We start from the raw sequence: 72,089 nt of genomic DNA on the forward strand, positions 1-72,089 counted from the left end.
CTTCTAATTATCGCACCTTTATTTACTGTCAATGTATTTAATTGCACTTTTAATTATCGTATTTTTAATTATGGCAATTTTATTTTATCGCACTTTTATTTATCGCAATTTCATTATCGTTATTTACTTTACGCTTTAAATTAAGTCTTTTATTTATTTAATATTTTACATTAGGTTTTAACTGCGACTAAAGTTTTAAAAATCGACAAACCGGTCATTAAACGGTAAAAACCCCCTTTATAATAATAATATTACTTATATATATATTTGTATTTTTATAAATTAAAACTAATATAGCGTTAAGCTTTGTTTAAAAGATTCCATGTGGATGAACCGGACTTACTAAAAACTACACTACTGTACGATTAGGTACACTGCCTATAAGTGTTGTAGCAATGTTTAGGTATATCCATTCTATAAATAAATAGATATCTTGTGTAAAATTGTATCATATTTAATAGTTTTTCCTAGTAAAATATAAAGCTATTTCATATACACCTCGCAGAACAATCAAGTATTTTTGGCGCCGCTGCCGGGGAACGCCGAAGTGAAACGCCACACAAAAAAAAAAATTTATTAAGTTTTAATTAGTTTTTGTAAAATATATACTTTTTAAATATTAAAAAATATATAAAAAATTAAAAACCGAATAAAAAAAATAAATAAATAAATTTATTTTTAAGATTTTTAAAATTATAAAGTATTTTATTTCTATTTTAGTTTTTAAAATATAACTTTTATTTAATTTATATAAATATAAATATTTTAATTAAATTAAAAACAGAAAAGAAAAAAATATATAAAAAAAACTGAAACTATCAAATTTATACCTGCACCTCATTTGAATTTTCAAACCCCGCGACTCGCGGAGTTTTTCTGGTACGTGGCACCGCTACTCGCGGAGCCACCCTGACACGAACAGAAACCCTATTCTGCATTAATTACGGTGTAATTATTATTATTATTATTTAATTAAAACCCTAATTAGGGTTAGTATTTTAAATAATTAATTAATTTAGTTTTATTTATTTAATTTGTATTTTAAGTTTAATTAGTTTATAAAATTAATAGTTTATAAAATAAATAATATAAAAATAATATTTTTATAAAAATTGTACTTTTTACAACTTTTAGTTTATTTTTATATTTTGTCCATTTTTATTCGTTTTTAGCGTAATTTTTGTATTTTTCGCTCATTTTTAGTTTTAAGTTCTAGTATTTTGCCGTAGCTTATTTTTTACTTCTTGATTTTTAGGTTTTTCCGTAAAATCCCTTAAGTGATTTCTCTTTAGACTAAGATTTAGGTGCTTTAGAATTTTGCGACGCCTATCTAAGTTTTAGTATTTTTTTAAAGATATTGCCATTTGGGATATAGTTTTACTTGTAAGCTTTAATATTTTTAGACGCAACTTTTAATTTTTAGTTTTTAGTTCCTTCTTAAGTTTCGACGCACTACTTTCTTATTTTTATTTTTCGACGCCTTTTACCTATGTATCAATTATCACTCCAATTAGTAATCTCAATTTGCAATTTTAATTTTAAGTTAGTGATAGTAATAAGGTTGGGTTAGTCGAGTGTTTTAAAGTTTTATAGTCATTTTTTTTCTTTTTCGACGCCTTTTTATTTTTCAACCCTTTTCTTTTTCGATCTTTTTCGACGCGCTCTTTTTCTTTCTTATTTCTCGCCATTCTAGTTTTTAGGACATAGATTTTTATTCTATTTCTTATCTAAATTTCTTTAAATTATGAAAATTTATTTTAAGTGGTTAAATTGATAGACATCAAAATTTTCTGGTTCGTAGTAATAGTTGGATTTGTACGTGGACCGGGTTATTGGAACCAAACAGTACTCAATTATATTGAGACCAAACGAATCCTGCCCCTCTGCTGCATCTTTTGGCTATTCGAAACGTGGGCAAAATCAGAAAAGTCTATTAATTGGATAACTTATATAATTTTTCTTTCCTTTTAAAAACTAATAGGATATTCAGTGAATGCACCGAGCAAGACGTTCATCACCTTTTGTACGTTCACCACCTGTAACTCGATCAAGACATCTAGCAAATATTGGCAGCGTTGATTTTCCTTTAGAATCGTCATCCAGTCGACCAAGTACTCCAATTCAAATTTCCGATAATCCATTTTTTGAACCCGACCTCACAATTGAGAATTCGGAAAATATTCAGGGACGATTCATAGATCCTGAACCATTAATTTTTCCTCCGGAACCACCAATCATTCAAACAGAGATTGTTGAGGAACGAACCATTAAATCAGAATCCTCTAGTGATTCAGATTTAACAAATTCAATCATGGAGAATCTGGAACCTTTAAGTATGGAAGACCGAATGAGAGCTAAACGCACTGGCCAAGGTCACGCAATTACTCATCCAGACATTAATGTGCCAGATTATGAAATCAAAGGACAAATTCTACATATGGTGACTAATCAATGCCAATTTAGTGGTGCGCCGAAGGAAGATCCAAATGAATATCTTCGTACCTTTAATAGGATCTGCACACTATTTAAAATAAGAGAAGTGGAGGATGAACAGATATATCTCATGTTATTTCCCTGGACTTTAAAGGGAGAAGCCAAAGATTGGTTGGAATCGTTACCTGAAGGGGCGATTGATACATGGGACGTTTTAGTTGAAAAATTTCTTAAACAATTCTTTCCGGCATTTAAAGCCGTAAGACTTCAAGGAGAAATTGTTACGTTCACACAGAAACCGAATGAAACTCTATATGAGGCATGGACCAGATTTGGAAAGTTATTGAGAGGATGTCCGCAACATGGTTTAGACACCTGTCAAATAGTACAAATATTCTACCAAGGATACGACATCACTACAAGAAAAGACATTGATATAGCAGCTGGTGGTTCTATTATGAAGAAAACCGAAACTGATGCTTACAAAATTATTGATAACACTGCTTCCCACTCACATGAGTGGCACCAAGAAAAAGATATCGTTAGATCATCTAAAGCAGCTAGAGCCGATTCTAGCCATGACTTAGATTCCATTTCTGCAAAGATAGATGCTGTCGAGAGACGAATGGAAAAGATGACTAAGGATATACACTCAATACGAATTAGTTGTGAGCAGTGTGGAGGACCACATTTGACAAAATATTGTCTCAATATTGAACTAACAATGGAACAAAGAGAGAATATTTCATACATAAACCAAAGGCCTGGAAATAATTATCAGAATAATTATCAACTGCCAAGACCGATTTACAATCAAAACCAAAATTATAATCGAAATATTCCATACAACAACCAACAAGGTCCTAGCAATCAACAAGTATCCAATAATACTTACAACCAGCAAAGACCTAATTTTCAAAACAAACCACCACAACCCGATGATAAAAAGCCGAATTTAGAAGATATGATAACGAAGCTAGTTGAAACTCAAACGCAATTTTTCACATCTCAGAAACAAACGAATGAACAAAATGCTCAAGCATTTAGAAATCAATAAGCTTCTATTCAAAATTTGGAACAAGAAGTAAGTAACCTAGCAAGGTTAATAGGTGAAAGAAAACCGGGAAGTTTACCTAGTGATACAAATGCTAACCCCCGGAATGAAACAGCTAAAGCCATTACCACAAGCAGTGGTACAACACTTAAACCACCTGAAATACCTGTAATTTCTGATGAAGCTATTCCTACTCCACAAGAACCACAAGCTGAACAAGATAAGGAAAAAGAACCTGTAGTTGAAAAGGTTAATGAAGATAACACAGTTAAGGCTAAACCTTATGTTAAACCATACCAACCACCACTTCCTTACCCGAGTAAAATGAAAAAAGAGAAACTTGAAGCCGAGCAATCCAAATTTTTGGATATGTTTAAACAGATAAATGTAAATCTTCCTTTTATTGATGTGATTTCAGGAATGCCTAGATATGCTAAATTTCTGAAAGATCTAATCACAAATAGAAAGAAAATGAAAGAACTCTCGGCCGTTACTATGAATGCTAATTGTTCAGCAGTGCTGTTGAATAAGATACCAGAAAAACTATCAGATCCAGGAAGTTTCACAATTCCATGTTTTCTGGGTAGTCTTAGTTCAATAGAAGCATTGGCAGATTTAGGTGCTAGTATAAATTTAATGCCGTATTCACTATACGCTAAACTAGACCTTGGAGAATTGAAACCAACAAGAATAAGCATACAACTAGCCGATCGATCAATAAAATATCCTAGAGGGATAATGGAGAACATGCTAGTTAAAGTTCGTACTTTAGTATTTCCAGTAGTTTTTGTTGTTCTGGACATGGAAGAAGATTCTCAAGTTCCTCTCATATTAAGAAGACCATTTTTAAACACGGCTAAAGCAATGATAGACGTGTTTGGTAAGAAACTGACCCTAAGTATAGAGGACGAGAGTGTTACCTTTTCAGTTGATAGAGCAATGCAACAACCGCAATCTGCAGATGATACATGTTATTATATTCAAACTATAGAATCACATGCAGAATTGTTAGAAGAATTTCCAGAATTACAAGGAGCAGGAGAATGTTCTTTAGGAGAAGGGACTGAACCAATTGATGAAACTGAAACGTTAGCTACACTAATGGCTAATGGATATGAACCAACAACAGAAGAAATTCAAATGCTAAAAGAAGAAGACAGATATCGATATAAATCATCGATAGAAGAACCACCGACATTAGAGTTAAAGCCACTTCCAAACCATTTGGAATACGCTTATTTACATGGTGAATCTAAATTACTTGTAATAATATCGTCTTCTCTTACTGAAAATGAGAAATCACAACTCATTTCTGTGCTAAAAGCTCATAAACCAGCTATTGCATGGAAAATTCATGATATTAAAGGAATAAGTCCTTCGTATTGCACACATAAAATCCTTATGGAAGAAGGTCATAAAACGTATGTGCAATGCCAACGAAGACTAAATTCTAATATGCAAGATGTTGTTAAGAAAGAAATTATTAAACTGCTAGATGCAGGTTTAATTTATCCAATTTCTGATAGTCCATGGGTAAGCCCAGTTCAATGCGTGCCTAAGAAGGGTGGCATGACTGTCATTACAAATGAAAAAAATGAGCTTATTCCTACTAGGACTATAACAGGATGGCATGTATGTATTGATTATAGAAAATTAAATGACGCCACCAGAAAAGATCACTTTCCCTTACCTTTTATTGATCAAATGTTGGAAAGGTTAGCCGGAAATAGTTACTATTGTTTTCTTGATGGTTTTTCCGGATATTTTCAAATTCCAATAGCACCCGAAGACCAAGAGAAAACCACATTCAAGTGCCCTTATGGTACTTTTGCTTACAAACGCATGCCATTGGACTTTGCAACGCCCCTGCAAAATTTCAAAGGTGCATGATGGCAATTTTTCACGACATAATAGAAGAATGCATGGAAGTTTTCATGGATGACTTTTCAGTCTTCGGTGATACATTTGAATCATGTTTAGTTAATATGGAACGAATGCTTATTAGATGCGAATAATCAAATCTAGTACTTAATTGGGAGAAATGCCATTTCATGGTTAAAGAAGGCATCGTTCTTGGACATAAAATTTCAAATGAAGGAATTGAAGTGGATAGAGCTAAAGTAGATGTAATTGCTAAACTTCCACATCCCACCAATGTTAGAGGAGTTAGGAGTTTTCTAGGGCATGCCGGTTTTTACCGACGTTTCATTAAAGATTTTTCTAAAATTGCCACTCCTATGAATAAACTCCTAGAAAAGGATGCTCCATTCATCTTTTCAGATGAATGTATCAAATCTTTTAATATTCTTAAAGAAAAACTCACTAATGCGCCGATCATGATAACACCAAATTGGAATCTACCATTTGAACTAATGTGCGATGCAAGTGATTTTGCAATGGGAGCCGTTTTAGGACAAAGGATTGAAAAACGATTTCAACCTATATATTATGCTAGTAAGACGTTACAAGGAGCACAAACAAATTACACAACTACTAAAAAAGAACTCCTTGCTATTGTCTTTGCTTTTGACAAATTTCGTTCATATATCGTTCTAGCTAAAACGGTGGTCTATACCGACCATTCTGCTCTTAGATACCTATTTTCGAAACAAGATGCTAAACCAAGATTAATCCGTTGGATCTTACTATTACAAGAGTTTGATATTGAAATCCGAGATAAAAAGGGAGCAGAAAATCTCGCCGCTGATCATCTTTCTCTTCTTGAAAATCCCGAATTAGAAGTTCTAAATGAATCGGCCATACAAGACAACTTTCCTGATGAATATCTATTGAAGATAGATTATAATGAAATTCCATGGTTTGCAGACTATGCAAACTACTTAGTATGTGGATTCCTTGAAAAGGGATTATCGTACCAAAAACGAAAGAAATTCTTTAGTGATATAAAACACTATTTCTGGAAAGATCCACATTTGTTTAAAAGTTGTCCCGATGGAATAATACGCTGATGTGTATTCGGAGATGAAGCTAGTAAAATTTTAAACCATTGTCACACAGGACCAACAGGAGGGCATTATGGGCCTCAACTAACAGCAAGGAAAGCTTATGATGCTGGATTCTATTGGCCTACAATTTACAAAGACGTACACCTTCTTTGCAAATCCTGTGATGCATGTCAAAGGGCCGGAAAAATAAGTCAACGTGATGAAATGCCACAATGTAACGACCCGTCAAAATCGCTATTGACGCGGCACGTTAATCATTGATTCCACAGTGAGGTTTTGACCTCTATATGATACGTTTTGATAAAATATTGCATTCATTAAAATAAGTGACTTCCTAAACATAGAAAGTTATAAACATGTGGGCGAGTGCTTAGGTATAAGCAAAACCCCGAAATACATAAGTCTTTAATTTACAGGTTGACATCACAGTCCAGTTATTTATTACACAACGCAGTTTTATTTTGAATGCAATAAACTTTGTACAAAGCATGAGAGACTCCATGCAGGCAACAAGCACATCACAGCGGAAGCATTCTAAGGACCTGAGAATAAAACATGCTAAAAAGTCAACACGAATGTTGGTGAGTTATAGGTTTAATTGCTCGAGTCATAAACATATATAAAGATAGACCACAAGATTTCATCAAAAGTTTATCAATAGATTCTACGTAACAGAGCACCCTGGTAACTAAACTTAACGCTATAGTGATAATTACCCCATTCATTTTAATACACGCAAACCAACGTGTCTTAAACTCAAATAACATACGTCCGTTAAAAGGCTAGCGCTCTAGCTCGGACGGGGATGTCAAGCCCTATGGATCCATATACAATTATTCGCGCCCACCAGTCCATATCCTATGTACTGGCAGCTACTAGTTACCAAAGCTAAGGGATTTTCGGTTTAACTCAGTGTAGAATTTAGTATGTACTTGTGTCTTATTGCGTTTAAAATAAATTGCATGTATTCTCAGCCCAAAAATATTTAAAGTATTTAAAAAGGGAGACTATAACTCACAGTTCAATATTGTGATTCAATATTGTAGGGAAATAGCGTAGACGTAATGATGGTAGACGACTGTATGGTTGGCCTTGGATTCTAGAACAATACCCCGAACAATACCCAATATTACCTTAGCTTGAAACGGTTTGAAACCCGAATTAAAATACCCTCGTAAATACCTTATTATTATTAAACTTATATTATAATATTAAAATTATAAATATCTTATCGTTTACAGAAGGAAGAAAAGAAATTGGGGTGAGTAACTCGTCGAACAAACTGGCGTATTTATAATACTTTTTCATTTACTGTAGCTCATGCGATCGCATGAGTTTTCAGTGTTTTTGCCATGCGATCGCATGGCGTTTTGTTTCTAGTTCGTCGACATCAAATAGTGCTACTGTAGCAATTCACTGTAGCAAAGTCAATTTTACTGTAGCAATTCACTGTAGCAAAGTCAATTTTACTGTAGCACTGTAGCAAAGTCAATTTTACTGTAGCAAATAGTGTTTTACTGTAGGAAAGTCGTTTTTACTTGTACATATACATATATACATACATATAATTGTTCATGAATTGTCGAGAGTAGTCAAAGGTAATTGAATATATGAAACAATTCCAAAATTTTGAGACTCAATCTAACAGACTTTGTTTAACGTGTCAAAATAATAAATCGTATAGAGAATTGGTTTAAATAAGTCGAAATTTTCCGGGTCATCACATAACCTCCCCGTTAAAGAAAATTTCGTCCCGAAATTTTGAGTAGTACCTGTTTTATGAGCGATATCAGTGAACAAATGTGGATACTTTTGCTTCATTTGATCCTCACGTTCCCAAGTAAACTCGGGTCCTCGTCTAGCGTTCCAACGAACTCTAACTATCGGTATTTTGCTTTGTTTTAAATGTTTGACCTCACGGTCCATGATTTCAACAGGTTCTTCGACAAAATGGAGTTTATCATTGATTCGTATTTCATCAAGAGGAATTACGACATCCTCTTCAGCTAAACATTTCTTCAAATTTGACACGTGAAATGTGTCGTGAACACTACTAAGTTCTTGTGGTAGCTTTAATCGATAAGCAACTGCTCCAATTCTTTCGGTGATTTCAAAGGGTCCTACGTACCTAGGACTTAGCTTTCCTCGTTTACCGAATCGTACAACGCCTTTCCAGGGTGACACCTTCAACATGACTTTGTCGCCCACTTGAAATTCTAGCGGTTTTCTTCTTACATCAGCATAACTCTTTTGGCGACTCATGGCCGTTTTCAATCGCTGTTGTATTTGAATGATCTTTTCGGTGGTTTCATGAATAATTTCTGGTCCAGTAAGTTGTCTTTCTCCTACTTCACTCCAACAGATAGGAGATCTGCACTTTCTACCGTAAAGTGCTTCAAATGGCGCTGCGTTGATGCTCGTATGATAGCTGTTATTGTATGAAAATTCTGCCAACGGTAAGTGTAGATCCCAACTGGTTCCAAAGTCAATCACGCATGCCCGTAACATGTCTTCCAATGTTTGTATTGTTCTTTCACTTTGACCATCTGTCTGTGGGTGATAAGCGGTGCTCATATCTAATCGAGTTCCCAATGCTTTTTGTAATGACTGCCAGAAACGTGATGTGAATCGGGTGTCGCGATCAGATATGATAGAGATGGGTACACCATGCCTGGAAACTACTTCCTTCAAATATAGGCGTGCTAATTTCTCCATACTGTCTGTCTCCTTTATTGGTAGAAAGTGAGCTGATTTAGTTAGACGATCAACTATCACCCAAATAGTATCATGACTACTTGTAGTCCTTGGCAATTTCGTAATGAAATCCATGGTTATTCTTTCCCATTTCCACTGCGGAATTTCTGGTTGTTGCAGTAATCCTGATGGCTTTTGGTACTCAGCTTTGACCTTTGCACACGTCAAACATTTGCTTACATAAGTAGCAATTTCTGTCTTCATATTAGGCCACCAATAAAACTTCTTGAGATCGTGGTACATTTTCCCGTTTCCTGGGTGAATTGAGTACCTCGTTTTGTGTGCTTCATCCAGTACTAGTTGCCTTAGGTTACCATGTTTTGGTACCCATATCCTACCAGCAAAATACAGGGTTCCATCGGCTTTTACTTCAAGTTATTTTTCTAACCCTTTGCTCATTTCGCCTTTTTCATGTTCTTCTTTTAAAGCTTCTAACTGTGCTGCTTGAATTTGCTTTGTGAGATCATTACGAATTGTAATATTCAAAGCTCGAACCCTAAGAGGTTTTACTCTTTCTTTTCGACTTAAGGCATCAGCTACAACATTAGCCTTTCCGGGGTGGTAACGGATTTCACAATCGTAATCGTTTAACAACTCTACCCAGCGACGTTGCCTCATATTGAGTTGGTTTTGATCAAAAATATGCTGAAGACTCTTATGGTCAGTGTACACTGTACACTTGGTGCCATATAGATAGTGTCTCCATATTTTGAGTGCAAAAACTACTGCTCCAAGTTCTAAATCATGCGTCGTATAGTTCTTTTCATGAATTTTTAGTTGTCGTGAGGCATATGCGATGACTTTTGTGCGTTGCATTAATACACATCCTAAACCTTGGCGTGAAGCATCACAATAGATCACGAAATCATTATTTCCTTCCGGTAATGACAAAATGGGTGCAGACGTTAACTTCTTCTTTAATAACTGGAATGAGGATTCCTGTTCTGTGGACCAATCATACTTCTTTCCCTTTTGAGTCAATGCAGTTAAGGGTTTGGCGATTCTAGAGAAATCTTGAATGAATCTTCGGTAGTAACCAGCAAGACCTAAGAATTGGCGAATTTGTGTTGGAGTCTTCGGGATTTCCCATTTACTAATGGCTTCGATCTTGGCGGGGTCAACTTTAATTCCATGTTTACTGACAACATGGCGCAAAAATTGTACTTCTTGTAACCAGAAATCACACTTCGAAAATTTTGCGTACAATTCTTCTTTCTTGAGTATCTCTAGTACCAGTCTTAAGTGTTGCTCATGTTCTTCCTTGTTCTTTGAGTAAATCAATATGTCGTCGATAAAAACAATAACAAATTTGTCTAAATACGGTCTACAGATGCGATTCATTAGATCCATGAATACTGCTGGAGCATTAGTTAATCCAAAAGGCATGACTAGGAACTCATAGTGACCGTAACGGGTTCTGAACGCGGTTTTAGGAACATCTTCTTCCTTCACTCTCAGTTGATGATATCCGGAGCGTAGATCAATCTTAGAATAAACACTTGATCCTTGCAATTGATCAAACAAATCATCAATCCTCGGTAATGGGTACCGATTCTTGATCGTTAATTTGTTTAATTCTCGGTAATCTATGCACATTCTCATAGATCCATCCTTCTTCTTGACGAACAGAATAGGAGCACCCCAAGGTGAAAAACTAGGACGAATAAATCCACGGTCCGATAATTCTTGCAACTGGTCTTGTAATTCTTGCATTTCTGAAGGTGCAAGTCTATATGGAGATCGGGCTACAGGTGCAGCTCCTGGTATGAGATCAATCTGGAATTCTACACATCTATGTGGAAGTAGCCCCGGTAATTCTTCTGGAAATACTCCGGGATATTCTCTTACAACCGGCATGTCATTAATGCTTCTTTCTTCAGTATCGATCTTCTTTATGTGTGCCAGAATAGCATAACAACCTTTTCTTATAAGTTTCTGGGCCTTCATACAGCTGAAAAAGTTCAGTTTTGAGTTGCTCTTCTCCCCATAAATCATTAATGACGTTTCATCCTTACGAGGGATGCGGATTGCTTTCTCAGCGCAAACAACTTCCGCTCTTGTTTTGGACATCCAGTCCATGCCAACGATTATATCAAAACTTCCTAATTCTACGGGTATCAAATCGATTTTGAAGGTTTCACCAGCGAGATTCATTTCGCAACCATGGCAAATTTTATCGGCTTTTATCAGTTTACCATTAGCTAATTCAATAGTATATTTATCGTCTAGAGGTAATGATGCACATTTTAGTTTAGAACTAAAGTCTTTACACATATAACTTCTATCAGCACCCGTATCAAACATAATAGAAGCTAGTTGATTATTAACGGTAAACGTACCCGTGACAAGATTAGGATCCTCACGTGCTTCTCTGGTACTAACATTAAATGCCCTTCCACGTGCGGGTTCTTTATTCTTCTCCTTATCAGGGCATTGATTTATAAAGTGACCAGACTTCCCGCATCCAAAACATTTCTTGACATCGGTCAGTTTTGTCTTTACTTCAGAAACGGTGGCATAACAATCTTTCGCCACATGTCCTTTCTTGTTGCACTTATCACAGACCACTTGGCAATAACCTGCATGATGTGTGTAACATCTTTTGCAGAACGGATGGGGTCCCTTATAGTTTGGACTTGCAGTTGCCCCGTCTTGTTTACCTTTAAAAGTTTCTTGTTTCTTCAGGTGAGTACTTTTGCCCTTATAGTCTTCCCATTTCCTCTTTCCTTCAGTTGTCTTGACTTCGGTAATTGGTGCCTTAATCGAACTCTCTGTGATCTGGTCCATGAGTTGGTGTGCCATTGTCATGGCTTCCTGCATCGTATTCGGTTTGGACGATGTAACATTTCCTTTGATATTGATCGATAAACCGTCAACATACATTTCTATCTTTCGTTTCTCATTTGGCACCAATTCGGGACACAACAAGGCTAGTTCCATGAAACGCTTTTCATAGTTATTGAGATTCGCGCCGATAACCTTCAGATTATGTAACTCAGATTCCATTTTTCTGATCTCGTTTCAAGGACAGTACTCCTCGATTAGCATCTTTTTCAGTTCTTCCCAAGAGATATCATATGCCGTATCTATTCCTTCTGCTTTAGCATAATTGTTCCACCAAGTAAGTGCACCATCTTGCAATGTGCACGAAGCATACTTTGACTTGTCTCCGTTCGCACAATTACTGATTTTGAAAACGGACTCCATCTTTTCAAACCATCGGGTTAGACCGACTGGTCCCTCGGTTCCACTAAATGTCTGTGGTTTGCATCCTTGAAAAGTTTTGTATGAGCATCCGTTTCGTGAGTTTGTGTTTACGGCTGTTGCTTTGGCTGCTGCTTCGGCTGTTGCTTTTGCTGCCTCGGCTGCAGCAATTCTTTCATTCACACGTTTCTCGACTAGTTGCTCAAACTCAGCATCCGACATTTGAGACATGTTTCTTCAATAAACACAACAGATATAATTTAATCATTTAGAATATTATAGGTAAAATGAGTTGTCAATAGTTAATCGTAGCATATTAATAATATGAACCGATTATTATAAAAGCCTTTTCTTCTTATTAGCATTTTATAATTATTTCTAGGGTATTACCTACCCGTTAAGTTCATACATAATAGCTAGTACAAGGAATTAACTACTAAAATCCTAATAATATTCCACTATGAAAAATTATAGCGAGTTATTACATTATTATGTAATAATAATAATAAGAAATAGTAATAATACAAATAATCATTCCATGCATTTATTATTAATAAACCAAAATAATACAATACCATACAATACCGATATTTTACATAGGCATATTTTACATAACAAGATAGAGTAGCACACATAAGCAATAAAATAGCGCATGGAAGATTTATGGTTGCGAGGTCGTTTATTCAGAACTATCAGAAACTTCTTCCCATTTGGTTCTCTCTGCCAATTGTTTGTGTGCACATGGTCCGACAGACATTCTGGCAGTGTATTTTATTTTTAGTTGGGGTTTTGAGGTACCCGTTGCCTCAGTGGGTTTAATACAATAAGGGTGGTTACGGATCGAATGGTCCTGTTCTTTTTTAATAATTAAGGACATTTTATTATTGTGGTTGTTTTTATTATCTATAGCAAGTTGGAATTTCTCCTTAGTGATCTCTTTTATTTCATTAGCGAAATCCTCCTCCTTACTGATCTCGTCTGATGACGAACTGTCTGAGTCATGTGTAGGAGAATATGATGACGAACTGCAAGAATATGTACCGGTGGTCATGAACCGAAATCTGCCAGGCGTAATCGGCACAACCCGCCCGTCGGCGGTATATCTGGACCAATGTCCATATTTGTTTAGAAATGGACGATCCTCGTTTACTCCAGGGATCATGGGTCCATGCCAACGATACTGTGGCTCCGGAAAACTAAAGCTGGGTGGAGCTGGAACCTCCTCTGGGTTTACCGGGAGTTGAGATTCCCCGGCTAACACAATTTCTTCTTTAATAGGTATTGGAACGCCCTTTTCAGTTGTGGATAGAATAGATTCAGTGTCCGATTCCGAGTCGTACAAAATGATAGGATTAGAAGAAGTCATCTATCACATAATTGAAACAATTATTATGTTAGCATATAAATATATTACATATAATGTTTTTGACCAAATGATAAGCAAAAATCAGTAAAAACAAATATGGTCATAGTCCAGACTCACTAATGTATCCTAACAATTACCAGTTAAACACACTAATGTAATTTCTGGTTCCCTATGACCTCAAGCTCGGATACCAACTGTAACGACCCGTCAAAATCGCTATTGACGCGGCACGTTAATCATTGATTCCACAGTGAGGTTTTGACCTCTATATGATACGTTTTGATAAAATATTGCATTCATTAAAATAAGTGACTTTCTAAACATAGAAAGTTATAAACATGTGGGCGAGTGCTTAGGTATAAGCAAAACCCCGAAATACATAAGTCTTTAATTTACAGGTTGACATCACAGTCCAGTTATTTATTACACAACGCAGTTTTATTTTGAATGCAATAAACTTTGTACAAAGCATGAGAGACTCCATGCAGGCAACAAGCACATCACAGCGGAAGCATTCTAAGGACCTGAGAATAAAACATGCTAAAAAGTCAACACGAATGTTGGTGAGTTATAGGTTTAATTGCTCGAGTCATAAACATATATAAAGATAGACCACAAGATTTCATCAAAAGTTTATCAATAGATTCTACGTAACAGAGCACCCTGGTAACTAAACTTAACGCTATAGTGATAATTACCCCATTCGTTTTAATACACGCAAACCAACGTGTCTTAAACTCAAATAACATACGTCCGTTAAAAGGCTAGCACTCTAGCTCGGACGGGGATGTCAAGCCCTATGGATCCATATACAATTATTCGCACCCACCAGTCCATATCCTATGTACTGGCAGCTACTAGTTACCAAAGCTAAGGGATTTTCGGTTTAACTCAGTGTAGAATTTAGTATGTACTTGTGTCTTATTGCGTTTAAAATAAATTGCATGTATTCTCAGCCCAAAAATATTTAAAGTATTTAAAAAGGGAGACTATAACTCACAGTTCAATATTGTGATTCAATATTGTAGGGAAATAGCGTAGACGTAATGATGGTAGACGACTGTATGGTTGGCCTTGGATTCTAGAACAATACCCCGAACAATACCCAATATTACCTTAGCTTGAAACGGTTTGAAACCCGAATTAAAATACCCTCGTAAATACCTTATTATTATTAAACTTGTATTATAATATTAAAATTATAAATATCTTATCGTTTACAGAAGGAAGAAAAGAAATTGGGGTGAGTAACTCGTCGAACAAACTGGCGTATTTATAATACTTTTTCATTTACTGTAGCTCATGCGATCGCATGAGTTTTCAGTGTTTTTGCCATGCGATCGCATGGCGTTTTGTTTCTAGGTCGTCGACATCAAATAGTGCTACTGTAGCAATTCACTGTAGCAAAGTCAATTTTACTGTAGCAATTCACTGTAGCAAAGTCAATTTTACTGTAGCACTGTAGCAAAGTCAATTTTACTGTAGCAAATAGTGTTTTACTGTAGGAAAGTCGTTTTTACTTGTACATATACATATATACATACATATAATTGTTCATGAATTGTCGAGAGTAGTCAAAGGTAATTGAATATATGAAACAGTTCCAAAATTTTGAGACTCAATCTAACAGACTTTGTTTAACGTGTCAAAATAATAAATCGTATAGAGAATTGGTTTAAATAAGTCGAAATTTTCCGGGTCATCACACACAAAATGTCATTCAAGTATGTGAAGTATTTGACATTTGGGGTATTGACTTTATGGGTCCATTTACAAAATCGCATAATAATCTATATATTCTCGTTGCCATTGATTATGTATCTAAATGGGCGGAAGCACAAGCTATCCCAACTAACGATGCACGAGTTGTAGTCAACTTTTTAAAACGTCTTTTTGCAAGGTTTGGAACACTGAAAGCTTTAATAAGTGATCGGGGAACTCATTTTTGTAATAATCAACCTGAGAAAGTTCTCAAAAGATATGGAGTAACTCATAAAATCTCCACTGCTTATCATCCACAAACAAGTGGACAAGTTGAAAATACCAACCGAGCTTTGAAACGTATTCTAGAAAAAACCGTAGGATCAAATCCGAAGGAATGGTCCATTAAATTGGAGGATGCACTCTGGGCTTTTAGAACAGCCTACAAAACTCCAATTGGAACCACACCTTTTAAACTCGTTTATGGAAAAGCATGTCATCTTCCAGTAGAAATTGAACACAAAGCATTTTGGGCTTTGAAGACATGTAATCTTGATTTACATGAAGCTGGACGTCTACGATTAAGTCAACTAAACAAATTAGAAGAATTAAGACATGAAGCATACGAAAATTCGTTAATCTATAAAGAAAGAACGAAGAAATGGCATGAAAAATTATAAGAAGTTCAAAAGAATTTAAGGAAGGAGACAGAGTTCTTCTTTTCAATTCACGATTCAAGCTATTTTCTGGAAAATTGAAATCAAGATGGTCTGGACCATTCATAGTCAAAAGAGTTTTCCCATACGGAACGATAGAATTAATAAATTCAAATGGGATTAAATTTAAAGTTAATGGTCACAGAGTTAAACACTACATAGATAGTCCGATGGTAGTCGACAACGAAGTTAATCACAATTTCGATACCACAGCTAACTAAGTGTGGGGAGAATCAAGTCTTTAAAGGATAATATGTATTTCTGTTAGAATTAGATTTTCTGTTTTCGTGTAGTTCTCGAAAATGGAACCCGAATGGTCTTTCCCTAGCAGACCCTAAAGAACTAGTCTTCTCCCCCCATTCTGAATTTTTATTTTTTTTAGGTTTTTCGAAATGAAGACTTCCTGTGAACTAAACCATGGTCTAATGCTACACGCTTTGATCACTAAACGTAATAATGACACACTTCTGAGTGAACTGGTATCTGTAATCAGAGAAAAATTGGACGGAGTAAGAAAAGAATCCAGATGCAAAAATAATAAGTTACAATTTGGTAAAGAAAAATCAAAATCCGCAGCGAAAAGAAGAGCACGACACCTTGAAAAATGTCACAAATGCGGAAAATGGTCACACGAAGGTAAATGTTCAAATAATCAAACCTATTCAAACACCGAATTTGTTACTTTATGCAGAGATGGACCGTTCATATGTTTAGAAGAAAAAACATTAAATGCTCGAGGTTACGCCTATGTAGCCATGGAGAACCAATTAGTCCGACTATCTTATGAGTGGGCTAGAGCATATCACTAAGAAATCTATCTCACAGGTAAGTCTGTACAGTTTTTATTTTTATGTTTATTTTTAACCTTTTGATAATAAACGCTAATTTGTTCGCTATAAAGTATTAAATTGGTATTCAATAAAATTAGGTCTTGCGACCGAAATTATTGATATCATACAAAAATTTATTACATCACTGCGAAATTTAACGTTTATTCTTAAGGTATAAATATCTTTAATCAATCAACCCAAAATATTTCAAAAATTATTCATGAGTTAAATTAGGTCATGGAACCGAAATTACTTTACCGAAAAGAGGGGCGTATATTTTTGATAATATTTGATTGATTAAAGTGGGATAAAAGACCAAAAAGATTTTTAATTTTATTTTTACCATATTTTTAAAATTAATATATAAATCTTAAATTGATATTGTAAACTTTTTAAATCAATATATTTAAAATTGTAAATATCTGAAAAATTAATATTTTTTAATATAAGTTTGTATGTATAAAAACAAAAATATAATTTAAGTTTGGTGTGAATTTTTATTTTTATGCATTTTAAATTTAAGTTTGGTGTGAATTTAAAAAAAAAATTTACTTTATTTCGTAAGTTAAAAATATGATTTTTAAAATTCGTCGTAAGTTGAAGACTAGGTCTTTGAACCGAAATTGCTTTATCTGAGGGAGGGACGAGAACTTTTATTATCATTATTTTTAATCTTATTGAATTAAAGTATGCCAAAAACATTAAAAAAAAACGCAATATGATTGGAAACTTTGGTAAAATTTAATCATTTCTACGCTAATCACCCTCAATAATTTAAATTGTTACTGATTTCTTGCAAATGAGGGCATTGCAAGATCTTAAGTGTGGGAAGGGGTTAAATTCTTTCGGATTTTTAAAATTTTTACTTTATACACTTGGTTATCATTAGAAATACTAGTAACGCAGTAGTTGTATTAGAATCTAGTGCTCTCTGATAATAAAGAACAGCCCTAGTCTTATATACTGACTACCCAATTCTAGTAAAATTTTCAAAATTTTCAATTAAATGAACTCAAAATCATGTTTATACATATTTATGAATGATAAAACTAGGTGTTAACACCGAAATTATTGTTACCTTAGAAAGGACATAAATTGAGAAACAAACCAAAATGTTAAAATTCATTTAAAATGGAATAGAGGATAATAAAAAGGAAAATAAAAGCCAAGTGTAGGAAAATTTTTACCAAGTTATTCAAAACATATATCACATATTTTTGTACAAATAACTGAAAATACTTTTGCTTTGGACTAAACTAAAAGGTTTTACCCGATTTACTGTAAGAAAGATGGATCTACACGATGAATCAATTCCATCATTAAAAGGAAGTAAAGTCTTTCGAAAAAGAAACGCGCTTCTTGATTTAGGTCATGAAGTTGTTGTCCAGACCAGCTGTAGGTTGACGAAAAATCTAGAAAAGTCATCTCTAAAATCAGCAGGAAATCCACGGACCTCAGCAATAAACAAGGTCGCCAAGTGGTCAGATTTATCCTAACCATGAGAAGGATTTATCTCGTACAATGGGGGCACCGTGCAAATTAGCTTGATAAGACTAATGAATCAGATCCCCAGAAAGGATAATCTCCTTAAAAGATTAAAAATCAGCTTTTAAGACTGATATTACTCAATCCTTGAGATTGACCTTAAAGATTGAGAATTCAAACTCATGGAATTCAATGATATCTAAACTCGAGCTTGAACGAGAAAATATTTTGATCAAAATTACAAACCGATTTGTTTTCTGAAAACCCATTTTCAATGCGTTCATTACCTTTGAACGTAAAATCCTAGGAATTCACCTGGAATTCATTAGGTCACCTGAACCAAATCGGGTGTCAACCGTAAGAACGGTGGTTGCATAGCATGGTCAAAGACATGACCTTGTGCCAGACCAAAAAATTATAAGGGTGAGCTTTACTATTGCTCCTACCAAGGATAGTAATTGCGTCCGATACGTTATAGACCATAATTAAAAGCATGTCAGGGGACATTGCCTTAACAGTTGCTTGTTCAACGCTTTCCTTTACAACCGGACGGTAGTTTACATAAAGGTAATATACGGAGCAAGTAAACTGGACGTGTTGCTTTCCCAATACAAGGTTAGCAAGTGGGTGACACAAAACCACAAGTTTTGAGCTAAAGTTTTCAAATCTGAAACCCACTAAACCCACAAAAAGAATTTGCAAACACCGGTGAAGGGTTATTCCGGAAAACTTATCTAGGGTAAAAGCTAGATTTAATTTTCAAAAGATCAAATGTTTTCATAAAGATCCAATTTCCTTAATGGATCTAAATTTTTATAGTCATGTGGGACTGTAAACCATAACGTTACTACCATTGTTTATACCGCCATAAAGAAATCACTGATGTACAAAGTGTGAAGAATAAAGAAGTGATTCTAGTATTTCAAGACTATATTGCTTGAGGACACGCAACACTCAAGTGTGGGAATATTTGATAATGCTAAAACCGAACATATATTTCATAGCATTATCCCTCAAGAAAGACAAGCTTTTAGTTGCAATTGTTCTATTTACAAGTGATATTAATTTAAATATTAAAAGGTGAAGACAAAAGGCAGATTCGACGAATTGAAGACGCAAAGGTCCAAAAAGCTAAAAAGTACAAGATACAATCAAAAAGGTTCAAATTATTGATGAGAAACGTCTAAAAATGACAAGAGTACAAGACGCAAAACGCAAAGTACACCATATAAAATAGTACGCAAGGACGTTCGAAAATCCGGAACCGGGACCAGAGTCAACTCTCAACGCTCGACGCAACGGACTAAAAATTACAAGTTAACTATGTATATAAATATAATATAATATATAATTAATTATATAAATTATATATAAATTATATTTATATATTAAAACCGTCGGCAGACTAGGATCCAAACTTGTGTGAGCTGGATTTACGAACTCCGTGACTTGCAGAGTTTGTAGTGCAAAAATACCGCGACTCGCGGAGCTGTCCTGGACAAAAATGCCTATAAAAGCTCGCGCATTCTGAACGTTTTATATATCTTTTTCTTTCCATCCTACGTAAACTTATATATATATATATATATATATATATATATATTTATATTTTAATTTTAATTTTAATTTTAAATCCTAATAATAAGGGTATGTTAGCGAATGTTGTAAGGGTGTAAGTCGAAATTCTGTCCGTGTAACGCTACGCTATTTTTAATCATTGTAAGTTATGTTCAACCTTTTTAATTTAATGTCTCGTAGCTAAGTTATTATTATGCTTATTTAAAACGAAGTAATCATGATGTTGGGCTAATTACTAAAATTGAGTAATTGGGCTTTGTACCATAATTGGGGTTTGAACAAAAGAACGACACTTGTGGAAATTAGACTATGGGCTATTAATGGGCTTTATATTTATTTAACTAAATGATAGTTTGTTAATTTTAATATAAAGATTTACAATTGGACGTCCCTATAAATAACCATATACACTCGATCGGACACGATGGGCGGGGTATTTATATGTACGAATAATCGTTCATTTAACCGGACGCGGGAATGGATTAATAGTCTATGGAATTATTAAAACAGGGGTAAAATTATGTACAAGGACACTTGGCATAATTGATAACAAAGTATTAAAACCTTGGGTTACACGCAGTCGATAACCTGGTGTAATTATTAAACAAAGTAATAAAACCTTGTTACAGTTTAAGTCCTCAATTAGTTGGAATATTTAACTTCGGGTATAAGGATAATTTGACGAGGACACTCGCACTTTATATTTATGATTGATGGACTGTTATGGACAAAAACCATACGGACATATTAAATAATCCAGGACAAAGGACAATTAACCCATGGGCATAAAACTAAAATCAACACGTCAAACATCATGAATACGGAAGTTTAAATAAGCATACTTATTTTATTTCATATTTAATTTCCTTTATTTTATATTTAATTGCACTTCTAATTATCGTACTTTTATTTATTATCATTGTATTTAATTGCACTTTTAATTATCGTATTTTTAATTATCGCAATTTTATTTTGTCGCACTTTTATTTATCGTAATTTCATTATCGTTATTTACTTTACGCTTTAAATTAAGCCTTTTATTTATTTAATATTTTACATTAGGTTTTAACTGCGACTAAAGTTTTAAAAATCGACAAACCGGTCATTAAACGGTAAAAACCCCCCTTTATAATAATAATAATATTACTTATATATATATATTTGTATTTTTATAAATTAAAACTAATATAGCGTTAAGCTTTGTTTAAAAGATTCCCTGTGGACGAACCGGACTTACTAAAAACTACACTACTGTACGATTAGGTACACTGCCTATAAGTGTTGTAGCAAGGTTTAGGTATATCCATTCTATAAATAAATAAATATCTTGTGTAAAATTGTATCATATTTAATAGTTTTTCCTAGTAAAATATAAAGCTATTTCATATACACCTCGCAGAACAATCAACTATAGTGTAACAGAGCGCGATGTTGCACTACTCGTTGTTTGAGGCCGAAAGTACGTATGTGATTGATGAAGCATGACATTCGGGGTCCGCTGAATTCATCGTGGTATTGATGAATGATGAAGCATGACTTTCGGAGTCCGCTGACTTCATCATGGGATTGTTGATTAATGAAGTATGACCTTTAGGGTCCGCTGACTTCATCATGGGAGTATGCGATTGATGGAGCATGACCTTCGGGGTCCGCTGACTTCATCATGAGCGAGGTGTTATATCGGTGAAGCATGACCTTTAGGGTCCGCTGACTTCATCCGGTATTGAGATTGGTGAAGCATGACCTTTAGGGTCCGCTGACTTCATCATGGTTATTGATTGGTGAAGCATGATCTTCGGGTCTGCTGACTTCATCATGGTTGTTGATTGGTGAAGCATGATCTTCGGAGCCGCTGACTTCATCATGGTAGTGGATCGCGTGTGTTTTCGGCCAGCCTTCGTGTGGTGTGATCTATCGGTTGTTTTATACGCCGATGGTGGGTCGTAAGGACCGTGTTGTGGGAACTATTGGTTGTTTTATACGCCGGAGGTGGGGTCGCGAGGACCATGTTGTATGATTTAGTGATGCGATAGCCGTGTTTCGCTCACGTGTTGTTACGGGTGTGACGATCGTTGATTTTGTACGCCTTGGGATCTAGAGTTGACATGATCGTCTTGGGCGCTATAGGTTTAAACCGTTTGTTATGATGTTACGGTAGTTGCGCATTGGTCTAATTGCGCACTACAATGGATGTTAGTGATTGGTGTTATCCGTAAGGATTCGTTTGGATCGGTCTTCATCGTTTCGGATTGTTGACTTTAGGATTGAGACTTGGTTGCTTTTAGCATTGTACTTGGTAATGGTACGCTAGAGGTTTGATATTTCGGTTCGAGATTGGTTGAGTTTTTCCCGATGTGAGGGATGGAGCATGGTCTTGGTGCTCGAAGTGTGATTTGATAAATCGCGTGCGACGATTTCGGTTGTTAAAGGTGATTCATGGGGAAGAGTTGCCTAGAAAACTCGGATTGGGGCTATGTTTGAGGACCGTTGAGTGAGGTCTGTTCGGTTACGTGTTGCAGATCGCGAGGACGCGATAGTGTTTAAGTGGGGGAGAGTTGTAAGACCCTGTTTCTGTTTCTGATTTTGCAGTAGATCGGGACGTCGTCCAACCTTCGGGACGCCGTCCAGCAAAGAAGGACGGGACGCCGTCCAAGATTCGGGACGCCGTCCAAACTGTCTGTTGAGCCAGCTGTTTTAATTAATTAAAAAGGGGTAAAATGGTAAATTCACTTGAATGCCGGTTTGGAGCCTTCAAGGCTGGTTCCTTGGTCATTTGTGGATGATATTTCATCCTCACAAACACTCTCAACCTTATCTAGAGAGAGAGGAGGGTTTTAGAGAGAGAGAGGTGGATTTGGAGAAGAAGGAGTCGGATTCTCGCAAAAGCTCGGGTTCTAAAGTTGTTCATCTCGCTCCTAGCCACGTTGTGGTGGTATTGGTAAGCTCAAACTCCGAATTTCATTTGTTAGATTTGATGTTCAAGTTAGGGTTTTAAGCTAGATTGTTGTGAAACCCTTTTAGATGATGAAGTAGGTTCATGGTGACTTGTTAATCTTGTCACTTGGCGGGTTTTGGGTTGGTTGACGTTTTAGCCTTGATTAGGGTTTGATTTTGATTTTAATCACTAGGGTTAGTGATTATGGAAGTGTTGGAACACTTTTGGGTGTGTTTGGTTACCTAATTTTGAAATGGGTCGAATTAGGGTTTTGGTGTCAAAATGGGCAAGACGAGTGTTTAACACTTGTGTTCGGGTTTATTCGGTGTGTTAGGACCAGTTTCACTCGTGTTAGTGATTATTGGTTAGTTTGGACGCGGTTTGTGCTTGAAAGTGCATTTGGGTCGAATTTGCACTAAGTGTCATATGGGTTGACTTGTAAGTCAACCCTAATTGTGTTGTTGTGTTTGTGATGATGGATTAGGTACTTTCCATTGGCGCGTGGCGGTTTATTTGGAAGCATTCATCAAGACGACTAGGTGAGTGTTAATATCCTATATGCATATGTATGTGTAGGATGGGTGCGGGTCGGGAGAAGGGGTTCTCGCTTGTAGAGCTCGCTTCTCGTATAGGTGGAATTATTGGACTTGTGTATAGGTCCAATTGGCACGGTTGTGCATTTTGGTTGACCACGTTGGCGAGGTGCACACTTTGTGTGTACGTTATCACATGGGCGTGTGATGTGGACTTATATAACCCCAATGACGAAGGGTTAATATAGTGAGTGGAATAATTATATGTGTAGGTATATAATGTATCTATTTGTGGTAGCGTGAAATGCGTAGTGTCGAGGTGTTAAGACACCACGTTTCACGTGACGAGTGAAGCATCGAGGTGTTAAGATGCCACTCGGGGTGAAGCATCGAGGTGTTAAGATGCCACCTAGGGGTGTAGTGTCGAGGTGTTAAGACACCACTCCGTAAAATAATGAGTGAAGCATCGAGGTGTTAAGATGCCACTCGGGGTGAAGTGCCGAGGTGTTAAGGTGCCACCCTAGGGGTTAGTGGTACGAGGTGTTAAGTACCCTAACGGATGTTATGAACATCGATGACTTGTTTCGCGAAGTCATTCCCTTGCGAAGATTTGGTTAACCATGGTTATTGTGTTGTAAGCGTAAGCAATTTATGTTATTCGATATATATATATATATATATATATATATATATATATATATATATATATATATATATATATATATATATATATATATATATATATATATATATATATTGTATACATATAATGTTGTATTGTCGTGATGTAGCTAACCCTCCGGGTGTAGCTTATTGGCATTGTTCACATCGTTGTTGGTGAACTTATATTTTGTTGATGTATCTTTAGCTCGTTGCTTAGTGATCTTACGGTATGCTTAGACTAGCTTGCCTTTATGCTTGGATGCTTCAGTATGCGGTATTTGATATTTGTGTGGCGTGTCCATTTTATACATATATATGTATGTAGTATATTATCATTCACTAAGCGTTAGCTTACCCTCTCGTTGTTTACATTTTTGTAGATTGCACGGATGCGGTGGCTCGGGTAAACGCGGGGACTAGTGGACTTGCGTAGTTGCTTTAGAAGACTTGCTTTGGGGATTTGTTTAGGATTGGGTAGCGTGTCCCCAATCCCATGCTCGGTCTATGTTTTGTATAAACTAATGGGTCGAAATAGTCACTTGTGGTATTTTGGGTCGATGTGGGTCCGGTGTCGTAAAACTCGGTTTTTATTATGAAAAACTCTTAGTTTAACCTATTGTAATATATTGTGAAAGTGTGTTGGTTTAAAAGTGTCGGGAAGAGGGTTTTTCGCCCGCGTGTGTTTGTAAACTGATCAGAATGTTTTAGTACATCTGGACGCCGTCCCAGATGTCTGAACGCCGTCCCAGTATTAAGAGCTGGACGCCGTCCAAGCTTTTGGACGCCGTCCAGATCAACTGCTCCAGATTTTTTTTTTTTTAAAGGCACATTTTCGGAAGGTTAACGGGTTGGGTTGTTACAAGTAGGTTATATTATCTTATCCTCAAAATCAATTGATAAAGGTGTAAAGTCACCTCAAAAGGAAGTAAAGTCTTCTGCTAAGACACAACTGTTTGGATTAAGTCAGAAGTTGTAGTCCAGAATGGCTGAAGGGGTTTCGAAAAATCTTGAAAAGGAACCTTGCTTATCGGCTAGAAGTCCTCCTGATGACACTCATCAAAATGATGAGGTTGAGCCTCAACATCAAACGGGGCCTGGAGGTCAAACTTATCTTGATGAGGGAGATCTGTTTCGTCCAACGGAGAGGCAATATGACACTACTTCGGTAGATTTATCAGACCTATGGAAGGATGATCTCCTTATAAGATCAGTCAGCTTCTAAGCCTAACCACACACACTCCTTGGAGAGTGCAACAACTGAAAGAGATGTGTCACCTCATGACATATCAATGACTCTGGGACTCGATGTAACATCTTCCTACATTATATCGATTTTGACCGACACCAATGCGGTGTTAGGTACTGTTGGAAGGCTTGGTACAACCAAGAGCGGCAAAGTCGTACAAAAGTTCCATGATACTTCAATCATGGGAGCGGATAGCTTGCTAAAGCCGACTGGAACTTCAGTTACCAATCATCCTCAACATCCACCGAGGTTAAACTTGGACCTACCAATTCCGGTGAGGTCCCCAAATTCGGAAAAAGTTTTGGTTACAGAAAAATTGTCTAGTATAACAACTAGCATGCACGTTTTAAATATGTCCAGTGTAACAACTAGCTTGATTTTTACAAAACTAAAAACGTTTTTTTTAAGATCCTATTTTCCCTGAGGATCAAATATTTATCACAAAAACTCCTGTATCTTGCTCATCTTGCTCCTTTTAACCCGGAGTGATTTTGTTAGAGTTTGATACTTGTACCGTGCCACATTCCTAAAATCAAGGAATAGTTGTGGATGGCACAACCTACCTTACACAATGTCATAAAAGTTATTGAGATTTAATTGTAATTTGTTGTATCGACCAACCAAGCATGGTGCACGTGAAGATTCAAGAATGTCAAATGTCAAATGTCAAATGGTTGATTAAAGAGAAGATAATGTTATTTCTAACAACAAGTTACAAAGGGTCTTCTACTCACGCTTCCGCAACTCAAAGTCAATCTTCAGAGTAGTTATTTAAGATTGAGTGATGTCCACTACTCAACGCTTCCGCATCGCAAGTTTATTCAACAACTGAGGGGGAGCATTCAAATATTTATTCATCAAGTTTAATGCTCTCAGTTCCATCACTCAATTCAAGAATCATAATGCTTCAACAAATGATGTTGTGAAGATTAAATGTCTAAAGAAATTCTTTGTGAAGATCTTATCAAATCCGCCGCAATCAGGGGATAGCTAAAGTTGAAGAGTTTTTTGTTGTGAACATCATCAATGTAAAGAGCTTCAAAGACGTCCACACTTCGAGCTCTAGCAAAGTAAAGTTCGAGAAGATGAAGAAGAGTCGGACACAACTCACATCTTAGGGGGAGATTGATAGGATTTTATCCTGTTCGATTAAAGATGCGAGTTGGTGTAGATTTAGATGTATTGCGTATGACACAACTCACATCTTAGGGGGAGATTGTTGGGACAAAATCCTATCAATTTAGATACGAGTTTCGTTGTCAATTAAATAAACGCATTTAGGTTTGATCGTTAAACGTTTAAGGGTGATTTGTGTAATTAATTGTAAGTAACATTGTATGAGGTATAAATACAATGTTACACCTCACAAATCACCAACCCCAAAACCTTAGTCATTTTGAGAGAACACCTTTGTGTGTGTTTGCTCTCAATCCCCCATCCCCACCAATTGTTTAAGAAAGCTTGTGGAATCAATCCAATCTTGGTATTGATTCCACCTACAATCCATTGTAACGAACATCTGATTAATATTACACGTTTATTGTTTAGATCTATGTTTGTTTATCAATTTCATCATACACCATCGCACACACATGTCTACTACTTTGATTGATCATCAAAACAACTTATAAACACGAAATCGAAGCTCAAATCGTGCACAACCTTAGTCATTTTGAGAGAACACCTTTGTGTGTGTTTGCTCTCAATCCCCCATCCCCACCAATTGTTCAAGAAAGCTTGTGGAATCAATCCAATCTTGGTATTGATTCCACCTACAATCCATTGTAACGAACATCTGATTAATATTACATGTTTATTGTTTAGATCTATGTTTGTTTATCAATTTCATCATACACCATCGCACACACATGTCTACTACTTTGATTGATCATCAAAACAACTTATAAACACGAAATCGAGGCTCAAATCGTGCACAACCTTAGTCATTTTGAGAGAACACCTTTGTGTGTGTTTGCTCTCAATCCCCCATCCCCACCAATTGTTCAAGAAAGCTTGTGGAATCAATCCAATCTTGGTATTGATTCCACCTACAATCCATTGTAACGAACATCTGATTAATATTACATGTTTATTGTTTAGATCTATGTTTGTTTATCAATTTCATCATACACCATCGCACACACATGTCTACTACTTTGATTGATCATCAAAACAACTTATAAACACGAAATCGAAGCTCAAATCGTGCACCAACAAAAACTACTTTAAACATTCTCTATATACTTGGACTTATCATCATTGCATTAACTTCGATCCCACACACATGATACTCCATCAAATTGTTCAGAGTTATGTTTTTGGGAGAAATGATAGTAGAGGAAAGAAACAAATAATGTTTTATGTTCTCAAATTTTTGATAAGAAAGAAAAAGAATTGAATTAATGATTTAGCATCGTTTTTCTTAGAAGTCTTACATTTTAAATTGTAAAGATCTCACTTTCTTTCTTTTTTTCATTTCAATCTTTTCTTTCATAAAAAAAAACTCGAGATTATAGCCTATCTATTACGGTATATATGTTGTATTTATCGATGTAAAAATGTAAATCTTATGTATAAATCTGTAAACTTTATATTGTAATGTAACACTTCGTTATGAATTATGATGACACAATAGTAAAAATAATATGTAACATACATGATCATAATTAAAATTTTCAGAATTGATTACACACATTAACAAACTTTATCTCTATTACGTCAACGCCTTTATTCATTTAGTAAATTACGTATAAAAGGTTACAAGATGAAAATTACAAACATGTATCAAGTTAACTATAACAACAAATCATTGAATCAACTATGAAACAGGTCTTGGTGCTCTACTCTCACATATACTGATTAGCAATTCATTAGTCATTTTTGTGGACGAGTATTTTCTGTTGTAGCCGTACCTGTTGAAACTTTGGCCACATCTAAGGCCGTAGCCTCAGGCTTCTTAAGAGAATACAATGTAAAATACGCAAGGCCCCCGATGACCACAAGCCCACCCAACATCATGGTTAGGGGCGACTTTGGTGCACCCTTTGACGTTTGGTGTAGAACCTGATCTTTGCCCATTGCATTGGCGGCGCGTGGTTGTTGCTTCTCGATTTGCTTCATCACATTCCCATATCTTACCATATTTATATTTTGTATATATTGTTTCTCCTGTTTATGTCAATTGTTGTCTACAATTTTTATGAAATTGTTGATGTTTTCTTTTGTTGGAATAGGGTGGTTATTATGAATTTAAATGAAGGATATGATGAAAAGAATAGAGAAAATGAGGGAGATGTGAGGAGTAGAATTATTTGGAAAATAAAAAATTTGTGATTGACACACATATGACTATCATTAAAGTTAGGAGATGTTACAATTGTATCTTTATCATGGATTTGTAACTTTTGCTTAGTATTACTAGATCTATATCATATTCAAAATTAAACGAAAAAAATTAAAAAATATTAGATTCATAAAAAAGTTTATAAAATTAATACAACCTAGTTTAAACACCTCTAATTATATACTTTAAGAAAGAGATAAAATATTTACAATTAAATATATTTTTACCATTCTCATGAATATTGAATATTATTTTTTGAAAAACAAGAAACTTTTATAAATAAAATAGGACACTTCATCAAATCGATGAAGGCCTTAACACAAGATACAACAAACCAAACAAAAAAAAAAACGAATAAAGGCATCATACCTCACAAAACAAGCAAACCACAAACGAAAATATCAACGACTAACAAGACCGAAAAGTTGGCCAAAAAGAAAAACAACTATCTAACAAGGCCTAAAACAAACAACCAAACGAAAAGACAAACTCAACAACCACAAAGAGCTAGACCAAAGTCAAGGGAAAAGAAACAAACCGCCTAAAAAAACAATTAAGATACCATCCACATAAACAATGAATGAATATATAATACATATATGATAAGTAAAAAGACTAAAATACCCTCAGGAATATAAAATAGATGTGAACAGTAAATTAATGGTTTCAAATGATATATTTATATTTATAATATATTCTAAAAAAATTTGAAAATGAATTATAATAAGTAACGTGCATTTATTATTTTGTTTAGCCCCAAAGCCTTTCATGCTTTGCAATCTTGATCTGTTGTAACTTTATGCTTTCTAATTCCGGCCAACCTAAGCAACCTTTTAAATCACGTTGTCATAAAACATTAAATCACCAAAACTTATAATAATAATAATAATAAAACAGGTCACATTCACAACTCACATGAACCAACCAACCAATCTTAATTTGCCATATGGATCCCACCACACGCCGTCACCTCCCACCACCTTCAATTATATATAACTAACCACAAACCATCCTCTAAACCCAAAACTTGTACTTGATTGCTTAACCATAACACACATTGTCAAATAACCTTCCCCTAGTGGTCTCCGGACCCGGGGCGACCGTTATCATCTGTCAGCAACAACAGTCGTGTCAGCAACTAGTTGCGGATCCATAACTTTTATTTATATTTATAAAATTTATATTATTCAACGATGTCACATCAAAATTCAACTTCTACGCCGCCAAAGTTGTCTAAGCCGTCACCTCTTCACAAACAGAAGTCATTGTCAGATTTTAATCGTGAAGAGGCGTGGCTTAGACAAAAAGACAACCACCACCAACACCAGCGACTGCATAGACGAACCAAGAGCTTGATAACCATAGAAGATATCAATGAGCTCAAAGGATGTGTTGATCTCGGATTTAACTTTGCTTCTGAACCAAACAAGCTCTCTAAAACGTTCCCGGCTCTTGATCTTTACTACGCCACATCATTACCACCAACTCCTAGTTCGAATTCGTCTACCACCACCTCTAATTGTGGTGACTCACCACCTCAACCTTGTAGCCCTCGTACGACCAATTCCACTGTGGCGCTATTTAATTTAGGTGCGTTTTTGTATTTAACTTTGCAAAATAAACAAATTTGACTGATTTATTGTATCGAAATGACTGCAGGGGAGAACCCAGAAATGGTGAAGAGAAGATTGAAGCAATGGGCACAGGTGGTTGCTTGTGCAGCACGTCAACCTGCATGTGGCCAAGCAGACCCAATAGATTGAAGCATAATTAAACGATTTATAATACTCCTTATTCTTTATTCATTGAATTTGTTATGTTTTAATTATACCAATTGTTGTTAAACAAAGCCATTAATTCTGTCTTCAAGCAACTGTTTTAATTAAATTCAGGTTACCCTTATTATTAATTGTCAGATATATACATAACATCAGATCTGGCTTAAAGAATGATTTCACGATGTCTACATGTATTGTAAATTCTTATGTCTCTTGACAGTTTAATAAGCAAATTCTTAAATTAAAACTGTATATTGTTATATTGTGAATACAACTAATGAAATTACTTTAAGGGATTCATTCATAATAGTTCAAAATGGATATGGATATGAATGAATATTATGCCAATAATAAAAGATGGAGCATTTTTTTCATCGAGTACAATTGAGTAAATAGTTTCACAATCAAATGTATATAATTAAACCAACATATAATTCCCTTGAACAATCATTTAGGCAGAAGCATAAACTAACAAAAAGCAGCTCAAGCTATACATTTTATCTAAGGAGACTTTTTAATTCCTTTACATTCATATTTAAACTTTCTTGGTTGGTCCCTGAGTTTTCCTTTTCCCCATTTAACAAAAACTCCATAGCTTTTAAATGAGAAACTGATAAGAAACCTACAGAAAGAAGGCAAAAAGTATACATGTTGCACTTCAGTTGAGAATCTGGATATAACATCATATATAACATCATATACTATAACAATAAATCAAATAATACAGCACAACTTTGTATGACTTCACATAATCTTAAACAAGTAAACAACTCGGGCCCCGTTTGGCTCACGGAATCCAATGGTATTCCGGCAGAATTGGAATGGAATCTAGACATGCGTGGTGTCTAAATTTAATTCCAATTCTGCCGGAATCGCATTGGATTCCGTGAGCCAAACGGGGCATGAGTCTCTATTACAGGTTGCAGTGTTGGTCACGCATATAACCTACAATAAGCTAGGATCATAAACAGTCGCTCCTTCCAACCTTCTAAATTGGCTTTTTCATAAGAAAGATTGTGTTTTAACACTATATTATAGTTTTAAACGGCGATTTACAAATAGTCAAAGAGAAAGTAATAACACGTCAAGTAAAATTAACCAGCTAGAAATAATTTAATATTATCATCCAGTCCATCCCACCCGCTAGTTCTAGAAGTCTAGTCTGAATCATCGCATAGAACCTATTTTAAGCAATATTAAATTTCCTATTCTATAATAACTAAAAATCACTAGATATTTTATTGCCCATGGGGATTGAACTTGGGTCTCTATCAGAGATTCTCAAACCTCTGGGGTTCACTAAATATCATGTCATTATTGTTTTAAAAGCACTAAATATTATATCATATTAGAGTATAATGCAGACCTTTTTCACACAGTTAGTCTACAAAACTGCAGATTTTTGGAAGATGATATGAAAGAGGGGATAATTATTGCTTCAACTGGTCACCCAAGCCAGGTGGCATTCCTAAGCTCTGTGCAAGATCACCCATCCTTGCTTTCATGGCCTGAATATTATGAGAGAAGGGGATAAACAGATAAACTTATCAAGCAGAAACAGTCAAGAGGTAAATAATTATATTTATTATAATTTTAAGAACCTGGACACTTTTTTGATGAGCATCCCTATATGCTTCAGTAATCAGAAGTGATAGTTTCTGCAAGAACGTTGAGGGATATACAAAGCTAATTAACGACTACATCCTTAATAAAAGATACCTAAAGAGTAAAGACTGTCTACACCTTTTGAGTTAATAAAGAATCATTTTTTAGTGTCTGCAAAGTTTATGTAGATAGGAGCCCATTTTTATTGTCACATAAGAAGATAAATGGAAGTCGCAAATCGGCAAATGAGGTACGTTGGCTAATTGGTCAAAATGGGTTGCGTAAATGGGTAAAGTCACTCCAATTAAAGATCTTCATAAACTATTTTATAAAACATGAAATTTTTTTCAATGATAATCTCATGGAATAATATGATTTAGAGGGTTTTACTTAAAGAGACTTTCGACCCGTTCAACCTATTTGGCTTTGGTTCCATTTAGCTAGCATTATATTCTTCAAGTTACTTAAAAATGGATTGATTCAGATTTTGTTATATCTCAAAACAGGTCAACCATGTGACGTAAGAATAAAATACTGTTTATCCCCCCCAACAAATTTGACAAATCAAACATATATAACGATACATAGTATATAAATACACACACTTACTTCTGATCCCAATTCCATAGCAGCCTCGGTAATCTCTGTGCGTACCGGTTGCTGATTCCCAGAAAGAGTGACCTAAGCATTTCAGATATGAAAACTATTATTTATCAAAGCATGTCTCATTAGTCAAGTTAGAAATTTTTCTACAAAGTCACTCAGTAGCAACATCATATATTATATATACAATACAATACCTAATCAGAAAACTATTTTACGATGGTCTGCACATGCTGGAATCTACATACTACAATAGTACAATGTCATACCTCTTACAAGTTGGATCACATGATCCAGTGTGCAGCAGTCTTGGGCTGTTAGTGAACACCCACACACATAGTCCATCAAGTAGTTTGTTTTAATAATTCCTTTAAATACGATTTCCTCAAAAACTAAACATGCCACTACCAGACCATTAAAAATACGAAGTCCTGGGTGAGCCTCAAACAATAAAGATTGATTGATTCAGCCATATAATGCAAAACATACTAACTACTGCAATAAAATATATAGTTCTATAGCATATGGATAGTTAACTAATACTCAAGGAACCATTTAATTCAACCTAATATCTATTTGACGTAATAGTGAGCCTATTAAGTCATGAAGAAAAAACGTTAGAGGATATGGCAACATACCTTTACAAGCTCGCCTTCACAATAACCATCAAACTCCGCTCTGCAATAAAAAAAATAGCCGAGATAACTTACTTACAAGAAACCAGTGAGCCTAAAAATACAATCCAAATATCCAACTTTCACATACAAATAGAAAATATACATACATGGCAAGTTCTTTTTGCACACGCACTGCCTCAACCTGGACAACCATTTGTGCCTTCTTTACAGTCTCATATAGATTTTGCATGTTTCCAAAAACCCCTGCCTAATATCAATAAAAAAAGAACATGGAATATATCAATTTTTCAATCATATTTCACATCACTGACCGTACATTGCACATAGAAGGTATAATGAAAGCTCATTGTACCTGGATAAAAATATATATACTCCTTATCTCACAACAGATAATGTGGTGTTAGTCTAAGGAAATAATTTATATAAAGTGGACTAATATCTACATATCTAATATACCCCTCAGTAGTGACACAATATGAGAAATTTGAGAGCCAAAAACCATCAATAGGCTGTATTTTCAATTTTGGCAACGTAAATAGTAGTGGATTCGAACTTTGCTAAGAACCAAAAACATTTCAATCATTTTGGGACTGATGGAACATTGGTATCCTGTTTCTGGTAAATGTAATCAAATGAATATAATCAACAACAATGAACTTCACCTCTGATAACTCATACGTAATAAATATGATGTCCGGAGACACCTTTAATAATGAAAATATAGTTCTTACTATGAAGCTAGATATACAATCATGGAAACATCTCTATAGTAATATCACATATATTTAGAAGACAGTCGCTAGTATGCCGATATAGTTATCAATTATACGTATATTATGATCATTATAAGTTAAGATGTTTTAATCATGAAGAAAAATATTACCTTTCCATCATCCTTGTCACCATCCTTCTTTCCTCCTCCAAATAAGGCGACAACATGAAGAGATCGACGATTATTAACAAGTTTTCGATGACCAGATTGAGATAGGGTCCTCATACCAACTGAAGCTGGTTTTAGACTTGCTTTTTCTGCATATTCAGCAAGATATAAACGCAATCAATACCAATTCATGTTAATTAATTCCTTGATAAAATTTATGTTTGAGTAAAATACTTATATGAAACAAATTAGCAATTTACTCAAACTTCCCTCATGTAGCTTCCATGTGTTAGGATTAATCTAATTCACAAGCTAAGTAATACACTCCCCTATTTTTTCATCAATAATTTTCCCCTTTAAATTTTCTTTTTCTCAACTTTCACTGCATCCTTAATTTAACACAGAATATCACAAGATAATAGTAAAAAGCAACAATAATGTCACATAATAAAGCACCACAAATACAAATTACATCAAATTTGAATATAAAGAGAAAGAGCAGAATCACAATGAAATTAGGTTTTGAGAGAGAATGATTACGGAAAGAAGAGGATGAAGCAGCGCCATTGAAGTTTGAAATCTGAGCTGTGAAACCGCTAGCCGACGCCATTTTTATCGGTGTTGTGAAAATGTGTGTGAGGGTTTGAAAGGAAAAAAATAAAAATAAAAAATGTAGCAGAAATTAAGGATTAGATGGAAAATTTTAGAAAATATCAAATCAAATTAGCCGGATATGCTTACGTGTCAGTAGTTCTGTACCTACTCACACGAATCAGATATTAGTACCTTCAACCCTCTTATTAACACATGTATATTTTACAAGGACTAAACTGTGAAATATAAATATAAATGATGGACCTTATATGAAAATTTATGATTCAATGAGTGGTCATAATTTAATAAACCTCACGTTTTTTTCTGACAAAAACTCGCCCAATTTATTGAACCCACAAACTCATTTTCTTTCACACTAAAAAAAAAAATAAAAAAATCAATCTTTCTTACTGTAAAAATGTCGGCATGTCTTCTTATCTGCGAGATCATACTATCAGTTCTCCTACCACCACTCGGTGTGTGTCTCCGATACGGTTGTTGCACGGTAAGTATTAATTTTTATATGCACACCAACTGTTTGATAAAATGTTCAACTGAGATTTACTTTTGGTTTCAGGTTGAGTTCTTTATCTGTTTGGTGTTGACTATTTTGGGTTATCTTCCTGGGATAATTTATGCTCTCTATGCCATCCTTTGTGTCAATCCTGAGCGCGAGGGTGATCGTTATGAGGCGCTTGCGTAACACAATGATATGATTAATTGGTTGAAAAAGGAATCTGTGTGGGCTTTATGACATGATACTGTGTGATCATGTTTGATTTATGTGTTATGTTTATTTATGAATCTGCTGTAGTGTGATATTTGAAGTAGCTGTTTGCTACTGTGATATGACCTACCCTTTTAGCTTTTATATGTGTTCTTTTCAATTTGGGTATTTCAGTTCTTGTAAAAGTTTTGAACTTGATATGATGAATGATGAAAGTTTATATCTTTTGTTGTTATTGTGTTTCAAGATTGACGACCCATATGAGATACTGTATTGTAATTACGATATGTTATATGTTATTTTTTGGTAACTAGCCCTGGGCTCATGGCTACTCTCACAGTCTATATAAATCGGACTTAAGTAAGTCTATGGACGGTCGGATGGAGGTATAGTTCGTGTTGAAAGATGTCTTGATGATTTGCGTATTACATGATTTGGTGGTTGTTTAGCTTTCTTATGATATTCATTTTGGAGTTTATGAGTTATGTCAATAAAGATGCATGAAGATTTTGAAACCTTGAATGTTTTACATGTTTATAAATGCTTTTGTTGCATCTTGAATGTCCAATCAGAGGTGGCATTTCTGGCCCATTTGTTATGAAGGGGTTATGTTTATCTAATCTTCAAACAGCCAAAATACAAAATATAGCTAAAATCGAACAGGTTGAAAGTCGTACAATTACAACAACAACAACAATACACAATCTCACGAGTGTAGGGTATGGGGGAGGTGGAGTGTAGACAATCATTCCTCGAACCCTAGATTAGAGGGAAGTCACTACTCCACCCGCGGGTATAGAACCCGCGACTAGATAAGATCGTCCCACCCTCTACTCGAGAGCCAAGAGATTGCTTCCTGAGGGACCTCCGGCCAGGAAAGCTCAATAAAACGAGAAAGTGCGGGCATACGTACCTGTAAGCGTTATGTGCTTCTAGGAAGATGAAACCATACGAATAGGCCAAAAAAGAAAACACATATAGCAGTAATGTACAACAGTATGACAGATAGCATCAATAATATAATGCGCAGTAATATGTAAAGTCGTACAATTGTACAAAGTAATAATCTAATGCACAATATCTCAAAATATATATTCAGATTGAGATGAGATAATAGAATTATTGTATAAATACAAATGTGTGACAGTCTTTATTTATAAAATACAATGTGTAAGTGGTTTGGGTCAATCCAACCTAACCCAACTGTTACCTAACAGCTAACTTACCGGTTTTCGGTTTTTCTCCATTACCCAAGACTCAATTTTATATCTTGTATGCAGCCTCATATTCTGTCTCCTATTTCAGATTTTGTTAAGGCTTATCTCCTATCTTAATAGAGATTGTTATTCTTTTGCATACTTTCAACAGGTGTCTTCAACATCAGTACTTAACTGATGAATCCATCAGGAAATAGCATCTGGGTGCCCTAAACTTAAAGCAGTTAACATTTGCTATTGCTATGGAGTTTCTCATGAATCTTTAGAAATGTGCATGCAAAACGCACCAACATATATTAGTTCTAAAACTTGGTAACATATGACTTTATACGAGTCGTTTTGGTCCTTCACCATGTTGGGTTTGAAGATGTTAAACAAAAGAAAAACGAAACAGTTGCTGGAGCTGCTGATCTCGCAAATCGTGAAAAAGAGCTCGCGAAACGCGAGCCTGGAGAAATTTCGAAGTCAATCCCCGGTGAGGTTTTCGCGTTTGGAAGCATCGTGAAACGTGACTACGTGAGGGTAGCTCGCAAAACGCGAGATTATTGGTAGCCAGCAATTTAATCGATTTTGGAAAGGATTCGTTTTTGCCCTATAAGTTATAACCTTAAACACCTACGAAAATCAATAAGAAAACTCTCGCTGTTTGTCCGTAAACTAAACCATTTGTTAGATTAAACGATTGGACATAACCATGTTAAAACTACTTGTTCTTTACGTTAACTGCATTTTATTTTATCGTTATCTTTGCGTGTTCTTGTAATTTATCTGTTTGTTGCACGATTGGTGATAACTAGGGTTATTAGATTCTTGTTTAGGGCTCATTAAATTCCTTACACACCACACCTAAATTTGTACCTATGAAGCTGCAAACTCTCCACCGTCGAATACAACAATGTTGCTGTATGAAAATATCAACTAGCCTCTGCATTTAAGATTGTTAGGTACGTACCCCCATGTGTTCTGCTCAAGAATAAGAAACACTACGTATCAGGCTCTACTTTCAATGTGGTCCTGAGACGAATACGTTTGTAGAAGCCTACCCAAGGGATCATGGACCACATGGTGTTTCGGTTAACCCATGCCTATTGATATAGTGTGATCATGGCTAGGTTGAAGTAGTTTATATATGCTTTTGTCAAGGTGTGATCCTTAAAGATCATTGTAAACGAAGTTAAAAATACTTCTTTCATATTCATTTCAATCACAAGTAATTAAAGACATTTGTTTCTAGAAACTAGGTTTCGTTTTATAGCAAAATAAGTACATAGCTGCTGCACTTCTGACTTCTGGTACGAATAAATAAATAAATAAAATCAAATACGGAGTACCAAAGAAAAATAACAAATCATGCTAGTCATTACATTAGACCTTGTCATTTATGTTCATATAATTTCACAACTATATAATTTTAAGAAACTTTATTTTTAAAAAATAGCAACATAAACATTTGAAACTACCGCATTTGGCACGAATGGTACCCGTTGACTTAGAAGTCGGACTCACTATGTGGTAGCTCCTTGTAAATATGAGCGTGACTTCGAGCCTCATTCAATTCGTGTCAAGAATTTACACCTCTCGTCGCAGTGGGATTAGTCTTGTTCCCGCCACATAGGGTATCCTTGGGGAGTTTTACAAACATCCGACTCTACGACTAAGTTTGATGGGTTTCTAAAGTGATCAAACCTATTTCAAACCATGGAGATTCGAGATAAATTCTAGTGCAAAAAGATGATGTGATTGTTGTTATATTTTTGGGACCTTATGATTATTATTTGAAAATCCTGTCGAAGTAACGAACCATGGCATATAATAAGTTTACCACCCTACCTATTAACGGGCTATGAGGGGGAAAGGTGAACGGGAACCGACTGAAACCCGAAACGCTTAACCCCTTCATACTTGATTCATTAGGGTTGGGCATACCAATGAGAAATGCAAAAGCCAAGAAACGAACAATGCGTAGATGTCTTAATTTCGGAACTGCTGCTCCTAAGCCAATCCCATCTTTGACTTATACCTAGGGCGGAACATTTAAGGGACATGTGGGGGCACCCGCCCCATCTGGATTTCAAAGAAAAAATTACACTAATTTTTTTCTTTTTTTACTACCAATTAAGGTTTTTATTAGTGATAACCCCCTTGTCATTGAAAAAAAATTAGGTTTGGACAACCGCATTTGAGGTCGGGTTTAAGTTCCGCCACTGCTTATACCCGCCTATGACGAATAAGAAATATGATCATGTAAATAAGGATGAATTGCAACATAGTGTGTCCTAGTAACCGGCTATAAAAGTGTTTCTTACCAGTGAGTTGTTTCTCTCTTACAAATTTACGACAAATTATTGCATCATTTTCTATGAAATTTCAATCTCAAAATGCACAATCACTGTGTCATGTTCTAGCGATCCATGTGATCACTCAATCAATACTTCTGAGGGTTAGATTCTGACATTCATACCGTCAATGTATAATGACTATCGCTTATGTCAGAATCCAACCCCCGAATGATGATTATTACACTCCTATTTGTAGTATTCATAAATCGGTATCCAACTGAAATGTCCCGTTCTTATTGATTAAAAACGTTCCATATTAATTGATTTCGTTGCTAGGTTTTGACCTCTATATGAGACGTTTTTCAAAGACTGCATTCATTTTAAAACAAACCATAACCTTTATTTCATCAATAAAAGTTTAAAAAGCTTTACGTAGATTATCAAATAATGATAATCTAAAATATCCTGTTTACACACGACCATTACATAATGGTTTACAATACAAATATGTTACAACAAAATAAGTTTCTTGAATGCAGTTTTTACACAATATCATACAAGCATGGACTCCAAATCTCGTCCTTATTTAAGTATGCGACAGCGAAAGCTCTTAATAATCACCTGAGAATAAACATGCTTAAAACATCAACAAAAATGTTGGTGAGTTATAGGTTTAACCTATATATATCAAATCGTAACAATAGACCACAAGATTTCATATTTCAATATACATCCCATACATAGAGATAAAAATTATTCATATGGTGAACACCTGGTAATCGACATTAACAAGATGCATATATAAGAATATCCCCATCATTCCGGGACACCCTTCGGATATGATATAAATTTCTAAGTACTAAAGCATCCGGTACTTTGGATGGGGTTTGTTAGGCCCAATAGATCTATCTTTAGGATTCGCGTCAATTAGGGTGTCTGTTCCCTAATTCTTAGATTACCAGACTTTAATAAAAAGGGGCATATTCGATTTTGATAATTCAACCATAGAATGTAGTTTCACGTACTTGTGTCTATTTTGTAAATCATTTATAAAACCTGCATGTATTCTCATCTCAAAAATATTAGATTTTAAAAGTGGGACTATAACTCACTTTCACAGATTTTTACTTCGTCGGGAAGTAAGACATGGCCACTGGTCGATTCACGAACCTATAACAAATATGTACATATATATCAAATTATGTTCAAAATATATTTACAACACTTTTAATACATTTTGATGTTTTAAGTTTATTAAGTCAGCTATCCTCGTTAGTAACCTACAACTAGTTGTCCACAGTTAGATGTACAGAAATAAATCGATATATTATCTTGAATCAATCCACGACCCAGTGTATACATATCTCAGTATTGATCACAACTCAAACTATATATATTTTGGAATTAACCTCAACCCTGTATAGCTAACTCCAACATTCACATATAGAGTGTCTATGGTTGTTCCGAAATATATATAGATGTGTCGACATGATAGGTCGAAACATTGTATACGTGTCTATGGTATCTCAAGATTACATAATATACAATACAAGTTGATTAAGTTATGGTTGGAATAGATTTGTTACCAATTTTCACGTAGCTAAAATGAGAAAAATTATCCAATCTTGTTTTACCCATAACTTCTTCATTTTAACTCCGTTTTGAGTGAATCAAATTGATATGGTTTCATATTGAACTCTATTTTATGAATCTAAACAGAAAAAGTATAGGTTTATAGTCGGAAATATAAGTTACAAGTCATTTTTGTAAAGGTAGTCATTTCAGTCGAAAGAACGACGTCTAGATGACCATTTTAGAAAACATACTTACACTTTGAGTTTAACCATGATTTTTGGATATAGTTTCATGTTCATAAGAAAAATCATTTTCCCAGAAGAACAACTTTTAAATCAAAGTTTATCATAGTTTTTAATTAACTAACCCAAAACAGCCCGCGGTGTTACTACGACGGCGTAAATTCGGTTTTACAGTGTTTTTCGTGTTTCCAGGTTTTAAATTATTAAGTTAGCATATCATAAAGATATAGAACATGTGTTTAGTTGATTTTAAAAGTCAAGTTAGAAGGATTAACTTTTGTTTGCGAACAAGTTTAGAATTAACTAAACTATGTTCTAGTGATTACAAGTTTACACCTTCGAATAAGATAGCTTTATATGTATGAATCGAATGATGTTATGAACATCATTACTACCTTAAGTTCCTTGGATAAACCTACTGGAAAAGAGAAAAATGGATCTAGCTTCAACGGATCCTTGAATGGCTCGAAGTTCTTGAAGCAGAATCATGACACGAAAACAAGTTCAAGTAAGATCATCACTTGAAATAAGATTGTTATAGTTATAGAAATTGAACCAAAGTTTGAATATGATTATTACCTTGTATTAGAAAGATAACCTACTGTAAGTAACAAAGGTTTCTTGATCTTGGATGATTACTTGAAATGGATTTAGAAAACTTGGAAGTAAACTTGCAATCTTGGAAGTATTCTTGATTTTATGAAACTAGAACTTTTGGAATTTATGAAGAACACTTAGAACTTGAAGATAGAACTTAAGAGAGATCAATTAGATGAATACGGATGTGTATATACCAATAGTACATACATCTAAAAGCTGTGTATTGTACGAGTACGAATACGGGTGCATACGAGTAGAATTGTTGATGAAACTGAACGAGGATGTAATTGTAAGCATTTTTGTTAAGTAGAAGTATTTTTGATAAGTGTCTTGAAGTCTTTCAAAAGTGTATGAATACATATTAAAACGCTACATGTATATACATTTTAACTGAGTCGTTAAGTCATCGTTAGTCGTTACATGTAAATGTTGTTTTGAAACCTTTAGGTTAACGATCTTGTTGAATGTTGTTAACCCATTGTTTATTATAACAAATGAGATGTTAAATTGTTATATTATCATGATATTATGATATATAATATATCTTAGTATGATATATATACAGTTAAATGTCGTTACAACGATAATCGTTACATATATGTCTCGTTTCGAAATCATTAAGTTAGTAGTCTTATTTTTACATATGTATTTCATTGTTAATACACTTAATAATATATTTACTTATCATTTAACATAATTAACCAAGTGTATCAATATCTTAATATGATTCATATGTACCTAGTAAGACGTTGTTATAACGATAATCGTTATATATATCGTTTTCGAGTTTCTTAAATTAATAGTCTCATTTTTATGTATATAACTCATTGTTAAAATACCTAATGAGATACATACTTAGAATAAAATCATGTTAACTATATATATAACCATACATATGTCATCGTATAGTTTTTACAAGTTTTAACGTTCGTGAATCACCGGTCAACTTGGGTGGTCAATTGTCTATATGAAACCTATTTCAATTAATCAAGTCTTAACAAGTTTGATTGCTTAACATGTTGGAAACATTTAATCATGTAAATATCAATCTCAATTAATATATATAAACATGGAAAAGTTTGGGTCACTACAGTACCTACCCGTTAAATAAATTTCGTCCCGAAATTTTAAGCTGTTGAAGGTGTTGACGAATCTTCTGCAAATAGATGCGGGTATTTCTTCTTCATCTGATCTTCATGCTCCCAGGTGAACTCGGGTCCTCTACGAGCATTCCATCGAACCTTAACAATTGGTATCTTGTTTTGCTTAAGTCTTTTAACCTCACGATCCATTATTTCGACGGGTTCTTCGATGAATTGAAGTTTTTCGTTGATTTGGATTTCATCTAACGGAATAGTGAGATCTTCTTTAGCAAAACATTTCTTCAAATTTGAGACGTGGAAAGTGTTATGTACAGCCGCGAGTTGTTGAGGTAACTCAAGTCGGTAAGCTACTGGTCCGACACGATCAATAATCTTGAATGGTCCAATATACCTTGGATTTAATTTCCCTCGTTTACCAAATCGAACAACGCCTTTCCAAGGTGCAACTTTAAGCATGACCATCTCTCCAATTTCAAATTCTATATCTTTTCTTTTAATGTCAGCGTAGCTCTTTTGTCGACTTTGGGCGGTTTTCAACCGTTGTTGAATTTGGATGATCTTCTCGGTAGTTTCTTGTATTATCTCCGGACCCGTAATCTGTCTATCCCCCACTTCACTCCAACAAATCGGAGACCTGCACTTTCTACCATAAAGTGCTTCAAATGGCGCCATCTCAATGCTTGAATGGTAGCTGTTGTTGTAGGAAAATTCTGCTAACGGTAGATGTCGATCCCAACTGTTTCCGAAATCAATAACACAAGCTCGTAGCATGTCTTCAAGTGTTTGTATAGTCCTTTCACTCTGCCCATCAGTTTGTGGATGATAGGCAGTACTCATGTCTAGACGAGTTCTCAATGCTTGTTGTAATGTCTGCCAGAATCTTGAAATAAATCTGCCATCCCTATCAGAGATAATAGAGATTGGTATTCCATGTCTGGAGACGACTTCCTTCAAATACAGTCGTGCTAACTTCTCCATCTTGTCATCTTCTCTTATTGGCAGGAAGTGTGCTGACTTGGTGAGACGATCAACTATTACCCAAATAGTATCATAACCACTTGCAGTCCTTGGCAATTTAGTAATGAAATCCATGGTAATGTTTTCCCATTTCCATTCCGGGATTTCAGGTTGTTGTAGTAGACCTGATGGTTTCTGATGTTCAGCTTTGACCTTAGAACACGTCAAACATTCTCCTACATATTTAGCAATATCGGCTTTCATACCTGGCCACCAAAAATGTTTCTTAAGATCCTTGTACATCTTCCCCGTTCCAGGATGTATTGAGTATCTGGTTTTATGAGCTTCTCTAAGTACTATTTCTCTTATATCTCCAAATTTTGATACCCAAATCCTTTCAGCCCTATACCGGGTTCCGTCTTCCCGAATATTAAGATGCTTCTCCGATCCTTTGGGTATTTCATCCTTTAAATTTCCCTCTTTTAAAACTCCGTGTTGCGCCTCCTTTATTTGAGTAGTAAGGTTAGTGTGAATCATTATATTCATAGATTTTACTCGAATGGGTTCTCTGTCCTTTCTGCTCAAGGCGTCGGCTACCACATTTGCCTTCCCCGGGTGGTAACGAATCTCAAAGTCGTAATCATTCAACAATTCAATCCACCTACGCTGCCTCATATTCAGTTGTTTCTGATTAAATATGTGTTGAAGACTTTTGTGGTCGGTATATATAATACTTTTGACCCCATATAAGAAGTGCCTCCAAGTCTTTAATGCAAAAACAACCGCGCCTAATTCCAAATCATGCATCGTATAATTTTGCTCGTGAATCTTCAATTGTCTAGACGCATAAGCAATCACCTTCGTTCGTTGCATTAATACACAACCGAGACCTTGCTTTGATGCGTCACAATAAATCACAAAATCATCATTCCCTTCAGGCAATGACAATATAGGCGCCGTAGTTAGCTTTTTCTTCAATAACTGAAACGCTTTCTCTTGTTCATCATTCCATTCAAATTTCTTCCCTTTATGCGTTAATGCAGTCAAGGGTTTTGCTATTCTGGAAAAGTCTTGGATGAACCTTCTGTAGTAACCAGCTAGTCCTAAAAACTGGCGTATGTGTTTCGGAGTTTTCGGGGTTTCCCACTTTTCAACAGTTTCTATCTTTGCCGGATCCACCTTAATACCTTCTTTGTTCACTATGTGATCGAGGAATTGAACTTCTTCCAACCAAAATGCACACTTTGAAAACTTAGCGTACAATTCTTCCTTCCTCAATACTTCTAACACCTTTCTCAAATGTTCACCTTGTTCTTGGTCATTCTTTGAGTAAATAAGTATGTCATCAATGAAAACAATGACAAACTTGTCAAGGTATGGTCCACACACTCGGTTCATAAGGTCCATGAACACAGCTGGTGCATTAGTTAAACCAAACGGCATGACCATAAACTCGTAATGACTGTAACGTGTTCTGAAAGCAGTCTTTGGAATATCATCTTCTTTCACCCGCATTTGATGATACCCGGAACGTAAGTCAATCTTTGAATAAACAGACGAGCCTTGTAGTTGATCAAATAAGTCGTCGATTCTCGGTAGTGGGTAGCGGTTCTTGATGGTAAGTTTGTTCAACTCTCGGTAGTCGATACACAACCTGAATGTACCATCTTTCTTCTTGACAAACAAAACAGGAGCTCCCCACGGTGATGTGCTTGGTCGAATGAAACCACGCTCTAAAAGTTCTTGTAATTGGCTTTGCAGTTCTTTCATCTCGCTGGGTGCGAGTCTGTAAGGAGCACGAGCTATTGGTGCAGCTCCTGGTACAAGATCTATTTGAAATTCAACGGATCGATGTGGGGGTAATCCAGGTAATTCTTTCGGAAATACATCAGGAAATTCTTTTTCAATGGGAACATCATTGATGCTCTTTTCTTCAGTTTGTACTTTCTCGACGTGTGCTAGAACAGCATAGCAACCTTTTCTTATTAGTTTTTGTGCCTTCAAATTACTAATAAGATGTAGCTTCGTGTTGCCCTTTTCTCCGTACACCATTAAGGGTTTTCCTTTTTCTCGTATAATGCGAATTGCATTTTTGTAACAAACGATCTCTGCTTTCACTTCTTTCAACCAGTCCATACCGATTATCACATCAAAACTCCCTAACTCTACTGGTATCAAATCAATCTTAAATGTTTCGCTAACCAGTTTAATTTCTCGATTCCGACATATATTATCTGCTGAAATTAATTTACCATTTGCTAATTCGAGTAAAAATTTACTATCCAAAGGCATCAATGGACAACTTAATTTAGCACAAAAATCTCTACTCATATAGCTTCTATCCGCACCCGAATCAAATAAAACGTAAGCAGATTTATTATCAATAAGAAATGTACCCGTAACAAGCTCCGGGTCTTCCTGTGCCTCTGCCGCATTAATATTGAAAACTCTTTTGCGGCCTTGTCCATTCGTGTTCTCCTGGTTCGGGCAATTTCTAATAATGTGGCCCGGTTTTTCACATTTATAACAAACTACATTGGCATAACTTGCTCCGCCATTACTCGTTCCGACACCATTTGTTCCTTTCGTTCTATTAACCCCTGGTCCGTAGACCTCACACTTCGCCGCGCTATGACCATTTCTTTTACACTTGTTGCAAAATTTGGTGCAGAACCCCGAGTGATACTTTTCACACCTTTGGCATAGCTGCTTCTGATTGTTGTTGTTGCGGTTATTATTGTTGTTGGGATGATTGTTGTAGTTGCTGTTGTTGTTGTTGTTGTTGTTGTTGTTGGGCCGTTTGTTGTAGTTGCGATTGATGTTGCGATTGTTGGGATAATTGTTGCGATTATTGTTGTAATTGCTGTTGTTGTTGTATTGGTGATTCTTATCACCGTTTTCCTCCCACTTTCTTTTGACTTGCTTCACATTGGCCTCTTCAGCAGTCTGTTCTTTAATTCTTTCTTCAATCTGGTTCACTAGTTTGTGAGCCATTCTACATGCCTGTTGTATGGAGGCGGGCTCGTGTGAACTTATATCTTCTTGGATTCTTTCCGGTAATCCTTTCACAAACGCGTCGATCTTCTCTTCCTCATCTTCGAACGCTCCCGGACACAATAGGCACAATTCTGTGAATCGTCTTTCGTACGTGGTAATATCAAATCCTTGGGTTCGTAACCCTCTAAGTTCTGTCTTGAGCTTATTGACCTCGGTTCTGGGACGGTACTTCTCGTTCATCAAGTGCTTGAATGCTGACCACGGTAGTGCGTACGCATCGTCTTGTCCCACTTGCTCTAGATAGGTATTCCACCATGTTAACGCAGAACCTGTGAAGGTATGCGTAGCGTACTTCACTTTGTCCTCTTCAGTACACTTATTTATGGCAAACACCGATTCGACCTTCTCGGTCCACCGTTTCAATCCGATCGGTCCTTCGGTTCCATCAAATTCCAAAGGTTTGCAGGCAGTGAATTCTTTGTAGGTGCATCCTACACGATTTCCTGTACTGCTTGATCCAAGGTTATTGTTGGTATGTAGCGCAGCCTGTACTGCGGCTATGTTTGAAGCTAGAAAAGTACGGAATTCCTCTTCATTCATATTCACGGTGTGTCGAGTAGTCGGTGCCATTTCCTTCAAAATAGTCAAATGGAACAAGTTAATCATACAGAATATTAAGAGTAGTTAATAGTATTTCGTAGCATAATATGAACTCATTTATAAAAGCTTTTTCTTCATATTAGCGTTTTATAAGTTTAAATTCGGGTAGTACCTACCCGTTAAGGTTATACTTAGTAGCTAATATACAATTCAACTACTACAATTCTATATGAAAAACTGATTATAATAATATTTCGCGTTCAAACTTTTACACAATATTTTACAAACTTACAATACCGCTTTTTTTACATATAGCATGAAATATAACACACAATAAATTTGATACAAGATGGTTGTGAAGATAATTCTAGCTAGTACACAAGTCGTTCAGCAAAGGCAATAAAGACACGTAATTCATACGTCCAGAAACAAGTCATGCATTCTGGTTTTACTAGGACTACTTCCCATCCTTGGTCTTGTGGAACATAACCGTTATGGCCGTTGATAAGACAGCGTGTTGTAACGTCGTCAAAGGGACGAGGGTTACGTAATGTCCAACAGTCCCGTAACAATCTAAAAACCTCATTTCTCACCCCAATTACCGACTCCGTCACTTGTGGGAACGTTTTGTTTAATTGTTGTAGCCCGATGTTCTTGTTCTCACTTTGGTGAGAAGCGAACATTACTAATCCGTAAGCATAACATGCTTCTTTATGTTGCATGTTAACCACTTTTTCTAAATCACGAAGTCCAATATTCGGATATATTGAGTCAAAATAATTTCTTAACCCATTGCGTAAAATAGCATTTGGGTTCCCCGCAATATATGCGTCAAAGTAAACACATCGTAACTTATGGATTTCCCAATGTGATATCCCCCATCTTTCGAACGAAAGCCTTTTATAAACCAAGGCCTTCTTGGAACGTTCTTCGAATGTCTTACAAACTGATCTCGCCTTAAATAGTTGTGCCGAAAAATTCTGACCGACTCTAGACAAGATTTCATCAATCATGTCTCCGGGTAGGTCTCTTAAAATATTGGGTTGTCTATCCATTTTGTGTTTTTATACTGTAAAATAGACAAGAGTTAGATTCATAATAAAAAAAAATACTTATTAATACAAGCAATTTTTACATATATCATAAAGCATAAGCACACTATATTATATATATTACACCACACGAATACAACTATCTTATTCCGACTCGCTTGTTTCTTCTTCTTCGGTTTTGGTTCGTTTTGCCAAGTTTCTAGGGATATATGATGTTCCCCTAATACGAGCCGTCGTTTTCCACATTGGTTTAGAAAAACCTGGTGGTTTAGAGGTTCCCGGGTCATTGTTACAACTTAAGGACTTCGGGGGTTGACGATACATATAAAGTTCATCGGGGTTGGAATTAGATTTCTCTATTTTTATGCCCTTTCCCTTATTAATTTCTTTTGCCTTTTTAAATTCAGTTGGGGTAATTTCTATAACATCATCGGAATTCTCGTCGGAATCCGATTCATCGGATAATTGGTAATCCTCCCAATATTTTGCTTCCTTGGCGGAAACACCATTGACCATAATTAACCTTGGTCGGTTGGTTGGGGATTTTCTTTTACTTAACCGTTTTATTATTTCCCCCACCGGTTCTATTTCTTCATCCGGTTCTGATTCTTCTTCCGGTTCTGATTCTTCTTCCGGTTCCGACTCTTCTTCCGGTTCCTCTTCGGGAATTTGTGAATCAGTCCATGAATCATTCCAATTTACATTTGACTCTTCATTATTATTAGGTGAGTCAATGGGACTTGTTCTAGAGGTAGACATCTATCACATAATATCAAACGCGTTAAGAGATTAATATATCACATAATATTCACATGTTAAAAATATATAGTTTCCAACAAAATTTGTTAAGCAATCATTTTTCAAGTAAACACGGTCGAAGTCCAGACTCACTAATGCATCCTAACAAACTCGATAAGACACACTAATGCAAAATTCTGGTTCTCTAAGACCAACGCTCGGATACCAACTGAAATGTCCCGTTCTTATTGATTAAAAACGTTCCATATTAATTGATTTCGTTGCGAGGTTTTGACCTCTATATGAGACGTTTTTCAAAGACTGCATTCATTTTAAAACAAACCATAACCTTTATTTCATCAATAAAGGTTTAAAAAGCTTTACGTAGATTATCAAATAATGATAATCTAAAATATCCTGTTTACACACGACCATTACATAATGGTTTACAATACAAATATGTTACAACAAAATAAGTTTCTTGAATGCAGTTTTTACACAATATCATACAAGCATGGACTCCAAATCTCGTCCTTATTTAAGTATGCGACAGCGGAAGCTCTTAATAATCACCTGAGAATAAACATGCTTAAAACGTCAACAAAAATGTTGGTGAGTTATAGGTTTAACCTATATATATCAAATCGTAACAATAGACCACAAGATTTCATATTTCAATATACATCCCATACATAGAGATAAAAATTATTCATATGGTGAACACCTGGTAATCGACATTAACAAGATGCATATATAAGAATATCCCCATCATTCCGGGACACCCTTCGGATATGATATAAATTTCGAAGTACTAAAGCATCCGGTACTTTGGATGGGGTTTGTTAGGCCCAATAGATCTATCTTTAGGATTCGCGTCAATTAGGGTGTCTGTTCCCTAATTCTTAGATTACCAGGCTTTAATAAAAAGGGGCATATTCGATTTTGATAATTCAACCATAGAATGTAGTTTCACGTACTTGTGTCTATTTTGTAAATCATTTATAAAACCTGCATGTATTCTCATCCCAAAAATATTAGATTTTAAAAGTGGGACTATAACTCACTTTCACAGATTTTTTCCTTCGTCGGGAAGTAAGACTTGGCCACTGGTCGATTCACGAACCTATAACAAATATGTACATATATATCAAATTATGTTCAAAATATATTTACAACACTTTTAATACATTTTGATGTTTTAAGTTTATTAAGTCAGCTGTCCTCGTTAGTAACCTACAACTAGTTGTCCACAGTTAGATGTACAGAAATAAATCGATATATATTATCTTGAATCAATCCACGACCCAGTGTATACATATCTCAGTATTGATCACAACTCAAACTATATATATTTTGGAATCAACCTCAACCCTGTATAGCTAACTCCAACATTCACATATAGAGTGTCTATGGTTGTTCCGAAATATATATAGATGTGTCGACATGATAGGTCGAAATATTGTATATGTGTCTATGGTATCTCAAGATTACATAATATACAATACAAGTTGATTAAGTTATGGTTGGAATAGATTTGTTACCAATTTTCACGTAGCTAAAATGAGAAAAATTATCCAATCTTGTTTTACCCATAACTTCTTCATTTTAACTCCGTTTTGAGTGAATCAAATTGATATGGTTTCATATTGAACTCTATTTTATGAATTTAAACAGAAAAAGTATAGGTTTATAGTCAGAAATATAAGTTACAAGTCATTTTTGTAAAGGTAGTCATTTCAGTCGAAAGAACGATGTCATAACCCGTCCTTAACCGTAAGAACGTGTTAGATAACGTATGATTTCATTGCGAGGTATTGACCTCTATATGAGACATTTTTGAAAGAAAACTGCATATATATTATACATTGCAAACCATAACCATTATTTTTGTTACAAGCTTAAGACAATAAAAAGAAGATTAACGTTTAGCGATAATCTTCGACTTACAAACTTTACAAATGACGACAACAACACGGTTTCTAGCATATTTTACAGTACAACATCTCGGATATGCAGTTTTATTTTTGACACAAACATGCGTACGCAAGATCCTGGTTAGATCCAACATGATGCAGCGGAAGCTTTAGAAATCACCTGAGAATAGACATGTTTTAAAAGGTCAACATAAAGTTGGTGAGATATAGGTTTAATGCCGGCAGCAATATATATATAGACCACAAGATTTCGTATATAAACAGTTTAATAAAAGTATTCTAAGTGGTTGAGCACTTGGTAACCATACTTAACATTTTCACGTCGCATATTCCCTTTAATATGAAATCTTACTACACCGTACCAAGTGTAGTCACAAAACGAAGTACTGTGCAACCGTTGAATACTGGTCGTCCAGTCCGGTTGGGGTTGTCAGGCCCGATAGATCTATCAACAGGATTCGCGTTTACAATACCGCTGTAAATAACAGTTACCAAGCTACAGGGAAGTATGCCAGTGGTACAACTCAACGTAGAATATATTTTTCAGTTACTTGTGTCCATAACGTAAAACATAAAATACATGTATTCTCATCCCGAAATATTTAGAGTTTAAAAGTGGGACTATATACTCACTCTTGTCTTGATGATATATATATTTTGACTCGGTCTTCCGGTTGATATCACGAACCTATCCATTTATAATATATCAATATGTTTTCATTTTAAAACAAACGTTATATATATATATACTTGTTATACTTTTAATATTTTGAATATTTCCTTAGTCCGTAGTTAGCATTTCGATGTTAGTAATTCAATTTCAATGGTTCATTTTTAGATGTTTAATATACCCGCAATAAACAAAACCCCCCAACGAAATAAATAAAACCCCATCGTATATGTATTGGTCGAGATTAATCTTGACCCACGGTACCGGTGTTGTCAAATGACGTATTGCGTACATAAAGTACCGGTGTTGTCAAATGACGTATTGCGTACAAACATGGGATCTTATGATTAATCTTCTCGTGTTGCTTACGGGTGATCCTGAACCATATGAAATTGAATTATGAGTACATATATATAAAATATCATGTTATCTTAGAAGTATGTGATTTTATGTAAATTTTTCCAATGAATCCCGAAGTTGAAAATGTCTAGGATAGCCAATTTTGTTTCGGTCATAGTTTCTTCGTTACAAGTCCGTTTTCGTTGATTCAAATTGCCATCTTCTTGGATCGAGTTCTTCTATAAGACTATGAACTGTAAATACCTTGGTTTGTATTCAAAATCATACGGCATAGATGAAAGTTTAGTGAAACATATGAAGTTAAACATTTTTGTTACAACAAAATCATTTAATGACCATTTTTCCAAAAATACTTATACTTTGAAAAACCAAGTTTTACCTTGTTAAATTAACATATAAATAAGTTATGTTACATGTCTTGAAGTATTTTAAAAGTTAAGTTAGAAGGATCTATTTAGTTTGCAAACAAGTTTGAAAACATTCAAACTATGTTCTTGTTGTTAAACTTTTGTACCACAAAATAAGATAGCTATATATATATGAATCGAATAAGGTTATGAACATAGATTCTACCTCAAGTTCCTTGGATAAGTTTGATGTAAAAGAGGAGTAAGAAGCTAGAATCAAAAGGGTGATAGAAGTGGATGAAAGATTGGAAGTAAGTTGGTGTTCTTGGAGGGTTTTCTTGAAGTGTTTTTGTATGGTTTTCTTATGGTGTTTTAGTATGGTTTTTGAAGCTAGATCTTCAAGGTTTCTTGCTGGATGTTTATGGAGTTTAGAGAGTAAGAAAGAGTGTGTGTTTTTGATAAGAAAATGGTAGTAAAAATGGATCAAAATGAGCATGTATATATACACCAAAAAAACGTGTAACATGGTGTATATGGACAAAATTTCAAGTGATAATTTTATGTATCTAGTCCTAATTGCTTCCAAGTTCAATTACCTAGCCCTCATGGCATGAATAATGGCTGGTTAGGTGGTGATTTTGATGTGTATTTACTATTAGTAAATACGTATAGGAGCTTGGTATGATACGAGTACAAATACTCTAGGTATACGTATAGAAATTTTGTGAAAAATGGAATGAGGATTCAAATATAGCTATCTTTTGTGAATACACTTATATGGTTTTATGTATTTAAGTCTTTAAAAGTGATTAAATACATTACTTATACAATATATGTATAAACATTATATGTCTTAAGTATTTATGTCAAATAACGTTACGTATAGTTATCGTTTTGAAAACTTAAGTTAGTAGTTTCAAAATACACATATAACTTGTTGTTATTAATACAAAATGAGATATTAAAACATTTATTAATCATGTTAAATATGTATATATACATTTATATACACAAACGTATAATTATCATATATTGTATAGTTCGTGATATCATCGGTCAAACTAGACGGTCAAACGTTGTGTAAAACTCTTTTCGGAAATATAAGTCTCGACAATTTGGATTGCTTATCATGTTGGCAAGGTTTAATTTATGTAAATATTAATCTTATAAGTATAGTATGATCGAAAAAGTGCGGGTCGTTACATTACCTCCCCGTTAAATAAATTTCGTCCCGAAATTTTAAAATTGTACCTATTTTGCGTCATCGAGAAACAAGTGTGGATACTTTTGTTTCATCTGATCCTCCCGTTCCCACGTAAACTCGGGACCTCTTCGAGCATTCCAACGAACCTTAACGATCGGTATGTTGCTCTGCTTGAGCTGTTTAACTTCACGGTCCATGATTTCGATTGGTTCTTCGACGAATTGTAGTTTCTCGTCGACATGGATTTCTTCAAGAGGAATGGTGAGGTCTTCCTTTGCAAGACACTTCTTAAGGTTCGAGACGTGAAAGGTATTATGTACTCCGGCGAGTTGTTGCGGTAACTCGAGTCGATAAGCTACCGGTCCAATGCGTTCGATGATCTTGAACGGGCCTACATATCTTGGGTTCAGTTTACCCCTTTTTCCAAAACGTATCACACCTTTCCAAGGTGACACCTTTAGCATAACCATGTCATCGATCTGAAACTCTAATGGTTTCCTTCGGACATCGGCGTAGCTCTTTTGGCGACTACGGGCTGTTTTCAATCTCTCCTTGATTTGTACTATCTTCTCAGTCGTTTCGTGTATGATCTCGGGACCAGTTAAATGTCGATCTCCTACTTCATTCCAACAGATAGGAGATCTACACTTCCTTCCATACAATGCTTCGAATGGTGCAGCTTTAATGCTCGCATGATAACTATTATTATACGAGAATTCTGCTAACGGTAAATACTTATCCCATCCGTTTCCAAAATCGATCACACATGCCCTGAGCATGTCTTCAAGAGTCTGAATTGTTCTTTCACTCTGCCCGTCGGTTTGCGGATGATATGCGGTACTCATATCCAGACGAGTTCCTAGTGCCTCCTGTAGTGATTGCCAGAACTTTGATGTAAATCTACTATCACGATCAGATATAATGGAAATAGGTATTCCATGCCTTGAAACAACTTCCTTTATATACAATCGTAATAGTTTCTCCATTCTATCCGTTTCCTTTATAGGCAAGAAATGTGCAGACTTGGTGAGACGATCAACAATCACCCAAATGGTGTCGTAACCCCAGGCAGTCTTTGGTAACTTCGTGATGAAATCCATGGTAATACCATCCCATTTCCATTCTGGGATTTCTGGTTGTTGAAGTAACCCTGACGGCTTCTGGTGTTCTGCTTTGACCTTGGAACAAGTTAAACACTCCCCAACATATGTTGCTACGTCTGTCTTTAAATTAGGCCACCAATAACGTGTCTTAAGATCTTGATACATCTTTCCAACTCCAGGATGTATCGAGTATCTTGTCTTATGTGCCTCGTTCAATATCAACTTCCTTAATCCACCCAACTTCGGTACCCAAATACGATTTGCAAAATATCGAATTCCGTCTTCCCGTATAACGAGTTGCTTCTCATACTTCTTCATTATTTCATTTCTTATGTTTTCTTTATTGAGTGCTTCTTGTTGAACCTCTTTGATTTGTGAGTTGAGATTCATGCGAATTTTTATGTTCATTGCTCGAACTCGGATTGGTTCTCGTTCCTTTCTGCTTAGAGCATCGGCCACTACGTTCGCTTTCCCGGGATGATAGCGAATTTCACAATCATAGTCGTTTATTAACTCGACCCACCTACGTTGCCTCATGTTCAATTGTTTCTGATCAAAAATATGTTGAAGACTTTTATGATCAGTAAACACAGTGAATTTAACCCCATACAAGTAGTGTCTCCACATCTTCAATGCAAACACGACTGCTCCCAATTCTAGATCATGCGTCGTATAATTCCGCTCGTGAATCTTCAATTGTCGGGATGCAAATGCAATTACTTTCTTTCGTTGCATAAGAACACAACCAAAACCTTGTCGCGAAGCGTCACAATATATTTCAAAATCATCGTTCCCTTCTGGTAACGATAAAATAGGCGCCGTAGTTAACTTCTTCTTTAGTAATTGAAATGCACTCTCCTGCTCAGAAGTCCATTCATATTTCTTCCCTTTTTGCGTTAACGCTGTCAACGGCTTAGCTATTCGGGAAAAATCTTGAATAAACCTTCTATAATAACCGGCTAAACCCAAAAATTGACGTATCTGCGTTGGTGTCTTAGGAGTCTCCCATTTTTCAATGGCTTCAGTTTTTGCTGGATCAACCTGAATTCCTTTGCTACTAACAACGTGGCCAAGAAATTGCACTTCTTTCAACCAGAAAGCACACTTAGAAAATTTAGCATAAAGTTGTTCTTTTCTCAACAACTCCAGTATCAACCTTAAATGCTCTTCATGCTCTTGCTCACTCTTGGAATAGATAAGAATATCATCAATGAAAACGATAACAAACTTATCTAAATATGGACTACAAACTCGATTCATGAGGTCCATGAATACAGCTGGCGCATTCGTCAATCCAAACGGCATAACCAAAAATTCGTAATGACCATAACGTGTCCGAAAAGCAGTTTTCGGTATATCTTCTTCTTTGACACGTAATTGATGATAGCCCGACCTTAAGTCAATTTTTGAGTACACACATGATCCTTGGAGTTGATCAAATAAGTCGTCAATTCTCGGTAGTGGATACCGATTCTTGATAGTTAACTTATTTAATTCACGATAATCTATACACATCCTAAAAGATCCATCTTTCTTTTTAACAAATAGAATCGGAGCTCCCCACGGTGAAGTACTTGGTCGTATGAATCCATGATCCAGTAATTCTTTTAACTGACTCTGAAGTTCTTTTAACTCGGACGGTGCAAGTCTATATGGAGCACGAGCCACTGGTGCAGCTCCTGGTACTAAATCTATTTGAAATTCTACAGATCTAAATGGAGGTAATCCCGGCAACTCTTCCGGAAATACTTCAGGAAAATCTCTTGCCACAGGCACGTCATTGATGCACTTCTCTTTTTCTTTCTTTTCGACTTTATTAACATGTGCTAAGATAGCATAGCACCCTTTCTTCAAGCACTTTTGAGCTTTCAAATAACTAATGAGTTTTAGCTTTGAGTTACCCTTCTCTCCATAAATCATTACTGGCGTTTTATTCTTACGAGGAATGCGAATTGCCTTCTTGGCGCACACAACTTCAGCTCCTATTTTGGACATCCAGTCCATGCCGACTATTACATCAAAACTTCCTAATTCTACGGGTATCAAGTCAATTTTAAACGTTTCTCCGGCTAAATTTATTTTACAATCACGGCAAATTTTATCGGCTTTAATTAGTTTACCATTAGCTAACTCAATCATGTACTTAGCATCGAGAGGTAATGATGAACAATTCAATTTAGCGTGAAAGTCTCTACACACGTAACTTCTATCAGCACCAGTATCAAATATAATAGATGCGGATAAGTTATTAATGGTAAACGTACCCGTAACAAGCTCCGGGTCTTCACATGCCTCTTTAGCATTAATAACAAATGCTCTTCCACGTGCAGGTCCGATATTCTTCTCTGGATTCGGGCACTGGCTCTTATAGTGGCCTTGTTTTCCACACCCAAAACAAGTAATGGTAGCCAAAGCAGTTCTATTTGCGTTGGTGGCAGGAGTCTTGGCACCATTTGTATTCGTAACGAGAGCCCTACAATCTTCAGCAAGATGACCCTGTCGATTACATTTGTTGCATACCACACTACAGTAACCAAAGTGATGTTTGTGACATCGGTTGCATAGAGGACTTTGTCCTTTGTAACCAAAACCTGAACCACTACCCGCACCTTTCGGGGTTTCTTGTTTCTTAAAAGTTTGTTGTTGATTACCTCGATCATAGCTTCCATTCCACTTTCTCTTGTTACCTGATACCTTCACATCAGTATTGAATGCTTTCTTATCCAAAATGACCTGATCCATTAGCTCGTTTGCCATGGTTATAGCTTCATGAATTGTCTTAGGTTTCGATGCTGTAACATTTGCCTTGACCTTTTTGGGCAAACCATCTTTGTACATTTCAATCTTCCGTTCTTCGGTTGGAACCAATTCAGGACATAGCAAAACTAATTCCATGAATCGCTGATTGTAGTTGGTGATTTCAGTACCAATAACCTTCAGACTTCGTAACTCATCTTCCAACTTCCTAACCTCGTTCCTTGGACAATATTCATTGATTAACATTGTTTTGAATTCTTCCCACGGAGTATCATAAGCTACATCTCCTCCTACAGCCTTCACATAATTTTTCCACCACGTGAGTGCACTATCTTGTAAAGTGCACGATGCGTATTTGGTCATGTCCTTTTCAACACAACCACTGATTTTGAACACAGTTTCCATCTTTTCTATCCACCGGGTTAAACCGATCGGTCCTTCTGTTCCACTGAATGATGAGGGCTTGCAAGCTTGAAAAGTTTTGTAAGTGCACCCCACACGAGGATTTGGGTTAACTGCAGCACCTCTTGCAGCCTCGACCCATAACATTCTGTCGTTCACTCGCTGATTGATGAGTTCTTGGATTTCTTGTTCCGTCATTCGGTTCAATCGCGCCATATTCTTCTATAAGAATGAAAAGAAAATAATTATTCACATGAAATATTATAGATGTAGTGTATATTTACAGTACATTATAGCTTATTAGTAATATGAACCAGGTATTATTACAAAAGCCTTTTCTTCTTATTAGCGTTTTATAATTATATCTAGGGTAGTACCTACCCGTTAATGTCCATACTTAATAGCTTAGTACAGAATCAATTACTACCATCTAAGTAATACTTAACCATGGAAAATTATTGCATTTCACACTTCACTATTTTACATATGCTTATCTTACATCGAACATTAAGCAAACCACACTAATAATATTATACAAAACATTATATGATCCCATGGTTTAATACGGCAGCGCATCGTTTGGTCTATTTTCTAGGACGTTTAGGTTCAAAGAATCGCTTAACGCTTATCCTGGCTGTCTGCCTATATTTTGGCTGTGGGGCTGAAGAACTGGATGCCGGGATAGAACGAATAGGAATAGCGGGAATAGGGGTGGTAGTGTCTAGTGGAGTTGGTGCCACATCATCCTTACTAAACTCGGGATTTGAATTTTCTAATTCATTAGCCTTTCGTTTCTTTCCTAGTTCGAACTCGTCTTTTGTAATTTCCTGTATTTCTTCCTCGGGTTCACTTTCCTCCTCGGGTTCACTTTCCTCCTCGGGTTCACTTTCCTCCTCGGGTTCACTTTCCTCCTCGGGTTCACTTTCCGGGTTCTCTATAGTCGGTTCATCCGGAATTTGTGAGTCTTCCCCAAAGATATTATTTTCGTCATCGGATAGGTTAATGACTGGAACACCATCTGAAGATTCTGGTTCGGAGTCGCTGAACGTGATGACAAGTTTTGAGCCCGACATCTATCACACAACAACTAACCCATTAGTACTACATAATATTTACATATAAATTTTAACCAACAATGATAAGCAATGGTTTTTAAATCAGACCCGGTCAAAGTCCAGACTTACTAATGTATCCTAACGACTTATCAGTTAGACACACTAATGCAAACCTGGTTCGCTAAGACCACCGCTCTGATACCACATGTCATAACCCGTCCTTAACAGTAAGAACGTGTTAGATAACGTATGATTTCATTGCGAGGTATTGACCTCTATATGAGACATTTTTGAAAGAAAACTGCATATATATTATACATTGCAAACCATAACCATTATTTTTGTTACAAGCTTAAGACAATAAAAAGAAGATTAACGTTTAGCGATAATCTTCGACTTACAAACTTTACAAATGACGACAACAACACGGTTTCTAGCATATTTTACAGTACAACATCTCGGATATGCAGTTTTATTTTTGACACAAACATGCGTACGCAAGATCCTGGTTAGATCCAACATGATGCAGCGGAAGCTTTAGAAATCACCTGAGAATAGACATGTTTTAAAAGGTCAACATAAAGTTGGTGAGATATAGGTTTAATGCCGGCAGCAATATATATATAGACCACAAGATTTCGTATATAAACAGTTTAATAAAAGTATTCTAAGTGGTTGAGCACTTGGTAACCATACTTAACATTTTCACGTCGCATATTCCCTTTAATATGAAATCTTACTACACCGTACCAAGTGTAGTCACAAAACGAAGTACTGTGCAACCGTTGAATACTGGTCGTCCAGTCCGGTTGGGGTTGTCAGGCCCGATAGATCTATCAACAGGATTCGCGTTTACAATACCGCTGTAAATAACAGTTACCAAGCTACAGGGAAGTATGCCAGTGGTACAACTCAACGTAGAATATATTTTTCAGTTACTTGTGTCCATAACGTAAAACATAAAATACATGTATTCTCATCCCGAAATATTTAGAGTTTAAAAGTGGGACTATATACTCACTCTTGTCTTGATGATATATATATTTTGACTCGGTCTTCCGGTTGATATCACGAACCTATCCATTTATAATATATCAATATGTTTTCATTTTAAAACAAACGTTATATATATATATATACTTGTTATACTTTTAATATTTTGAATATTTCCTTAGTCCGTAGTTAGCATTTCGATGTTAGTAATTCAATTTTAATGGTTCATTTTTAGATGTTTAATATACCCGCAATAAACAAAACCCCCAACGAAATAAATAAAACCCCATCGTATATGTATTGGTCGAGATTAATCTTGACCCACGGTACCGGTGTTGTCAAATGACGTATTGCGTACATAAAGTACCGGTGTTGTCAAATGACGTATTGCGTACAAACATGGGATCTTATGATTAATCTTCTCGTGTTGCTTACGGGTGATCCTGAACCATATGAAATTGAATTATGAGTACATATATATAAAATATCATGTTATCTTAGAAGTATGTGATTTTATGTAAATTTTTCCAATGAATCCCGAAGTTGAAAATGTCTAGGATAGCCAATTTTGTTTCGGTCATAGTTTCTTCGTTACAAGTCCGTTTTCGTTGATTCAAATTGCCATCTTCTTGGATCGAGTTCTTCTATAAGACTATGAACTGTAAATACCTTGGTTTGTATTCAAAATCATACGGCATAGATGAAAGTTTAGTGAAACATATGAAGTTAAACATTTTTGTTACAACAAAATCATTTAATGACCATTTTTCCAAAAATACTTATACTTTGAAAAACCAAGTTTTACCTTGTTAAATTAACATATAAATAAGTTATGTTACATGTCTTGAAGTATTTTAAAAGTTAAGTTAGAAGGATCTATTTAGTTTGCAAACAAGTTTGAAAACATTCAAACTATGTTCTTGTTGTTAAACTTTTGTACCACAAAATAAGATAGCTATATATATATGAATCGAATAAGGTTATGAACATAGATTCTACCTCAAGTTCCTTGGATAAGTTTGCTGTAAAAGAGGAGTAAGAAGCTAGAATCAAAAGGGTGATAGAAGTGGATGAAAGATTGGAAGTAAGTTGGTGTTCTTGGAGGGTTTTCTTGAAGTGTTTTTGTATGGTTTTCTTATGGTGTTTTAGTATGGTTTTTGAAGCTAGATCTTCAAGGTTTCTTGCTGGATGTTTATGGAGTTTAGAGAGTAAGAAAGAGTGTGTGTTTTTGATAAGAAAATGGTAGTAAAAATGGATCAAAATGAGTATGTATATATACACCAAAAAAACGTGTAACATGGTGTATATGGACAAAATTTCAAGTGATAATTTTATGTATCTAGTCCTAATTGCTTCCAAGTTCAATTACCTAGCCCTCATGGCATGAATAATGGCTGGTTAGGTGGTGATTTTGATGTGTATTTACTATTAGTAAATACGTATAGGAGCTTGGTATGATACGAGTACAAATACTCTAGGTATACGTATAGAAATTTTGTGAAAAATGGAATGAGGATTCAAATATAGCTATCTTTTGTGAATACACTTATATGGTTTTATGTATTTAAGTCTTTAAAAGTGATTAAATACATTACTTATACAATATATGTATAAACATTATATGTCTTAAGTATTTATGTCAAATAACGTTACGTATAGTTATCGTTTTGAAAACTTAAGTTAGTAGTTTCAAAATACACATATAACTTGTTGTTATTAATACAAAATGAGATATTAAAACATTTATTAATCATGTTAAATATGTATATATACATTTATATACACAAACGTATAATTATCATATATTGTATAGTTCGTGATATCATCGGTCAAACTAGACGGTCAAACGTTGTGTAAAACTCTTTTCGGAAATATAAGTCTCGACAATTTGGATTGCTTATCATGTTGGCAAGGTTTAATTTATGTAAATATTAATCTTATAAGTATAGTATGATCGAAAAAGTGCGGGTCGTTACAAACGACGTCTAGATGACCATTTTAGAAAACATACTTACACTTTGAGTTTAACCATGATTTTTGGATATAGTTTCATGTTCATAAGAAAAATCATTTTCCCAGAAGAACAACTTTTAAATCAAAGTTTATCATAGTTTTTAATTAACTAACCCAAAACAGCCTGCGGTGTTACTACGACGGCGTAAATTCGGTTTTACAGTGTTTTTCGTGTTTCCAGGTTTTAAATTATTAAGTTAGCATATCATAAAGATATAGAACATGTGTTTAGTTGATTTTAAAAGTCAAGTTAGAAGGATTAACTTTTGTTTGCGAACAAGTTTAGAATTAACTAAACTATGTTCTAGTGATTACAAGTTTAAACCTTCGAATAAGATAGCTTTATATGTATGAATCGAATGATGTTATGAACATCATTACTACCTTAAGTTCCTTGGATAAACCTACTGGAAAAGAGAAAAATGGATCTAGCTTCAACGGATCCTTGGATGGCTCGAAGTTCTTGAAGCAGAATCATGACACGAAAACAAGTTCAAGTAAGATCATCACTTGAAATAAGATTGTTATAGTTATAGAAATTGAACCAAAGTTTGAATATGATTATTACCTTGTATTAGAAAGATAACCTACTGTAAGTAACAAAGGTTTCTTGATCTTGGATGATTACTTGGAATGGATTTAGAAAACTTGGAAGTAAACTTGCAATCTTGGAAGTATTCTTGATTTTATGAAACTAGAACTTTTGGAATTTATGAAGAACACTTAGAACTTGAAGATAGAACTTGAGAGAGATCAATTAGATGAAGAAAATTGAAGAATGAAAGTGTTTGTAGGTGTTTTTGGTCGTTGGTGTATGGATTAGATATAAAGGATATGTAATTTTGTTTTCATGTAAATAAGTCATGAATGATTACTCATATTTTTGTAATTTTATGAGATATTTCATGCTAGTTGCCAAATGATGGTTCCCACATGTGTTAGGTGACTCACATGGGCTGCTAAGAGCTGATCATTGGTGTGTATATACCAATAGTACATACATCTAAAAGCTGTGTATTGTACGAGTACGAATACGGGTGCATACGAGTAGAATTGTTGATGAAACTGAACGAGGATGTAATTGTAAGCATTTTTGTTAAGTAGAAGTATTTTGATAAGTGTCTTGAAGTCTTTCAAAAGTGTATGAATACATATTAAAACGCTACATGTATATACATTTTAACTGAGTCGTTAAGTCATCGTTAGTCGTTACATGTAAATGTTGTTTTGAAACCTTTAGGTTAACGATCTTGTTGAATGTTGTTAACCCATTGTTTATTATAACAAATGAGATGTTAAATTGTTATATTATCATGATATTATGATATATAATATATCTTAGTATGATATATATACAGTTAAATGTCGTTACAACGATAATCGTTACATATATGTCTCGTTTCGAAATCATTAAGTTAGTAGTCTTATTTTTACATATGTATTTCATTGTTAATACACTTAATAATATATTTACTTATCATTTAACATAATTAACCAAGTGTATCAATATCTTAATATGATTCATATGTACCTAGTAAGACGTTGTTATAACGATAATCGTTATATATATATCGTTTTCGAGTTTCTTAAATTAATAGTCTCATTTTTATGTATATAACTCATTGTTAAAATACCTAATGCGATACATACTTATAATAAAATCATGTTAACTATATATATAACCATATATATGTCATCGTATAGTTTTTACAAGTTTTAACGTTCGTGAATCACCGGTCAACTTGGGTGGTCAATTGTCTATATGAAACCTATTACAATTAATCAAGTCTTAACAAGTTTGATTGCTTAACATGTTGGAAACATTTAATCATGTAAATATCAATCTCAATTAATATATATAAACATGGAAAAGTTCGGGTCACTACACCAACGCCTTATATTCATGCGTGTGATCTGAATTTATACACGCGCCTTTATCGCACATGTTTATTATGCATCATTTACATATGCATAACTGCACATATGATCATATAAACAAAAACACATAAACAAAAACACATAAACAAAAACATAAAGTTTGAGTTTTGAGTGTCCCTCTCATCTACACATTTGAAACATAAACATTTGAACCTTCTTTCTTCGGGGTGTTATGTTAGCAACTAAGGTCCTGTTTGGTTAGAAGAATGTTTTTGAAAGGAATAGAATGTGTTAGCGGACTTGGAATCCGAAGAAATTGGAATTGATAAATTCTATATAATGTGAAAAAATGTGTTTTTTATTGACATTGAATGGAATTGATTCCAATTTATAAAACAACTAAAAAGTTCTGCGTTTTCAAATTTCGTTTTCATTTTCAGACTCGCGTTTCCAATTGAAAATTTCAGATCCGTGCGTCGAAAACGCGCTGCGAAATCACGCGTCGTAAACTTTTACGTAAATATTTGAGGATGTTTTATTTTTCATAGATATAATGTTGAAAGGAATTTAAACTCAATAAACATCTTAAAGGAATGAACATTCTATAGATGAAAATTCTAAGAAATTTAATTCCTTCCTAAATATGTCAACCGAACGAAGCGGTCTAAAGAATTCAATTGGAATTCCATCGATTCCATTGGTATTCCGTGAACCAAACAGGACCTAAGTTTACTATACCATTTCCATCGATTTTGTGCGATGTTACATGTTAGCAACTATGTTTACAATTATATTTCCATCAATTTATATAAGAAGATGTTATTATTACATTCATCTTTCTTATATTTCATCCCTTCAGGTAAAACTGTAAAAGTATAGTCTCATTCAGGGGCGAAGATGGTATGGGGCAGGGGGCGGGCGCTCCCGGTGGATTTTTTTTTTTCAGTGTAAAAATTTTGAGTTTTTCGACTTTGCCACCGGTGGATTTTTTTTTGCCCCCAAACCTACATATTTTGCCCCAAAACCTTCAAATTTTGCCCCAAATTCTCCAACTTTTGCCCCAAAATCTTCAAATTTTGCCCAAAAATCTCCAACTTTTGCCCAAAAATCTTCAAATTTTGTCCAAAAAAATTGCTACGGTTACAATTTTTTTTTTTGCCCCGATGACTCTCATTCTGCACAAAATTTATAAAGTGTTCGCTAATTATACAAATTAACAATCAAATATCTTTTATTAAAATAATAACGCAGCTATCAACTAAAAGTTGTTTTGATTAGTTGTAACATATAAGTAAACACATATTTATGAAAATCCAACACAGTAATAACAGAGGGAGTATTTGTTTTTTACTAACTTCACTAAAAAGCATACAAGCATTCTTCAAACATAGCCATGTGATCAGGGTCCAAACAGACTGCCAATGATACACTCCGATCACCTCTAGGGCTCGGTATGATGTAAATTGTACCCTCGTAAAGTATACTTGCTGGTCCCATGAAAATAGGTCGACCCCAACCAAAGTCTGATTCATATATCGGTAAACGAGTCCAACTGTTTACATTCAGATTTGGACTCGCAAAGTAAGTCGGCCCTCTAACAAGGGCCGAAATATCATCTACCGACTCCAGGTAATCGATAGCTGATCTAAGATACTCATCGTTCATTTTACCCAACTCATTGTGAATCCTCCTCGCAGTGTCCGCCAAGGATTCAGATTCAAAATCACCCGATTTAGCAATTGGGGTGGCTGTAAAAACGACATTCCCAAGGTAGCCCAGAGGAAGTGGTGGAATCAATCTTGACCGCCCATCAGTGGCCACATACAATTTAGTTGGTTGATCTTTTGACAGCCCACGCGCTTTACAAGCACATCGCCATAGATGAGCGGCTAGGATCTCGTACGTGCTATGGTACACACTCCCATCGCCTTTGGCCTTTGATTTTAGATTGTTGATTTGATCAAGCGTGAGTCGTAGGATTGAGGTTGATGCTGACTTTGAAAGTGATACGTCTTGTTGGTTTTGTGACGTAGAGATCAGCGATGGTGGGGGATGGTATTCGACGTGGTCAAACATTGGGGTTGGTGGATTACGAGCTTGAAGAAGTGAGCGGTCAATGAACGGTGGGATTGCAACCGATAGGCCTCGAGCTACATCGGACCATGTGTTGATGAAGTGAAGAGATGAGAGTCCATCCGATAATGTATGGTGCAATCCACAGCCTAAAGATACTCCTCCACACTCGAACCGTGTAACCTAAAACCGAAACAAATTCTAATGATTAAAACCCATAAAATGTCTATGGCTTGTATACTTGCATATAATTTTAATTAATTATAATTAGTATACTAAATCAAATCAAATTTATATAATACATCAATCACATACAATCATATAAATAAGGCAACTAACATATATTGATTGATTGTAATAAACTTAGGTATTATGTACATATTTTTTAGAAAAACAAAAAAAAACCCGTTCTAGTAGTATCAGATTGAAACATGTAGTTTTTATTAGAATATAGATTAGGTTGGCTCTTTTGGCCTTATATCCTTTAGCATTATATATTATATTGTTTGTATGCGAGTTTGTGTCGCTTTAGATCTTTATTTAAATATAGTATCAATATCAATATCAATATCAATAAGCACTTCTAATTAAAAAAATTACTATTAAAACCTTAATTTTATAATATTGGGGTCAAAAGTATTAAACCTCCAAAATATGATGCAGAGTTTAACCACAGGGCTAATTGTTTGCTAGTTACTCATTGACAATTAACTTTTAATAATTAATAATACTGTTTATTTTGTAATGATAATTACTTGGGCAAGTCACTAATCACTCGATTTAATTTTACAAAACTTCGTATTCAATAGTTTGATTTACTAATTTTTCAAATAACGAGTTAGCTCAAATAGAGAATATAGAATAGAGATAGAGAACTTGTATAATGCTAAAAGTACTAAAAATAAAACTTCAGGGGCTGTATGTATTTAGATAAAGGCAAGTAAGCAACATATACCTGTGTAATAAATAACGGATAAGAAGAAATGTCACCGGAATAATCTACGGTCGGTACCAATCGTCTTAACTCCGGCGACGGAGTAATTTCACCAAAATCATCAATGCAACAATCAGCTTCAGCTTCTACAAACAAAACACCCTCACTGTTACAATTAATTACAACTCTGCCATCACCGTTTATACCCAACCGTCCGGCTACCGGAAAAAACGAAACTAACACGTCGGCGAGAGCCTTCTTCAAAACCATGGAATCGAAGAAATTTGAAGACCCATTTAGTTTGTAAAAGTAAACGGTTAATATATGGATTCGACCCACCACTAAATCAAGATTTGAGGTCCATATTTGCGGACACGGTGTCGTTTTGGATGGTTTTACAATCACTGATTCCTTCACTGCTAGCTTCATTTTTTTAAAAACTTTGTAATTTTTTTCCAACGACCCTTTTATAAAAATATGAAATTTAAAGTGTGTTTGATGTTAGTTTTATCAAAGGTGAACAAACATTGAAAGTTTTGTTGAAACCTGGTGGTGTGTAAAAATGGCAGAAGAGAAGGTTATGTGGTGGAGAATGGCAATACATGGAGAGGGCGGTGGGTGACGTTTTTGGATTTATAGGGAACGTACCAAATACCAATAGAAGAAAATTAAACATGTTTTTTTTTTTTTTTTTTTTTTTTAACGGCAAGATTGCATCAGTCCGGACCGAAGCCTAGTCATCATTTGCACACACACACGCGTTCGGGCAGGAAACCCGAACCACGATCACAGGGATCCGAACCCTTAAACCATCCCGAGAGGCAGGCGGGCCGGACCTTAGTCCCGGATCGGGTCGGTAAAACCTTCCCTTTGGGCTGACCTCAATGGAGCCTATTTCAGTCCATGTTTAATTTGGTAATTCAGAAGTCAGGTTCGAACCCTGGACCTCTTACTCGGCGAGGGGTGTTAAACACCACCGCGATACCAAGGTCACAAAAAAAAATGAAATGATATTGATAGAAAAAGAAATGAGATGAAAGAGAAAAATTAAAACAATTACGTATTCAAAATGATAAATACTCTTGTAGATGTCACAACATAACTTGATATATCATGCAATAAAGTTATTTGAGAAGATATAATACTCTTATCAGAACCAGAAAACTTTTTCATCGATAGCGAATTTTTTTAATCTGGAGGTGAATTTTTTTTAACCGGGAACGAAATTTTTTCTCCTTTTGAGTCATGAGCTTTTGGTTTGGGGGCAAATCGCTTTTGGACAATATATGGAGATTTTGAGGTCAAAATATGGAGACTTTTGGGCAAAGAAAAAAATCCACCGAGGGCAAAAGGAAAAAGTCCAAAATTTTTGCACTAAAAATTACAAATTCATTGGACGCGGGCGCCCCCTGCCCCTTCATTCCTCGCCCCTGCTCTTATTCGCGATATCTATCAAACAATTATATTGTGTCACATCAACGTCACGTCAACAATTTTTCTATCGTTAATCCATTACTTTACACTAGTATCCATGAAATACCTCTTTAACATTAGATGAACTCACATAAAATAAATAATACAATCTATCACTCATAATGGGTAATGTACAACAAAAAAATATCAAATGCTCCGTGATTAAATATGCTCAACAACGACTTGGTGAAACACGGTCATTCAACGACATGCCAAGAAAGCTTGCTAGTATTGGAATCTTCAACAGCTCTGGGCGAGGGAGCTCCATCGGCGAGCCCACTGGCGAAACTATTTGGGGGCAGGGTGGGGCCCCGCCCTCAGTTGATTTGCAATTTTCAGTGTAAAAATTTTAGGTTTTTCGATTTTGTTCCCGGTGGATTTTTTTCGCCCAAAACCTAGATATTTTGCCCAAAACATTCAAATTGTGGCCGAAACATTCAAATTTTGCCCGAAATTCTTCAACTTTTGCCCAAAAACCTTCAAGTTTTGCCCAAAAAATTTCAAATTTTGTCGAAAAACCTCCATAATTTGCCCGAAAACCTCAATTATTTTTTGCCCAAAACCTCCATATTTTGCCCAAAAAATTGCTACGATTTTATATTTTTTTTACCCTCAATGAAAAAAAATTCTAGTTTCTCCGCTGGGCGAGCCCGATAATAGCAAACTTAACTGCTAATTCTTTTTTACTTTTCATATAGATAAATGATACGAGTATCATATTAACCTTATATACTAATACTCACCCGACTTTTGGTCGTTTCATCCCAAAAAACCCCATAAACGACATTCTTCCCTTCCCTTAAAAACCTTTCCCCGCCGATCAAAAAACAAAATTAGGGTTTGCTTGTAACGACCCTGGAATTTCCAACTTATATTATTAATATTTATTATTAATACTTGTGTTTTGATAAATGCATTCTTATACATTTTACTTGTTACCGTAATTGACTTTCCATGTCCCGACTCGTCTTTTCGACACGCGCTTTTCACGAATAATATTTCAAATATTATTTACGTTCATAATTAATTATTATTAAGTATTCCTAATTAACTAATGTAAGTACTTAATTACTTGGGCTTATTACTAATTTGTTGCACACTTATACGTGGGCTTTTATTATTGGACTTGGGCTATCAAGCCCACCCTACACCACTTAATGGACTATTAATGAGCCCATCATTATGCTAATGATTCATTAAGACTAAACAAGGATTAATTAAGTGAGGAGACAAGAATGTTTCAAGCATACATGACTACTTTTCCCATGCATTTAACTTTATACCTCTTTCTAGCATTCACCATCCTCCCACACATGAAAGTTGAAGTTGACTACCCCCTTTTGGAGGCCTAGGCCGATGGTTTGGGCATGGGTGAAGGGAGATCCATTTTTTTTTTTTGTTACTTATTTGCTAGTTTGAACTTCATTTTTCACATACCTTCTTACACTACTTCTTTCTCTAAACTTTTTCTCTCTAAATTGTAAGTAACAACTTTATTTTTCTTTCTTCTTTTTCCTTTAAAAATCACCAAGTATCATCATCAATTTACTTGTTTGTTGTTAAAGATCAAACTTTCTAGTTTGTATCTTCATGAATCTTGCTTCTTCCATCCTTTGTTTGATGAGAAGTCAAGAACAAAGATCTAAGCTTGTTAGTTTATGGTTCTACACTTGAAATATTGTAAAGATCTAAAGTTCATAAGCTTTAAGATCTTACTTGTGTTCATGTTTTGTAAACTTAAGGTTTATTTTCTTAAGATTCAAGTTTTGGCTTGAATCTTCTTAAGTATGAAACAAACATGAACTTGTTACTTGTAACTTTAGTTTATTTCTTTATTTTTTTGTTTTAAATTCGTGATTGTATAATATTGGTCAAGTATTACTAGTTAAACTTGATCTCATTTTTCTTGAAACTAAAGTTTAAACTTTGTAAGTTCAAGAACATGGAAGTTAAACTTTCTAGTTATAACTTCATACACTTATGTTGGATCTAAGTTTCTATAGCTTATGGTCTTCCAATTTTGTCTAAAACAAAAGCTTATAAGCTTATATACATTTTACAAGATAAAAATCTAAGTTTCATAACTTATGGTTTTATTAAAGTAAAGATCCAAGTTCCATAACTTAGGGTTTAACTTAAGAACACTAGATCTAGACTTTTTAGTCTAGGATCTTCAAGATCTAGTTAAGATCTAAGTTCTATAACTTAAGATCTTGTTTATTTAGTTTACATTCAAGTTTATAGCTTAATATTACTATTAGAACTCATGTATGTGTCGGATATAAGATCTTGATGTAACTTTGGTTCATCAACCTTCTTACAACCCTTAAATGAGTTGTGCTACATATCTTAGACATACGCTAGTGTCATGATGGTCAAAACTTGGTAAATATGATGCAAACACATCAACGAGTTGTACACTTGAAACTACAAGCATCAAGGATGAGAACCGTGATGAACATCAAGCACCAAGAACCCACCAGAGCACTTTGTTTACTGTTTTTGAGGTCTGATCATTCACCTGGGCTACTGGAAAAGATGATTTCCAGATTTTTTGGTTCGAGTAGATGACTTTTCGTTTAGGACTCGTCTTAATCCGGTTTACGGTTTAGGATTTATAGCCTTCCGAAAGTCACTACACCTTTGTAACGTTGTGCTGAAATTTCTGACCTACTCGCACTTAAACCGTCGCCACGGTCAAACGAAGACGAGTTTGGTTCTGAAAATTGGTCAGTGGTTGGAGGACTCACATACGGAGCCATAGCCACTGACTACACGTCTTTTCGATTTGTATAGAGGTCGTAGCAGCTGAACGAAGTCAGCTTTGTTTCGATCTCTATTCTTGATTGAAGGCTTACTTTACTTTTTACTTATGTTGTTGATGATGATGATACTTAAGACCTAATTTACATACTTTTAAACCTTTGGGAATGATTTACTGACTTAGCAACTTTTGACTTAGGTTGAGGACCTTTCGGACCAACTACTTGCTTACTTATCTCGTACCGACTTTACTACTTTTCACTGTGAGTTATAGCATCCCTTTTTACCTTAACTATTTTGGGAACTGAGAATACATGCGCATTTTACGTTTTACATACTAGGAACGAGTACTTAAACTTTATATTTGTGTGGGTTATACAACGGCATAAACTTTCCCCTTAGCTCGGTAACGTTTAGTCATTGGTCTTTGAACCGGTGAACGCGAATCTTAGATATGAATCCATAGGGTTTGACATCCCCACTCGGGCTAGTCGCGCTAGCATTTAACGGGTGTTTAATACTTCGTAAACTTACGCACTCGCCAAGTGTACTTTTAGGGGGTAATATTACGTTAAGTTAGTTACCAAGTGCCCACGGTTGAACATATACTTTTCATACTTTTTGAAATACGAAATCTCGTGGCCTACCTTACATTACTGTTACATTTAAACTATAGCTCACCAACATTCGTGTTGACATTTTTAAGCATATTTTCTCAGGTGCTTAGAGGTTTGATGCTTCCGCTGTAGTAGTCTTGCTGTGTAAACTCCCGCTGCTTTTGTTAGAGATGTCTCTACATGAAACGTTTACCTTGCATTCACAAACTATGTTACTTTTGAAACAATGAATTTGTAATGACTATTGGGTCTCGTACTTATGTTAATTGCTTCTATTCGTAGAAGCCTACTATCGTTTGTAAAACTTTTGATGTTGGTTATGACGTCACCCTTTCTTATGAATGCAAACATATTTTAAAACAGCATATAGTGTTTAACCTTGTAATGATCCTGTTGTTGATGATCCGTACACGTTAATTTTGTACGGGGCGTCACATTTGGTATCAGAGCATTGGTTGTAGGGAATTTGGTTGCATTAGTGAGTCTAGACCGGACAGAGTATGATTCACTAATAGGACTAA

General features: G+C 35.2%; 4 protein-coding genes across 5 annotated transcripts; 2 read left to right on the top strand and 2 right to left on the bottom strand.

Annotated features, from left to right (window-relative positions):
• Positions 1 to 29,864: 29,864 nt before the first annotated feature.
• LOC139890624 (uncharacterized) lies at positions 29,865 to 30,760 on the top strand. Of its 2 annotated transcripts, none has more exons than XM_071873524.1 (2): positions 29,865 to 30,397; positions 30,467 to 30,760. In XM_071873524.1, exons 1-2 carry the CDS (start codon positions 30,001 to 30,003, stop codon positions 30,568 to 30,570), a joined length of 501 nt encoding a protein of 166 aa, XP_071729625.1. In that variant the 5' UTR covers positions 29,865 to 30,000; the 3' UTR covers positions 30,571 to 30,760. The 2 variants fall into 2 exon arrangements, with proteins under 2 accessions (XP_071729625.1, XP_071729626.1); XM_071873525.1 differs by having other exon boundaries at positions 29,865 to 30,361.
• Positions 30,761 to 30,914: 154 nt separating this feature from the next.
• Positions 30,915 to 35,002, bottom strand: LOC139890625 (nucleoid-associated protein At4g30620, chloroplastic-like). The gene is made up of 8 exons (XM_071873526.1): positions 34,852 to 35,002; positions 34,315 to 34,460; positions 33,578 to 33,678; positions 33,432 to 33,471; positions 32,800 to 32,871; positions 32,187 to 32,243; positions 31,952 to 32,093; positions 30,915 to 31,207 (listed from the first exon to the last, which is right to left on the bottom strand). Exons 1-7 carry the CDS (start codon positions 34,919 to 34,921, stop codon positions 32,016 to 32,018), a joined length of 564 nt encoding a protein of 187 aa, XP_071729627.1. The 5' UTR covers positions 34,922 to 35,002; the 3' UTR covers positions 30,915 to 31,207; positions 31,952 to 32,015.
• Positions 35,003 to 35,248: 246 nt separating this feature from the next.
• LOC139890626 (UPF0057 membrane protein At2g24040-like) lies at positions 35,249 to 35,867 on the top strand. Its single transcript, XM_071873527.1, has 2 exons — positions 35,249 to 35,410; positions 35,483 to 35,867. The coding sequence occupies exons 1-2, from the start codon at positions 35,324 to 35,326 to the stop codon at positions 35,606 to 35,608; spliced, it is 213 nt and encodes a 70-aa protein (XP_071729628.1). The 5' UTR covers positions 35,249 to 35,323; the 3' UTR covers positions 35,609 to 35,867.
• A 29,037-nt stretch (positions 35,868 to 64,904) lies between these two features.
• LOC139890627 (shikimate O-hydroxycinnamoyltransferase-like) lies at positions 64,905 to 67,321 on the bottom strand. Its single transcript, XM_071873528.1, has 2 exons — positions 66,737 to 67,321; positions 64,905 to 65,964 (listed from the first exon to the last, which is right to left on the bottom strand). The coding sequence occupies exons 1-2, from the start codon at positions 67,142 to 67,144 to the stop codon at positions 65,068 to 65,070; spliced, it is 1,305 nt and encodes a 434-aa protein (XP_071729629.1). The 5' UTR covers positions 67,145 to 67,321; the 3' UTR covers positions 64,905 to 65,067.
• Between the last annotated feature and the right edge of the window lie 4,768 nt (positions 67,322 to 72,089).

This window comes from Rutidosis leptorrhynchoides, chromosome 2, assembly GCF_046630445.1.
Source record: "Rutidosis leptorrhynchoides isolate AG116_Rl617_1_P2 chromosome 2, CSIRO_AGI_Rlap_v1, whole genome shotgun sequence".
NCBI lineage: Eukaryota > Viridiplantae > Streptophyta > Magnoliopsida > Asterales > Asteraceae > Rutidosis > Rutidosis leptorrhynchoides.

Coding starts and splice junctions, on each gene's coding strand:
- LOC139890625 (XM_071873526.1), bottom strand. CDS start 34,921: ATGGCGTCGGCTAGCGGTTTCACAGCTCAGATTTCAAACTTCAATGGC. Junction 33,472..33,577: donor GTGCAAAAAGAACTTGCCAT/GTATGTATATTT, acceptor TTTTTATTGCAG/AGCGGAGTTTGATGGTTATT. Junction 32,872..33,431: donor GTGAAGGCGAGCTTGTAAAG/GTATGTTGCCAT, acceptor TGAAATGCTTAG/GTCACTCTTTCTGGGAATCA.
- LOC139890624 (XM_071873524.1), top strand. CDS start 30,001: ATGTCACATCAAAATTCAACTTCTACGCCGCCAAAGTTGTCTAAGCCG. Junction 30,398..30,466: donor TGTGGCGCTATTTAATTTAG/GTGCGTTTTTGT, acceptor AAATGACTGCAG/GGGAGAACCCAGAAATGGTG.
- LOC139890626 (XM_071873527.1), top strand. CDS start 35,324: ATGTCGGCATGTCTTCTTATCTGCGAGATCATACTATCAGTTCTCCTA. Junction 35,411..35,482: donor TCCGATACGGTTGTTGCACG/GTAAGTATTAAT, acceptor TTTTGGTTTCAG/GTTGAGTTCTTTATCTGTTT.
- LOC139890627 (XM_071873528.1), bottom strand. CDS start 67,144: ATGAAGCTAGCAGTGAAGGAATCAGTGATTGTAAAACCATCCAAAACG. Junction 65,965..66,736: donor ATCCGTTATTTATTACACAG/GTATATGTTGCT, acceptor TTTCGGTTTTAG/GTTACACGGTTCGAGTGTGG.